This window comes from Malus domestica, chromosome 05 (genome assembly GCF_042453785.1).
Source record: "Malus domestica chromosome 05, GDT2T_hap1".
NCBI lineage: Eukaryota > Viridiplantae > Streptophyta > Magnoliopsida > Rosales > Rosaceae > Malus > Malus domestica.
Window position 1 is genome coordinate 20,215,842 of NC_091665.1, and position 72,089 is coordinate 20,287,930.

Consider the following 72,089-nt stretch of genomic DNA (forward strand, 5'->3'; position numbering starts at 1 on the left):
ATTGTAGCGAGCTGCATGAAGTAGAGAGATACATGAAGGAGTTATATGGAGTGATGAAGGAGCTACATACATTATATGTACAAAAGGGAAGATGCTTTTATTTGCACGTCTTCGAAAGAATTCAAGTTTGTATTTTCGGAGTTTGAGGACTTGTGTTATGTTCAAACACATATCTTAGGTTTGTAATGAATGCATTGGCTTTACCACATTAATCTTATATACGTTTGTTTTTATTAATGATAATACAAAATATTATTTAACCAATGCTCAGTGAAAATTTTACCAAAAAGCATATTTCCATTGGTTTATTAATTATTGTTTATAATTTAATTACAATATTTACAAAAACTTAAATAAAAAATATTTTGTCAAAAAAAAAAAAAAGGGTTTGCACGACAAAAAAGTAACAAGCATTGCGCAAAGACTTTTTATGCGACGCAGGTACTGTCGTCCTGCAAAGACCTTTTGCGCGACGTAGGTTACTTCTTCGTAGTGCAAACAATTTTTGCGCGACGTAGGTGCTGTCGTCATACAAAGACCTTTTGTGCAACATAGGTGCTGTCGTCGCGTAAAGACCTTTTGCGCGATGCAAATTGTCTCTTCGTCACGCAAACCTTGATTTCACTGCCCTTGTGTGACAGTTGGTGTGTGATGAAGGTTTTGTTGAGCTAATTTTCAGGTAACGTTTTTTAACGTTGTGCGACGAAAGTACATGCGTTGCACAAACGGTTTTATATCCTAATGAAGGCTTGCATGTATAAACACTCAGCGTTATTAAGCTTCACGTTATACACGTCAATAAGAATGCCCTTATGTTGCAAGACTTAATAGTATCAATTGCTGGTCAAATTTAAAACATCGTTACATTTTAATGAACTTGTAACACTACGTCCGCAGGCGCATGCCTAATTGTTTGGAATCACTAGATTAGATTATACTGTTTGTTCATATATTATGATATATACGTGTGTGTGTATTCTGTAAAAGTGTAAATGTGCCTCTTGAAGCTACTCAAAGGCCAACCATTACTACTCAAAGGCCAATGCCTACCCGATTACTTTCAATTTTCCATCACTAAAACTAAGACAACCCTTACACATTAAACAATCACAGATGTCCGTGCATGTATTTCATCTTGAAATCATGGCCTCTGAATATGCAATTTGCACATTGATTGCCTAAAAAAGGAGTGAATATTGACAATTAATATACAAGATTTATTTTCCATTTAATTTCCAAGTCAAAACAAAACATGCATGGTAAAATAAAAGAATTTTTTTCTGATTAAATCTTTAAAGGGTCAAAAATCAAAGCAATACAAGAGTGCTTTCATGCTTATACAACCCAATATTTTTTAATAATTTGTGGAAATATTTTCTTCCCCGCATTATTTACTCGGCAACTACAAAAAAGAGAAAAAAGTTTCAAATGAATAACCTCAGAAGCTTTGTTCTCTCTAAATTACCAGCAGTACAATTATTCTCCGGTGAAGAACTCCTCAACGTCGTCGTTTCCGAGTCTTCAACTGACGGCGTTGCCGCTCTACAATCCCTACGTTTCGTCCTCGACGTCAACCCAGTTGCAGATGTCAAGCTAAGATTGAGATCGGGCGATCGGAAATTCTCCACGTAATCATCATTACCATTGACATCAAAATTAGGCCTCTTCTTCTTGGTAGACTGCCTTTGTACTTCTCGAACCTGATGTTCACGAACATAATGGATGTCACGACTATACTCGGGAAGTGGCTCCAACGAGCCGCCACGTAACACAGTCTCCATCGCCGCCTGGCACACCTCCCACTTCCCACTCAAAAGAAGGCCCGTCGCCCCATTTACCGGATTCATAGTCCGCCCCACCGCCTCAAATAATAACGACTGAAACAAAGCTAAAAGCAACAAAACGTAATCCTCATCAGCGATCTTAGATATCTTTAGAATTTGTTTATATATATATATATATATATAGGCCGCAATCAGACGTCCACACTCCATATTTACTATTTTTGCATCGTTGATTGATCATCATGCAAAAACAACATATTACAGTGTGGACGTCTCAACCAATACCGTATGCACATACTTTGATTTTGATTTGATAGCCAAAAATGTTATCTATACCGGGTCGTTGGGACTCAGAGACGGCGTTGATGAAGGAGAAGAGGCCGGCGCGTCCAAAGAACTTGGCCACAAAAACGGTGGCGTGGGCTTGAGCTTGGGGATCTTCCATCCATTGTAGGCATTGCCTAAGGATGCAGTTATCACTGCAACCCTTTCTTAGAACTCGGCATCCATTGCAACTCATTTTTCACGCATTAATATATTTTAACAGATCGAACTCTGATGTTGGACGACGACGTCGACGACAACAACAGGACTAGATGATCTAACCCTCAGGGACTAGCCTGCGTTTAAGTAATATTGGAAATGTGGGAGGGCGTTGTAATTTGCATCATGACTTGTATATATATAGAGAATGAGAGTGGGAAGTGTTATCTTATTGTAAGACCTGGCGTATATATTAAATTAGCTTTTAAAATTTAAAAAGAAATATGGGGAGGGTAGTTATTCATTATCGTGCCCGAGGAGTAATTCGTGATATCAACCAGCATTTGATTTGATTAACTAAGGTTAAGTTATAGGAGGTAAAGTTGTGTACATGGTTGACTCGACTGTATAATCGAGGGTTTTTGGGTTGGTTCCAAACTTCCAAGGAACTTGGTGAGGGACGGTTGCGGGTCTCCGCACAACGGTTTAGTTCACATAATTTCATTCTTCCACCGTTGGATGTACCTCTGCATGGATATTATCTAACATCTGTGACCAGATTCTTTTTCTGTTTCTTTCTATTACTGGTTGTTTCTGGTTGTACTGTAGCTTGTACTATTCAAGAAATTTTTAATTGTGACGAGAGGACAAGTGGTACATCATGTGTTTTAATAGGTGTGGTGAAAATTTTTATTTTTTAAGTTTTTAAGTTTTTAGCACACATATTCCACCATTTCTATAGTGACATGTGGTGTACCACCCCTTTTACCGGTCACATTGAAAAATCTCTCGTACTACTCATGCGACTCTTGCATGCAAGACTAAAATATGTTTAGAGTAATGCTAGGGAGACTAAATTTTAGAAATTAAAAGACATGGAAGTTGATGGTTGGTTTATTACTTAAGTATTGATAAACATGTTCATTTTTATTGGTGACACATCATTTAGTTTGCTAATTTTGTCTTCAAATTTAGTCTTCTTAGCATTACCCATATGTTTAGTGTTTTTTTCTTTTTCTTTTGGTTGGAGGCTTGGAGCAAATTGCCTCAACAAAATTCCAACAAACCAAGGAGTTCATCAACTGAAAAGGTTATATTTCGGAACATATCCATATACATATCGTAAAAAATATCGACAATATCAACGATAATATCGGAAAATATCGATGTTGATAATTTCGCTCACACTTCAACAATATTTTGTCAAAATATCGGTGTAATATCGCTAAAATATCGAAAATATCGATGTAAAGGAAGGAAAAAAAAAAAAGAAGAAAAAAACGGGGAAAAAGGGAGGAAAAAAAACACAAAGGGGATTTGAACCCCTCCCATTTTACTCCTCCAACACCGTAACCACCATATATCACTTATGTTTTAGTGATAATATGCTAAAATATTTATATTTATATGAGTGGCATGTTAACAATTACATGCAAAACTATTTTGGGGATTTATCATTTGATGAATACTCTTCACAATAAACTTACTCTACACATAGAGATGATGAAGATAGTGAAAATTTTGAACCTCATAAGAACTTTATGTGGTACTAAATCACTCATGTATCTTATCATGCAATGTATAAAGTGTAAAATATTGTAGTAAATCATTATATATAAATGATTATGGTGTGTTTAATCCTTTTTTCATTAATTACTACATATTTTCTACACTCATAGTGTTTGCCAGCTCGCTGTATAATCAACTTAAATAAGTTAAATTCATCATGTAATGCATTTCCTTCTAATTTTTTTTGATAAACTAATAGATAATTGACTAAATAAACATTCTCCAAAGTTTCAATAAAAATTTCCAAGTTTTTCTTACAATTTCCGTGGTTTTTATTCAATTTTTATCGATATTGATAATATCCCGATATTTCCATCGAAATTTCCATATTTTTGGACTACCGATATTTCCGATATCATCGATATTTTATACCATGGTTACAATATATGTGAACCCTCCAGCCAAAAGTTAGTGCTACTGGGATGATTACCATCTCTAGTTAAGCATTATTTAGAACATACAAGGGAGTGAGGAGTCTACTTGTATTGAATTTGACAGCCAATTAAGTTGGGTGTAAATGTGCATTCTAGCAACTATCCATTATTGCTTTTGCAACTAATGGTAGAAGAATCCATGACTTTCTCTCTTCCTTTCTTTTTTCAAAGAAAAATAATCCCTTTACAGGACAAAAGGGTATCACATTTTATACTTAATTACTATAAATAGAAGGTTCACATTGTATTATTTTGACTAAATTTAAGAAAATTCTTCAAAGAATCACATAATTAATTAATTAGATTAATTTTTCTTCTTCCTGTTGATGACATCATTACTTATTTGGAATAGGTCGGAAGTTATGAAATGAGGAAGTCAAGAATAAGGAGAAAATGAATGTGCATTAGATTATGAATTGTATTGTGGAATCAGTATTTTGATTCCGTAAGTTAGAAATCCAAATAATTTTCAAGAGTAACTTTAGGTAAACAAGCAATAAAATTAGACTCTATGTGATTAATTTTCCATATTAAAATTGTTCGTCTGGAGGAATATCCAGTGGGGATGTTTCCTGGCCAACGAGCACACAGCTCCCCGAGAGGTTGGCACCGGTTGATATCGTCTGTTAGGCTTCTACTTATTGGTGGGCTGTAAGAGAAGGACAGAGTTAATTCTGAAAGGTACCTTTGTAGGGCCTTAGGTGTAGGCCTTGAGGCTCGCAATCAAAATTAAGTTTAAGTATTCAGGCGTGCCACTGCCATCTTTAGCATGACAGATGTAAAACCGATGTTCAGTTGTTTGATTATATATGCCCGAGAGACCAAGTTAATTCTGACAGGTGCCTTTGTGGAGCCTTAGGTGTAGGCCTTGAGGCTTCTAACCAGATTTAACCAAGTACTCGAACATATATTGGTTGTTTCATTGTTGCGGAAGTATTACAACCGTTATACTTTAATCGCCCGAGCCCGCAGAGCAGAACGAATTCAGAGAGGTGCCTTTGTCGGGCCTTAGGTGTAGGCCTTGAGGCTTCCCATCAGAATTAATTATATACGCAAGCGTTCTGTGGTAATCATGATATAACAGAAGTAAAACTAAGAAAATAGGCTAATTGCTTGCGCCCCAAGTAACTTCAGACTTCTTGTTATCAAGGACTATCGTGGATGGGTTAAGTTCACATAAAGTTCTTTTTTATGCCTTGAGACCAAGGACTTTTAATTGATCAATCTTGTCTGCCCGAATGGTTAGAACTTAGAAATCTTTTAATCATAAATTGGCTAGAAATAACTTGGATGGAAATGGAAATATACATCATATTACTAGATTTATAAATGAAACGACTAAAACAAAGGAGGTTGGGCAAGGTTTCACCTTGTCGGGCAAGGCTGATCGTCTTGCAACTTCCTCTCTTTGTGATTTACAAAGGGTTTGAAGGCTAGAAGGGGAGATTGGGAGATGAGTTTATAGGAGAGAATTGATACTACATCAAGATTTAAACAGGGTAGTAGAGCTTTTACAAAGGCTTTTCTGGTGAAGATTAATCCCGAAAAGGATGAAGGCTTGGTGCTGACTACAGCTTCGTATGCAAATCTGGTTTGAGCAGAGTTTGTGTATTTGTTTGTTTGATTGAGTGTCCTCATCTCTGATTTTTCTTTCTCCTTTTATAGACGATTTAGCTTGGCTGCTTGCAGTATTGATCTTGCCCGAATGCCTCTGAAGGGTAGTGACTCATTAGCTTTTTACTTGTCCTGCCATTGTAAAGTACTTTTGGGCTGATTAGCTGGCTAGTCTACACCACTTGACCCCTAGATAGGTGAGCAGGTGGCTTGAGTGATATGCACTTAGTCGGGAAAAAGGCCTCTTCCGCCTTCTGGGATTTGGCTGAGCCTCGGGCTTCCTTTCTTCTGGACCTCCTTTTGGGCTAACTCCCTTTCAAGTCCAAAGTTCAAGTTTTAACCCAAACAAAAATAATTCGAAAAAATAAGATGTTATACAATATGATAAGTAAAAGAACATTATTATACATAATCATATATGTATTTTATTAGACGAATGATTTAGACAAGTTAATTTCACTTAAAGAGTTAGTGAGTGGCTATATTTACAAGGCGCAGAAGTTGGGAAGAAAGTGGCACGCATGGGACTAATGATAACGATGACGATATAGACAAAGTAAAGGCATTGAAGTTATAGTCGCGACTCGGGTAGGTGGCATATATTTATCTTATTAGGACCACAATTCATTATCTAATCTCACATAAAATATGTTTAATTTATTGTTAATTAAGTGATGTTCCAACAAAATGAAGTTTGTGGAGAATGGGATTCCAATACAATTAAATTTTCACAGCTCACTTTGATTTGGATTTCACATGCTTCCGAATGTAAGGCCGCTCCGGTCATTATGGACTATGGTGGTACATATTGTGGGTGGTGCTATCTACACTCTCGTTTTTACTTCTCACACACCTCTTTTGATTTCCAGTCGTCAAATCGAATTAATTGAAGAAAATTAATGGACAAAAGTTACAAGAATGATGGAACATCACTTGGCCGTACATACGATGCCAAAAAGTGGATTCATAAGATTAATTGAAAGACAAGGATGTGGTATAGGATGTTTCCATTTGCGATTGAAGCTATTCCAAAACGTCCCTTCTGTGAGCTAGAAGGACACACATACTTTTCGGGAGAATTCAAGACATGAATTTCAGCTAATATATGAATGTTCTTTAACTATTTGAACTTTAAGAAGTCTCCCATAATTTACATTTTACTTTTAGTTTTGCCCGCATAATCTCAAAACCTTTTTTTTGTGAAGCTCTCTATATATTGAGATTCTTAGAGCTGCACTTTTTAAATTTTAGAATCTTTCATCAATTAGTTTCACAATCAAATGGTGAAGCTCTCTTTATCATGATAGGGAAAGGTGCGTCAATAAAGAGTAATGTTTACCACATTTGGCGATTATATCTTTATAAACGTAAAGTTAAAACCCACTTGGATGAATAAATCTCACTTTATTGGATTTCGGATGAGTGAGAAACGTAATGTAATCGCTAAATATAATATTATCTGACTAAAACCTTTTTTTTTTTCGATGACAGAAAGAATAACCCTGATGATCCAGATCTATAAGCAACTACAAGGCTTTAAGATAAAATCTAGATATGTGTAATCAATCATTTGCAAACGACAAATGTTAAGTAAACTCATGCGTTTACACCCGATTCTGTGAAGGTTTAAACCTAGGACATCGGAAATTACGACTTGTTCTTACTCACCTATGCCGACCATTCGGGTTAAGGGTAATGCACTAAATGTTTTTGTAAACTAAATGACATGAAAATCGATGATTGGATTATTACTTAAGTGTTAATTAATGTGTTTATTTCTTATTGGTGACACATCATTTATTTTCAAAATTTAGTCTACCTAGCATTACTCTTCGGGTTTAATTAAATAGTTTAATCTTTTAAGGGTCGGTTTTCCTTCAAATAAAAAGAATTCAGGTTTAGCAAATAAAACACATTGTGATTACTTGGGATTGTACTCTTGTGACGGCAAATCCTTCGTAATGTACGCTCCACAGGTAAAGATAAACTTGGTTTCATGCATGGCCTGTCTTTTATTCCCCCTGTGAGCCGTATACCAAGCCTGTGTGTGTGCATTGAGTTGTCTTTGTCAGAAACAAAGCGCACAAACATACAAACCCTATCGATTTGAATACAACTAAAGGAAGTTAACAGCAACTTATTTTAAGCAAATATCTGCGTAATTTAGTAATATATCATGGATAACTGCTAGCCGCGGCACACAGTATGTGACCTTTAACCTTATCTGTGATTTTTCTTCTTGTTTTTAACTGAAAATTTGTCACCTCAAAGAAACGAAATCCAGATGTGGAAAATGGGTTCCGGAGAAAGCTAATGTGAATGTGATGATGACGATTATTTCCAAGATTGTGGGTGGCTTGTAAGAGTGACTTCAGGTTTTGAGCGGTTTCTTTTATGCAGGAGTGATTGACTTTTGCCGTCAATGGTTCCCTATCATTCTAGCTATTAATTTTTTAACAAATAATAATGAAAATTATATATCCTTGAAATTCGTGTGTCAGAATTAGGGTTGATTTGGGATTGTAATACTTTTAGAAAGGAAAAATTGACATAAATAACCTATTTTCTTAATCTTGGAACCAAAATAGGATTTTTCGAATATGCACAGAACATGCATACGACATGCACAACAATAGAACAGAAATTGGATTTTTCCTATCCTTAAAATGACATAATTGCCCTCGTATATAAATAGATTATTTCTTCCAACCCAATCAGCATTTTCATCTTTCTCCGAAAATCTCTCTCGCCCAATTCCTATCTCAAAGAACCCTAACCACCAAATCGTGGGGAAATGGCGAATGAGGCTATTGCTCAAGTTGGAGATTTCTTCTCAAATCATCATCTTCTTCCCCAAATTTGAAATCTCATTCAAAACCCATATGGGTCCATCTAGTTGTATTTTGCAAAATCTCATTGTATTTTGTGAAATCCCATCCAAATCCGAAACCCCAAATTCGAAATCCCATTATATCCCTTTGTCTTCTTCTCCGTTGATTTCGTCGGATTCGGGCTCGTCGTCAACAGTTTGGGAAGAGGGAATGTCATTGGAAAAGACAATTTCTTACAGAAAATGACTCATTTATAGGGCTCGTCGTCTTCTTCTGTGTGTTTAGTGAATGATTTAGGGAATGTCGTCGTCTTATTCCTGCCGCCGGCCTCTAGCTTCTGCTTGGGGTCGGTGGCAGCAACCTTTTCAAACATGTTTTCCTCCTCCTCCTCCGTCTCTTTAACCTTCTCTTCTTGCCCAACACCTACAATGGCTTCCCTTTTCCTTTTGGAATTTGGGGATCTACAATTGTTCTCTGGAAGTGTTGGAAATTTGAATAGTTTGAGTAGAAATTTCTTTGTCCCACATTGGCCATTCCCAAAAGATTTTATCACTTTATAAGGCTTTGTCCTTTATAGAAAGTGATTGGAGTAATAGGCCTAAAGAATAAAATTGGGCTCACTCTTGGGGTTGGGCCTTGGGGTGCACTAATTAATTGGTAATTAATTATAATTAATATATATATATATAATTAATTATCAAAAGATGGGTCTTGGGCCTTGGGGCTCTTGGGCTCGGGCTTTAATAATTAAATTATTTAATTAATTATTTTCTGATTTAATTAATTATTTTTAATTAATTTCGAATTTAATTAATTATATATTTTTTACCAACAGACTCATCATTTTAGATGAAGTCTAAAGAGTTCAGAAAGAACATAGAGCAAAACACCCCTTTGGAGAAGATGTCTCCCAACAGACACATCCCATTCTCATACCTGTTGCGAACAAGCATCCTTCTATTATGTATACATCCATCTGCATGGCATTTAGTATACAGAAAATCAATATTCTTCTTCTACAATCTCAAACATCCTTTCTGAAAGAACCACACAGAAGTTCGCCAGAAGTTAAGTTTTCCGGTACTGGAATTCTAACTTGATCGTTGAATCCTGGTGAAGCAGACGTCCGTAGAACTACAAGCACTGAGTAGAGACGAATTTCTGTTTCAAGGACATTGCGGTACGCAAGCCTCGATCTTCAATCTTTGTGTTTTAAATTATTTTGTTGTTCATACTCTGTTCAATATTTATTCGTATTTATTATTTATTAGCATATATAAAATTATCATAGATTGTTGACATATATCCAACAGGAAGGAGTGGATGAAGCATGATCTTTAGGTCTTTTGTCTTTCTCCGCACCTGCGGTAGCCTCGTTTCCTATCAAGGAACGGTGGAGCAACCCACCATCTATGGGTGGTGTGGATGGAGTACTATCTCCGGGATGTTTGCCCATGGATCATGGTAATCTGATTTGGAGCCTTTGGGCTATGATTTAGGGCTCTGCGCTCAAGATCTTCCAGAACTTCGAATCAAATTCCAAATTTGGTGGATCTCACCTCAACACTTACTTGCTGCTTCTTTCGTACTTCTCTCCGGTCAAAGACAACTTTATGTTGTCACCCCTACAAAGGTCTGGTATCTCTTCAGAATGGTGTTTACACCACATGACCTTTTTTGTGACTGCTTGGTTCTAGGTATTTAGTTGCCCATTGTGTACTTGGTATTGGCTAAGGACTAGAAACGTGGCGATTGGTATTGATGTGGTTTCATTGGATCTGCAGGTTTGGCACCTTTTCCTCGACACTGTAACTATGATGGGTTTGAGATGTGCTCCATGCGGTGGTTCTTCTTGGTTTTTTGGTCTGCTGGCTGTCTTCACTGTTTTGGCCGTGTACGTGGCTAGGGAAGCTATGTTTAGGGTTATTAGGCGTTTTTGTGTGGTCACTTTTGGGCCTTAGCTTTTGGGCTCCTATGTAATTTTTGCCTTAGGTATAGATAGGAACCTTTACTGATGCATTGTGTGCATATGTGGTGTCCTGTCTGTACCGACCCCTTTTTTTGGGGGCTATTTTTATTTCTCACTTTCACCTGCAGAGTCTTTGTAATTTGTCCTTCTGGACTTTGTTATAAAAATTCCCATCGACCAAAAAAAAAAATAGATGAATGCTAAAAAGTTACTGTATGTACATGACACGCATATGACATGCTCACATATATGAATGCTAAAAAGTTACTGCATGACACGCATATGCAATGAGCTGAGAGTTTTTAGAATTTATTTGTGGTTATTTAAGTAATTTTGAGTTTGTGGATGGTGTACATGGCATGTGAATGACCGATTTGTCCTATTTTAGTTCCAAAATTAAGAAAATGAGTTATTTCTGTCAATTTCTCTTTAAAAAAAGTTTTTTTTAAACTGCTGCCAATGACAGTTAAAAAAGCGTAGAGAAATAGAAGTAGGGTCTATTATGCTTCTAAAAAAATGTTTGTTTTTTTTTTCAAAGCATAATAATGTGTGCCCACATAATGAAATTTTCAAATGGCAAACATAACTCACATGTTTTGCAAAATTATAATCTTTGTCTCTACATTATTCTCTTGACAATTATTATATCATATTAAATACCATATCTTTTTAAGTCATTTGACATATTCACAACAATTTATATAAAAGTTTACCAAATACTCAAACACCTTTTTTTTTTCTTTTTTTTCCTAAAAGCACTTTTCCAAAAAAAGTATTACGAAACACTCAACAACTTTATTTTACAGCAGTTTATTTGCACAATACAACAGAAACAGTTTTTTTTTTTAATTTTTTAAGTACGACAATATCAAACTAGCCCCTAGTATTATTCTAAAATAAAATACTTGCAACTTTGCATGATTTGCTAGGTTTTACCTGGAATAATGATTAAATAGGTCCTTCTTATTCCATCCATTGCGTTTTATGTACCTTCCCCTCTCTTTAGTCTAGTTTTGAGTAGCGATATTACCAGTAAAACACAAGATGCATATGAAACACCTTATTATTAACTCATTATGAGGCTAAGTCCACTCCCTCCCTTCAGTATAGATAATAACGTTTGTTCAAAAAATAAAAAATAATAAACACAAGAGGCATATAGTACGTGAAAAATACATAAATGTATTATTTGGTGTCATGTAGCATTAAAAGCTATGGGCATTAGATGCCCTGGATTCACAGGACTCCAATAAAATCAATAATCTAATACTTGTAGCATTTAATACTACATATAGCATAGAAAACATTTTCCAAAAATAATATGAAAAATCAACCATTATTTTAAATTTTAAAATTTATTTATTTAAAGTGTTTACCATTTTCATTTGTTTAATAATATATTAAAAATTTGTAGAATACGTAAATTTTATATCTTGTTAGAAAAAGTATGGAAATTGTGTGTATTAACTATTAAGTGTGAAGACGAGTACATACACATGTATATTTAAGTGTATAGTAGAGTTAATCTTAAAAATGAATGTATTTTAGTGAATCATTCATGGAAAATAAGTTTTTTTTCTTTCAAAAATATGTATATAAAACGTAGTATACTCTAAGTTACTAAATTATTAACAAATTATATACAAATTAACTGTCTAGTACGTTAATTTTGTTTTATACTGAAAAAGAATAGAATGTATTCAATTGAAATTTTGAGGAATTTTAATGGATCTATAAATCCATGGATTTTGATGGAGTTTAATTGATTTGTAGAGAATTCAAGTAAAATTTTGATTCAATTCCCTCGAAATCTCAGTGAAAATGAGAGATTTGTGAATGCTAAAAATACAATACAAAATCTCTCAAATTCCCTAAATTCCTCAACTTTCTAATGTGGGAGTATTCAATTTGAATTTTGAGAGAGTTTTAGAGAATTTAATTTCATGGAATTTGAGAGAATCTGAAAGGGAAAAAAAATCAATTTCCAAGGATTTTGAGTTAAGTTTCATAGAATTCACATGAATTGTGAGATTACATGGGCTTAGAGAATTTCAAAGAGTCTATTCATGGATTTCAAAAGATTTGTTTGAATTCCCATGAAATCATAGTGATTATTTTATTTCAAGAAAAGCCAAATTGATTGGTACAATTGGGTTGTCCCAAAGGCAAAAGGAAGAAGCAAAATAATAACCCAATCACAACACATGAATACGCATCTAGCTTCTGCTTACAAAATATATTTTAACTGGGGTTATCACCAGTCACAAATGTTGGTGCCACTGCTGGCCTTGAATGTGAGCTGTTAGAAATTATATATTATAATATGAAATAGTGTAATATATAATTTTAATAATTGAATGAAAAATAGTGTTAACCAATTTCTTAGAAATGTTATGTTGTTTAGGTGTATTCCCTTGATAAGTGATGTATACTTATAGATGAAAAGTTACATCTCTTTAATAAGTAGAAGTTGGATTCTATATAAACCCATGAAATCATTGGTATTACATATAGAAAATTAGAGTTAATTTTTACTCTTGAGAAATAGGGTTTCCCCACTTTGTTTCTCAAATGATTCGTGTGTTAAATTCCGAGTCGTGTCTTGAGAGTACAGAATATATAAAGTTCACTAGAGTCCGAAGATTGAAGTGTTTTGACTTCGGATTATAGATTGTTGAATCCTGAGAGATGGATGCCTATCGAACTACAAGCACAAGAGTAGAGACGAAATTCTATCTTTAGGCCATTGCATTTATGCAAGCCTCAATCTCCAAGTTTGTCAGTTTTTCTAACTTTATCTCTAATTGTTTATATTAATCTCATACATAATTGATGTTGTGATTTTCTTTATGAATACTTTCATTGAAATTCTTTTATTATTTTCATATTTTCTAATATTGCTCCAACAATCTAAAGATAGAAACACTTATTCAATAATTAGAAAATATGAAAAGTATATGATTATATGAGAACAGATGCATGAAGGCAAGAGATGCCATCTTTCCAAAACATTCGAAGGTCATGATGAATTATGGGTCTTTTGCCAGACAGTAACCATTGCGTTTTTACAAAAATGGTGTGATTATGAATTTGATCCTTTTCAGACTAACCAAAGATATCAATGGTGTTGTATGAGTGGCATCTGTTTGTTTTGTTGCATGTGTGAAAAGCCACTATATGGAAGTTACTGTCCAAACTGTAAAAGGTTTTTAATATCATCTTTATATCATCTTTATGCTAAAGATGCAAACGGTGGTGCATCAGACTCATAACTGTTCGTGAAATAACGTGTTGTGTGTATATACTTATTTGTTTAAATTTAAACTTATATTTTTTTTGGATTTGTTAACTAACTCATGCATTAAAATTTGGGCCATGGTTGATGGTAAGTGAAGTGATATACATGGTGTTCACACCGTTCTGTGAATGCACAGTCTCGTGTTCCATATCGATTTAACAGATGCAACGATTCGAAGCATGGAACTAAAGAGATCCTTGGTCCTGCCTAAAGACAATCTCTCTTTCAAATGGAAAATGATTAAATTTCCAAGGTTGGATGTAGAGGACCAAAGGACAAGATTGGCGGTTTTTTTAAATTGGCAGAAAGGCACGATCACTTTGTCTGCATCATTTAGTTCTTTTCCAGACTGCAACTATTGGCTTATAGAGATGGTGTTGTCTAGGAAGAGCTTTGATATTTTAGGTTCTGTGAACATCCACTGGAGCAAGCAGGGCAATTCAATAAAGCAATGATGCAATCCTTATGAACGGCCATTCTATTTCGAAACGAAAATTAAGTCGTTTTGTTTTGGATGTATGTTACTCTAGATCGCAGTGCCATCATAAGATGTCTGTTGCAGAACCAAAAGACGTCCACAAATGCTTGAAAGCGGTGCTTCATGCATATAGATGTTCTGATGTAACATGATCACAATCATCAATTCGTGAGTGATAGTCATCACAAGGCAATGAGTTGGCCAACTTACAAGCCTACGCATGGAAAATGTGAGTGTGCAAGACGAGAACAATTTTGACCGTTATTTGCCACGAGGAAAGATGTGGTCTGCATCCTTGTTATAGCCACTATGATTAACAAAAAACAAAAAAAAAAGTCTTTCCTCTTTCACCGAATTGTGTCTTTGGGGTAGTTGAGACGATGCACCGCTTGGCATCATCTGATGAAAAGGCACTGGAATTTGGTTTAGCAGATAGACATACAAAGAGGCCATGATTGAGAAGCCTTGCAATTATTTAAACGAGAAACAACGTCAGTGTTTGGATAGTCAGCGTATCGACCTCAATAAAAGTGGACATACTTTCATGCTGCTCTAAATAAGTGTGCATTTCCGAGAAGAGGGAAATGTCATGGCCACCAATAAGTTAAAGTGTGGGGGTCTTTCATAAAAGGAATGACGAGACACTACAAAAGAGGCTTATTGAGTAAGCATGCATAGTTGAATTAGACAAGATCATGCTTATTAAGTAAGCATATGAATGGACATGGCCATTGGGTCATGCATGTTGGTCATAGTAAAGAAAGAATGAAAGTCAAGAAGTGAGTTTCTCATAATTTCTAGTGAGGCATGAAGGCCTAAAAAGATAGATAGAGTCTATCTTAGCTATTCCTTACTTCTTAAGGTGGAAAATGTGATCGATTTAATGATAGCATTAAAAGAAACTAAAATTATGAAAGAATTGTGGGGGTTGGTTAAAAGTAATTTGCTAATTGAACGACATTTAAGATGTCATCTCTTGTAATGAGTACATGTTTAAGGTATGACAAGATTAGAGATCTTCTTACAAATACCTTAAATGTGGGGGAGTTTACCCAAGTGCTTAGTTTTAGCAAATTACTTAGTAATTAAGTCCTAATATAATTTTGAGGACTTGACATTTCAAATAATGTCAAACAACTACTCTCGTATGAAATATAATTTCATAAGATGGATTGTGCACACCATTAAAGATAGTCAACCTAAATGGTACCAAATATTAAAGGTTTGACTAGAGAGTAAGTTGATCATCGAAGGGAATGAGGCTAAAGCCAAACATAACTAATGAATTAGCCGGGCGGAAACCTAACTTAGTTGATTGGAGATCCCATGGTCTAAGTTCAATAGGCAAACTAGTTGGGCATGATTCAAAGAAGTTAACACACTATATACCTCATTCCTATGATGGAAGAAGTGTGTTGTTTGCAGAAGTTTTAGGGTGTATATTTATACTTAATGACAATGATATCTTATAAATAAGAGGAATAGAGCAGACTATTATTAATCAATGGTCACCTATGTGAGAGTAGAAATGGGTCGCTTCTATGAGAATGAGATGGCTAAATTCTCTAAAGCTCTCATGAATCCGGGATTTGTTCAGGATCAAAATGAACACAACCGTATGAACCGTAATATATTAGGATTAGTGATGTGTGTTGCTTATTGTCTCGGTTTACTGTTGCGGTGAACAGTTCAAGATCTTCTACATCCACTGCGTCACCAAGTAAACCCGATAAGTATTCACTAGGGTAGGTTTAAGTCCAAAAGACACCTCTCCCGATGCATCTCCTGTCCGCCTGTACTCTCAAATTCTTCCTAATTTTTCATTCATGTGGGGGATTGTTAGAAATTATATATTATAATATGAAATAGTGTAATATATAATTTTAATAATTGAATGAAAAATAGTGTTAACCAATTTCTTAGAAAGGTTATGTTGTTTAGGTGTATTCCCTTGATAAGTGATGTATACTTAAAGATGAAAAGTTACATCTCTTTAATAAGTAGAAGTTGGATTCTATATAAACCTATGAAATCATTGGTATTACATATAGAAAATTAGAGTTAATTTTTACTCTTGAGAAATAGGGTTTCCCCATTTTGTTTCTCAAATGATTCGTGTGTCAAATTCCGAGTCGTGTCTTGAGAGTACAGAATATATAAAGTTTGCCAGAATCCGAAGATTGAAGTGCTTTGACTTCGGATTATAGATTGTTGAATCCTGGGAGAAAGATGCCAATCGAACTACAAGCACAAGAGTATGGGCGAAATTCTATCTTTAGGACATTGCATTTATGCAAGCCTCAATCTCCAAGTTTGTCAGTTTTTCTAACTTTATCTCTAATTGTTTATACTAGTCTCATACATAATTGATGTTGTGATTTTCTTTATGAATACTTTCATTGAAATTCTTTTATTATTTTCATATTTTCTAATATTACTCCAACATAAACGAACCACCTACTGCAAACATTGCTTATGGGCTTGACAAATTTTAACAAATTGACTTACATGTAAGAAATAGAGACCAACCTGCAAATTTTGCTCAACTCAATCAATAAAATTACTAGCCGAATGGAATTTTACCAAACAGTTCTTTTGAACAAGAAAAATAAACATTTTTCAAACTTAACATATGCCAATGGTCCTCAAGCCTCTTATTCTACCACCATCCTAAAATCCGAGAGATTAAGAATAGAAATTAAAAAAAAAAAACCCTGTAAAATCAAATAATTCCCTCTATTTCTCATCTTTGAATCCTATCATTCACGCATTTGTCCACATATTTGTAGCGATACCAGCTCTCAATCTGTCGTTTGTTGCTCTTGAGTGTGATTACTTGGTTCATCGTCATTTTCTTCATCTTCATATTTATCGTCTTCTAATTCAATTGGAAATTCATCAGAACGACACTCCTTGCGAAGAAGGTTGTGCAACTCTGCACAACCTAACACAAACTCTGCTTGTGTTTTAATTGGAAATGGAGGTGTTAACTTAAAAATTGTGAATCGAAATTTAAATTGTTCAAATACAAAATAAAATCGAGGTAGTAACATAATAAAATTGTTAAAATACAAAATCTATAAAAGTGAAATATCATCATGTAAATAATATATTCTATAAGAAAAATAACTCTCCCTAAGGAAGCCTTCCCATACTTCATAACTAGCCGTGAACTTCTTTGTGACGGGGTCCCAACCAAATCGAAAACTATGCCTAAAAAGTTGACATTGATTGATATCGACCCCTCAAAGTTTTCATATGGTTCTTAATTAACATGATCTTGAGTTTTTTGACACCCAAGTTTTTCATTGAGCACGAGAACAATTTTGGCTCTATAGTTTGCTTGCTTATTATGCCATTAGCATCAGGCCATCCATTTTTTTACGACCTGAACAAGTCGTTGCAACAACATGTTGTTCTCTTCCACGGACATTGATTATAGTTTCATTTTCCCTTTTCTTGTTGTGAATCTCCCATTTATAATATTAGATGATACATTATAATTATTTTATTAGTCATACATCTTCTATATAACGAATCAATGCACAAATAAAGACTAAACTACATGCATAGGATTGCAAAGAAGACAAATTGAACAAAATAAATTGAACAACAGACCAGTCAAGTCTCACCCTAGTTACATTGACATTTTGATCGAATGCTAAAATCTCACCCTTATTTGACATAAAATCAACGGATGCTAAAAGCATGATAAACAAACACATTCCTTGCAAACAGAAACAAAAAAATTAGGCCAAGTTTTAAAAAACTGCTTCATAAAAAAGAAGGCAATGAAACAAATAATGGAGCGATACTGGAATACGAGACTAAAGGGACATGGCAGGCAATGAACAATGGACCCCAAAACCATGTTTGTGGATTCCAGTTGATCTTTTGACAATCAAAAGCACAAAATATTTCAACAAAACACCAAATCATAAACCCACACGCATATTCAATAATAGGGTTTCAAATCCTAATAAACCCTAAACTAGAAAACCCTAACCCTAGAACAAGATTGTAGTATCCAAACAAGAAAAATCATGAGAAAACATGTACAAGGTAAAAAGTTTTACCTTCAAGCTGCTCTGTTTTCGGAGGAGAATATGCCATCTCTGGAGAGGAGAGAGCAGCACACATAGTTGCTCAAAATTTCTACAGATCTCACTTTGAAATCCACCAATTCACAAATTTCTTCAAATTCAATTCATTTTCCAATACACCTAAATTTTTAGAGACTTTCAAAAAGTCACAATTGAATACACCGATTTATAGGATTTTTTTTTTTTAAACAATTGATATTATCTACACTAAAGGGGAGAGGGTAGGCTTAGTCTCACAATGGGCTAGCAATATTGTGCTTCAAATTCGGGTTTGGCGATAATCAAACCTAAGACCTCTCACTTACAAATGAAGAGGAATATCACTAAACCGTAGTACTAAGTGGTAGATTTATAGAAAATTTTAAAAAGTCTCTAGAAATCTCAATTGAATACACCTAAACTTTTATGAAGTCTTTTAAATTCCAAATTGAATACCCTAGAAATTATTAGTTCCCTAAAACTCTCTCAGAATTCCAATTAAATACACCCCCCTCAAATTCCTTAAAACAAATTCCTAATTGAATACACCTAGATTTTTATAAACTTCTTTAAAATCCTAATTGAATACACCTGAATTTCTAAGAATTTTAATAATCTATCTTAAAATCTTGATTGAATATAGGTTGAATTTTAATGAATCACTTAAAATCCTAATTAAATACCCCTATAATCATTAAAAAAACTAAAATCCTTCAAAATCTCAATTGAATAGACGTCCTTAAAAATGAGAAGTGTTAAAGCTTTTTCTCATCCTAGCTAGCCTAGGTAATCAAGTATCTCTATGCATGAAAGTAATCAATTTGGCTAAGATAAAGGTTTCTCTCGACTCAAACAGAGATTGGCCGTCATTAACAATTCACTTGAAAATAAGCAAAATGTATTTCTTAGGAAGATGCGCAGTAACTATACTGCATATATTATACATTAAATATAATGTATCTTATGGATTAAGGGCATGTTTGATTGAAAGGAAGGAAATTGTAAGAAATAGTTATCATTCTTATTTATGCGTTTACTAAGACCTTGAAAATGTGTACTAAAAAAGACCTATAAAGTGAATAAATAAGTGGATCCCATATTGATTATGGTATGACATGACATACTCGAAATGTCAAGGTATGGTGTTGGAACTAAATTCGAGCACTGCCGCATGTGGTGGAAGATGCACAAATTTGTTTACTTGTATAAGAACAAACAATCGTTAACAGCCAAAGATGGGGGGATGTGTGTTGGTCAAAGATTTTCCGATAGTCAAGTTAGTAAGCAATATTATGAGACTCAAGCAGTAGGCAAGAGAATAAGTGTACGATAAATACGTTACTAGAGATGAACCCTAGATGACTGGTTTTACACCAGTCAAGAATGAGACCTTTTAGGTTAAGGAATTTGCATGAAACCGAGATAATCCAGAGGAGATCTAGAAAATAAATATTGTATCCTCTTAGGAGTGTGATTACTTGCAACGCACGTTAATCTTGATAAACATCTTCGGATCTCCTTCTTTGTCCTTGCCAAAACTCCCAAATCTTTTACTCAGGAAAAAGTTTAGATACTTTTATGGATTACTTTGCTTCTTCAACCTTTCTCTCTTCGATTCATTAATCTCTCTCAATATGAGCCCCCGATGGCCAGAGTACGCAGCGAGGAAGAAGGAGAAACCTTTGCTCACAGTTGCCAGCATTTTCTGATTGATGCACCGTTCGGTGGGAAGCTAGCCACAACGTCGGAACTGCCTTGCCTACCCCTTCTAACCCTGAACGTCCATGTACCAGGATTCACCCTTGGTACTTGGATTTGGGGCTAAAATTTCCTCTTTCCCCTTTTCTGAAACAAGTCTTGAATTGCTACATGGTTGGCATCTGCAACCTTACGCTTGCATCCTTTTGCATTATCACCTGCTTCGAACTCTTGAACAAGTGGTATGGAGCAGACCTCGGTATCCTAGAATTTCGTATGCTTTACACCATGTGGAAGAGTGTCAATCCTCATTCGTTCTTTCAATCTCGGGCAAGTGTTAGATGGCCTGCCTACATCTCTGACTTGCCTCGCCATGACAAATGCTGGTACAAAGATGTCTTGGTTGTCGAAGGTGAATGGGAGGGTGACATTTTTGGGCCCCGAGTTTGAAATATTCCCTCCGTCTGTCTTCGATGTAATAGTGATTTAGAAGGTATTTTCAGTGCCATCCTCAGCTGATTAACAAGGCCTTAAGGTCATTCCAGTTGATCATCATAACTGGAAGTGGCTTATTGCTCCAGAAAGGCTCAGAGAGCATGGAAGGGATGTCATGTAGACCACTGCTCCAACCACCCATATTTCGGATTTAGCATTGGTTGATGCAAGGGCAGCCAAGGATGGGAGAGACATGGTGAAGACTCCAAAAGTTCTTAAAACCGAGAAAAAGCTTAACATTGTGGGGAGTTCTGGCGTTTCTCAGAGGTAAATTGATAAAGTGCTTGAGATCCAGGATCCACCCCATTCGGGCTAGAATTGATTGATGCAGAGTAGTAGCAGGTGTCAATTATCAGTGAGGAAAAGGAAAGAAGACTTTATATAGGTGATGGCGAGGGCTTTGTTGAGGCCCCTGGAATCCAGGTTCCTTTGGCCGTTGAGCAAGAGGTGAAGCACTCTTTGGACGCCGAGTGGAACAGCATGGTTGAGTAATTGCACCGCGAGGAGAGCGGATGCTGGCAGCGGAACAGAGCACATGGCAAATTTTGTAATTAGTTTCCAATCTTGTAGTTTCAACATAATGCAAGATAGCAGTGGCAAGAGTGTTTTATTGCACATCTGCAATGAACGCAAACACGATTGATTAATCTAATCCGACAAGAGAAAAATGACGACTTTCAATTAATCTAATCCTATAATAGAAGCGTGAACTCATCAATCAAACGGATTTTGATTAAATGTAACTGTGTTTGCGACCGTGTCAATCTAACAGCTACAACTGTGCTACAAACTGCGTTAGCATCACATTGTAGAAAGACTCTTTTCATCTTCTTAGATTAGGATATGACTTGCCAGATCAAGCCAACCTCTAAACCCTAGATATAAAGGTCGTACCCAGTGCACAAGGCTCCCGCTTTACGCAGGGTCTGGAAGAGGTGAATGTCGGCTAGCCTTACCCCCATTTATGGAGAGGCTGCTCCCAAGTCTCGAACCCGAGACCTACCGCTCATGGGCGAAGGCACTTGCCATCGCACCAAGTGCGACCTCTAAACCCTAGATATAGATAGAGAAATGCTTTTCTTGCAAGACAAGTCATATACCATGCAAAAATATCTAACAAAAGATTTGACGAGCACAATTACGTATGAGAGTTGGAACTCTTGACAATTGGATCACCACCGCAGTTAAATTCTTTAGCTAAATCTCTCATTTTCTCACAGCCCCTGAATTTTTCTGCAAGTACAACAAAAACCCTTCTTCCAAACTATATGTACTCCACTTTTGCTCAGGTAATACACAACCAGTTTTTCTTTTTAGTTGCTAAGATCATAAAAGATCAGGAGAAACTCGAAAATTCCCAACCTATTTGCTTGTCAATTAGTTCTACTAAGAAACCGAATGGCTCCTATTTCTGGAATGTGTGGATTTCGCCTCTTCAGGATTAGCAGAACCAAGACTCTCGGATGAATCGGAGCCACTGTTCTCACCTTGTACCCCTTTGCTTGACCAAAGCTTTGCAAAAATCTTCTTCTTCGACTTGAGCAACCCTCTCATTTTACTTACTGCCGCCTTGTCAACACTGCTTTTGCCGTCTCCGTTCCTGTTGCACGCTCCCACACTGCTGCTCAGCCTTAACGAAGCTAGCTCTCCCTTTAGGGCCCTAAGCTCCTCAGCCGACGCTACTGCATCCCAATCCTCCTCCGTGTTGGTTGTTGCAGATCTTGAGCTCCCATGGGACCCACTGTTTAAATCCTTCATTCCTTTAGGTAGGTCTGGAGTGCTGTTGCCTGATGAAGCAGCAGCCCTGACTTGTTCAAAAAAGAGTACTTGCACAACTACACGCAACGGGAGTCTCTCATTTTGCACCGCATGCATGCACGCATCAACTGACAGCTTTTTGCAGTCCATCAGCTTGCAAATCCTCTTCCTCTCACTCTTGCTGATCCCTGGGTGCTCCTGCAACAAATATGGCCAAAGTGTGAAACGCATATCCCCTCCAACACTAACAAGATACAACACAGACGCACACTGGAAAACAAAAATTTTATGGCATGAACATATTCCAGCATCGACTAAAATACAACAGAACAGAAAATTGGAAGCCACTTGTTTGCACCGTAACATGAAAAACTTGCATGACATGGAAGGCACCAACTTTTCGTCAATCAAATAAAATGTACAATAGCCCTTACCTTAAGGTACATGTCAATGGCTCGGTAAAGTCCATCATGAGAAGGTAGAGAGAAACCTCTCACCATCTCCGCAAGATCAACAAACTTCGACAAGGGGAGGTTGGGATCCTTTGATATTTCAGCAAGATACCCATCTATCAGTTTTGCCACCATCAGCTTGGAAGCATCCGACAAAATTCCTGGCCTTCTCACTTCCTGAAGTTGATTGCCCTCTTCTAGTGATTCAATCTCTGGACTTTGACCTTGCCTTAGAAACTCTTCTACTATTTTTTGGACTACAGTAACATCATAAACTATTGGTTCTCCTTCCGCTGCTCGTATCATAAGATCATTTACAGAAGCCTCCTCCAGTTGCTGCCCTATTCTCCTTACCAGCTCTCCCTTAGTCGTGTCTCCAGAATCCACAAATATAGCTGCTTTCAACATTTTGAGCAAGAAACTACAAGAGACAGTGCCTTTCTCTTCAGGCAACAGCCAGACAATTGCATCCACTGCTGATCGATGCTTTGTCATATCTCCACCCTGGATCATACCTTTGCTGAAACCTGGCAGCCTTCTGTAAGCATAAGCTTTCAAGGCCTCTCCTATTACTTCACCAGATAGTACCCCTTTGGTTTTAATATTTGCTAGAACACGCTTGTATAAATCAATCTCAAGCTCACACAATTCTTCAACCCACCAGTCTTTTGGAACTGGACGATTTCTTACACCATTCCAATTTGGATCATTCCCATTTTCCTCTTGGATCTTCTTCCGGTTATAGGTATAGGACCAGTCAACTTTTGAAATATCCATGCAGGCCTTAGTAGCGATAGAGTCAATGCCATGGCTGACCAACTTCAGTTCCTCAGATATTGGTAAAAGAGACTTCGTAGTCTGAAGAACAATAATGGAATCCTTCCAGCTCCGGAAAATGCTAGAGCTAAGGAAGACATCAATCTTGTATATGAGATTTCCTTTCTCGATAGACTCATGCATCCCCAGATACTCAGCAGCACAGCGAGACACAACAACATTGTAAGCATTGAGGGTGACAGTCATGCCATAACAAAACTTCGCACATATCTCAAAGGCAGCAGGGCCACCAGGAATGTCAGAAATGTAAATTTCACCAGTGTTTGATTCATTAGAGTTTGCAACCCACTTCTGTAAGCGGGCACTCTTTGATAGAAGAGGAAACTGCATAAAACATTATTACTTTGATCAGTATCACAAAACATGTATCTGTAGATATACAGCAGATTTTCACATAAAATTTGAAAATGAAAAGAGTTGTCTTGAGAATCGAGATAAGTTTGCCAAGACTCTAGCATCTATTGAATTTAAAAGCTATATCTATAAAGATCAGCATCTATATTTATCAATGCTCCGTTGGTCTCTGGAAAATAATAATAATTCCTCAAGTGATAAGGAATTTGTCGAGTATCAACAAAGTGGTCCTTAATTAATGTTAACTAGTCATATCCCGTAAGTGTTCAGTTTATTTATATGAAACAAGTTGAGCACATGCAAATTGCTTATAAGCATTACACCTCCTTTATCAATATCATAATCATTATAGCTAAACGTATCTGGATTTGTTCTGGTTGCTTTAAAACATGAGTACTATAAAACATTCTCGGCTATAGATCCCTCCACTTGAAAATGTAACATGAAAAGTAACTGGGGACCCGTTTATTTCACCAAGAAATGAAAAATACAAGAGGAAACAGTTATTGGCAATCCTGATACAAGATACCATACACAGAAAAATGGACCAGATGATTACCTTATGTAGGTAAAACTTTGAATCTCCAACATTAACAATGATGTCTGTTGCCAAATCAGTTGCGACATACCTTGCATATAAGAATATTTTTGTAGTGTTAGTAAGGACTCTGAATATAAAAGAGTACTAATAAGAAGACCTGCATACTAACACATTAAGAACTCGCAATGAGCAATTGGAAATCAACCTTTTTTTTCTTTTCGAAACATTTTCTTTCCGGAAACCCAAAAATTTCTCCTATAGGATTTAAGATTGGCTTGAAAATCCCTCATTCAAAAGACTGATAGGCTATGGTGCAGCGACCTCATTATACAAAAATACAACTCATACCCTGCATCCATCTTTCTTTTATTATAACATCGCTTTAGCAAGAGATTTAATTTGATTAGCATTTCTACATTTTGTTTACATTAGACACAACTTTGTCATTTCTTACAATATTATCCTGGTTTAGTATAACTTATAAGCTCACAGCCTCTTGCATCCTTAAATTAACAAACAATAGTTTATGTAGATGTGAATAACAAATGATGTGTGGTGATCTACTAATAAGAGCTACAATAGCACCAATAAATACTAGATTGACAACAGCTCAGATTTGATAATGTCAATGATTCAGAGATTCCAAAAGAATTGATCATAAACCAAGTGACACACTGAGAGATTCAATAAAGGTTTTCTTGAGGAGGCCGCAGAAAGAGAACTAAGTTTTCGTGAACCAAAAAAGAAAAAAATAAAGTGTCAGCAAGTTTGATACCAAGTCATAGAACAAGAATCATTTTAATCAAGAGTGTGGGGAAATGACGAGAATCGAAAAAAGGAAAAACTTACAGCCCAATTTTAAAAACCAAGATTGTTACTAAAACTTAGTGGTCATAGGCATTATCCATGAGAAGAAATACCCAAAATTTTCTAATTAACAGAAAACCATTTAAAAGCTATGCAAAGGAACCATACTTTGAGGTTTATGCAATCGGAATTACTATGCATGAAACACAATAGCGAAAAACATGATTCAAATTAATAACTGAGGTAAGAGGTAGAACACAGTTTACAAAGAAGGGGATACAAGATCTCACCTAACATTATTTCCATCAGTTTGAAAAGAATCCGGCTTCGATCCAAGTTTCATAAACTTCATCTTGACAACCAACAGTCTGCTCCTCTACTTCCTTGAAACAAAACTACCCCACTACTCAACCTGTCACTGCTTGATCAAATACTTCACACCAAGACCACCACACAAACCCAATAAGAATGCATCTCTATCGAGGAAGAGTTGCTCGAAATGGAAAGGAAGACTCCACAAGTGGGGACCAGAGAATCCAACTTCCTGAGCTCCAAGAGAGAAAAGAAGGATCTCAAAGAGTGGGGGGGAGGTTATATCTATGAAAGGCGGGGTATGACCGAATCTTGACAGGGACCAAGGCAGTCTAAGAGAGAGAAAGAAAGGGAAAGAGAAGATGGGGTTTGTGCAATTATTTAAGAAAAGGTTCTCTTGAATGGCAAGAGAGCCAAAGAAGAGGGTGTTTCCTTGGTCGGCGGCAAAGCCCAAGGAGTCCGGGCGCACCAAGTCAGCGGAGGGGACATAACCAACAGACTCTTAAACACTAAACAATTATCATACACCAGAGACACTCACAAGCACAAATCTGACTCCACCACACTCCCCCACTATTTCTTAATCTTTCTCTTCTGATTACTCTGTTTCTTTGTTTTCCTTTTTTAAAAGCTAATTAAAGATTCATGCCACCAAGACCTCTTTGGACGCCTTTAAAGCTTCAAGTTCCAAACCTAACATGTACACATCAACAACACCTATTTTCTAGATTATTTTTTTACCCTTCAAGTTTGAAAACCTGCAACTGAAACAGCATCTCGGTATCAGTTGAAGAAACCACCAAAACGGTAGACAACAAGCATCTCTTTTTATTTGGGCAAAGCATGGGAATAAATGAGCAAAAGATCACACACAAAATATAAAGTTATTATAGTAATGGACAACCAAACATCAACTTACCAACAAAAATAAAATCATTACAAAATTGGGCTCAAATCTGAGGAATCTACCAGAATATTATCATGGAAAATCTAGTTAAATAACGAGGCAAAAGATCATATATTATGCTGCTAAAGTACAAAGCTTTAAAACCCCACATGAAGAAATAAGCAAAGAATCTCAAAGGGCATAAAGAAATAGGGAAATAATCAAAAGGAAAGACCCCCCAAAATCCACTCCCCGTGTAAAACCTCACAAAAACCAAGACCCCATTTCATCAAATCTACAGAGCTATACAAAAACTACCAACAAATATCACCCACTTGCAATTTGAAAACCGAAAAAAACCCAGTTCATGTTTGAGTGCAATCAGCCAACACCAAGCCTAAAAACCCAAAAGAAAAACCAGAACCACAGAAAGTGGAGAGAGAGAGAGAGGGACTCACCCAAAATCTTACGCCATCTATTCAAGTTTTTTGCTTGAGGAATCAGGAGGAGTTTTCAGCGCTCAGAGGAACAGTAACAAGAGACCAAAGGGCGAGGCTTTTGTATGCTGCTGCTGCTGCACAAGCATTCAAGTCTTGAGAACCAAACCCACCACCAAACAAACTTCACGCAAGTCAGGAAAACAAAAACCAAAAGGGCAAAAAAAAAAAGATAACACGAAACTCAAAAGCACCCAGCTGTTTAGTACTACTGAGTTCCAAAATCTAAAGTTTCCCCATCTCCCAAAATACTGAAATAAAACTACCCAAGTGCGAAAAAAGCAAACTTGACAATACCAAATGCATGATTCAATCATCAGGAGCAAGGTATAAAATATCGATGATATCATAAATATCGATAGTCCAAAAATACAGAAATTTCGATAGAAATGTCGGGATATTATCGATATCGATAAAAATTAAATAAAAACCACGGAAATTGTAAGAAAAACTTGAAAATTTTTATTGAAACTTTGCAGGATGTTTATTTAGTCAATTATCTATTAGTTTATCACAAAAAAAAATTGGAAGGAAATGCATTACATGATGGATTTAACTGATTTAAGTTAATTATATAGCGAGCTGGCAAATATTGTGAGTGTAGAAAATATGTAGTAATTAATGAAAGAAGTTTAAACACACCATAATCATTTATATATAGAGAATTAGTACAATATTTTACCATTTATACATTGCATGGTAAAATACATGAGTGACTTAGTACCACATAGAGTTCCTATCAAGGTCTAAAATATCGATGATATCGAAAATATCAGTAATCTAAAAATACAGAAATTTCAATAAAAATATCAAAATAATATTGATATTTTAGACCTTACTAAGGAATATAGTACCACTTTTCCTTTTAGCACGCAGAAAATGTTTTTCCTTTTCCCGTTCTTTTCAGTTTTGCCCTACTTTAATTTTAATGAGAAAAAAAGGTAGAGAGAGATTCATTGAGTTTGGGGGTTGCATAATTAACACACTCACTCACTTACCTCGCTCGTTCACTCACCACCTTGCACAGTAAAGCACGCCAAAACTGACAACTCTCTCTGCTTTTTTTGCTGCCCCCATAACGCGGACTCCTCTTTATTAAATGACCCTTGCGCCCTAAAACTAAACCCGCAAAGGCCATAACTTGCATAGTGGATGTGTGTGGTCAGTCACGGTGTATCCGTACCATACAATTTTCTTTATGCGTTCATATCTATATCATACAATTTCTTTTGTTCATCATGCGTTGGTGTTCATGGTGAATGTGATGGTGATTGCATTAGAAATTCAATGGTCATGTTCTAAAGGTAGCTTGTTACATGTCACTATTTAATTTGGATAAACTTTATGTTGTTAGACAACTAAAAATTTCTTTTAATTAAATGGAAATAAATTTTCACACTTTACCAAAAATAGTGGATGTGTGTGGTCCGTCATGGTGTATCCATACCATACAATTTTCATTATGTGTTCATGTCTATATCATACAATTTCTTTTGTTCATCATGAGTTGGTGTTCATGGTGAATGTGATGGTGATTGCATTAGAAATCCAATGGTCATGTTCTAAAGGTAGCTTGTTACATGTCACTATTTAATTTGGCTAAACTTTATTTTGTTAGACAACTAAAAATGTCTTTTAATTAAATGGAAATAAATTTTCACACTTTACCAAAAAATACAGAATGGCATTCTAGGATTCATACCGCTAACCCCACTTAATTAATGGAAAAAGGCTTTGGGGTCGTTTGGATGTGCTTTTAAAATGAATGAAAGCGTTTTTAGAAAAAATATTTTTGGGTTTCAAAAGCACTTTAAGTGCTTTCTGCAAAAAGCATCAATTATGTGCTTCTTCCAGGAAGCATTTTAAGTGCTTTTTCAGGATTTACTTGCATATTTACTAATGATTGGTTCTAAAAATATTTTCACTAAAAGCGCTTTCAGTCATTTCAAAAGCACATCCAAACAAGTTCTTTGTTGTTGTACCAAAAAAAATGAGAATGGATTATACTTATCTTGCTAATTGGAAATTAATTATATACTTATCTTGTTATTTAAATTCTCAATTCCAGGGGGTGCTTTGCACATATAAGTTAAGTAAATTACAAGTTTGTCCTGCAATGCGAACAATATCAAAGTTTTGGAAAACTGGTGTGGCGTGAGCTAAAGAGCCTCTAATGGATTAGTGAATGAAAGCTTAATGGCGTGTTTACTAATCCGTAATCAAATTAGGAGGAATTGAATTGAGGAGGAAATGAAATGAGGCGGAATCAGAATCGGATTCCTGTTGAAGTTGTTTACTAAAACTGTCTAGAATTGGAATAAAATTTCATAAAGTTGTTTACTAATTCAGCAGAATCGGAATATAAATCAGTATGATTACTAAAATGCCCTTGTTCCAAGTAATGTAAATACTAAATTGTCCTTGTTGAAAATAAATGATTTTTATGCTATAATTATTGAAAATTAAGTTTATTTATATAAAATTAAATTTATCTTTACAAACTTGACTTTTCTTCCTCCCATCCTCTTATCCCCATCTTTCCTGCACCTTCTTCCACAGAGCCCCCAGTCGACCTCTCATGCCTCTCCGTTTCCTCTCATCCCCATCTTTTCTTCACCTTCTTCCAGAGCACCCCCATTTGATCTCCCATGCCTCTCCGTTTCCTCTCATCCCTATCTTTTCTTCGACTTCCAGAGCACCCCCAGTCTCCCACGCCTCTTCGTTTCATCCTTGCTGCCTTCTTCTTTCCCAGCCCTCACAGCCCTTCCCACCACCCATCATACTCACAGGTCCTCCACGCTCTCCAATCCTCCATATCCTCTTCTTCCCCAGCCCCCACAACCTCCCATATTCACAGATCCTCCCACTGCCTCCCATATTCACATGTCCTCCCACCACCCATGCGACCTTCCAATTTGGGTGGATTTGCAGAAGACGAATTTAGAGGGTAATTTAGGAACAAAAGTCTAATTCCTGGAGGACAGCAATACAAGGAATTCAATTACCACCTGTTGCTAGAGAATCCGACTCCGGGAAATTCCGGAGTGTGATTCCGGAATTCAACTGGGCCCCACACGATTTTTTATTCCTCTCATGTTAGTTAACACCGGTGTAAGCCGTAATCGAAATTCAATTCCGTTTCTTGATTCCTATTACCCTTACGTAAACGCGCCCTAAGAAGAAATATGAGTGCCAAAGAACTTATGTATGATTTATAGGTTACTTGTAGATACCTTTAATAATGATTGAGTTTGGTTTCTTATTTTGTTTTTAGTTAATTCGTCGAATTCGGTACAATTATTCAAAATTTAAGTGAAAGACTAGATTTATTATCTCATGTTTGCTTTTCATGGAAAAATACCAAATTGGAAGCGAAGTGTTTCTTCAAACAATAAGGAGTTGGATCAACTATTTAATTAAATTAATTAAAAGGTGGTGCTATTCGCAAATCCTTTATTATATTTCACACACTTCTATGTTAATTTTTGTCCTTTAGTCTTTTTTAATTCATTCGATATAATGGTAGGAACTTAAGAGGGTGTGTGAAAGTTAAAAAGAGATGTAGGGATAGCACCACGCTAAATGAAATTGAGCATGTTTCCCAACTCTTCTCGAGAAACAAGTAGGCTATGCAAAATTGTGCTCAAATCCATATGCGACAATTCCGCCAAGATCTGTTCTTTAGTTGGGAGAAAAATCCGAACAAATTGGATTTCTTAAGGAACATATCGAGAGAGAATTTGTGAGACAATGTGTGATCGTTAAATCGGTTTTTAGCAATGTACGACAAATTTCATGTCATTGTTCAACATTGATGTAAAAAACTAGCAATATGTGCGAATTTTTTTATCTTCAATTATGTTTGTTATGTAAACAAATTTTGAGAATTTATGAGAAAATTACTAACATTTTTTCAAGTCATTGTTGGATAGTGATCTTGAGACTGAAAAATTTTATTGTTCGGTTGAAGAACGTGACAGGAAGTTTTTCAAGTCATTGTTGGAAAGTGACCTTAAGACTGAAAAAATTTATTGCTGGATTGGAGAACGTGATAGGATTGAGTAGCAATCATATAATCATTTTGAATTACAATAGTAGTTATTGAATTCTTTTGATTGACTTTTTTATTTGTACCTAAACTAAACATATTTACATAATTTAGTTTAGCTAAAAGTTTTTGTAGAGTTGATATTTAAATGAAAAAAAAAATCAATTTAATAGAAAATGTTAGGGATATCATATTTTTAGACCATATCTTGTAGATCAAATGGTGTGGTGGCTGGTGGTTGGATTCGTTCTCTAATGATTTAAAGAAAAAATCCAATGATCAACTGCAACATCATGTGGTTTACAAGTTACGGTTCAAGTATGGTCTCTCCCAAATTTAAAATGAGTAATGATAGGGAAACCACGTATTTATATACCACATAATATGGCAAGTGATATGTATAAGTCATGTCTATTAATCAATTCATCTAATTGGATAGTGATAAAAATTCATTAATTGATGTGACATGTATTATACAAATGTAGTCTCCCTAACATTTTTCATGTAAAATACAAAAACTTTATAAAAGAAATTGTGATAAAAATTAAACTTTTATGTGGGAAATGGAGATCCAAATTAACTTGGGGACTGTTACAACCAAGTAAGAGAAATACCAACTGATCACTAGGAAAATTTATATTTTTGGATTTGTAAGATGTTAATTATATATAGAATTTCCATCTCTTGAGGAATTATTCTACCATCCCACTTGTATTTTAATATTTCTTTTGGGGTCTTGATAGTGTGTTTCATTTGTATACATGTTCACGCAGGTGCTACCAACTAAGTTCCATGTGAGCAAAAGATTAAAGGAATCAACTCAGTCTCTGATAGGTTTCACGCCAAGGTCATATTCAATGAAACTACGTGCGTATATAAGTAGAGTAATGTGATGTTCTACCATCAGACTTATCTCGTCATACAAATTTTCATATCGTGATATTGTAATCTGAGTCATCAATGTTTGTGTTTGGAATAATGTTATCAGAAAGTAATGTTATATCTTCTTTTTTATATATCATGAGAAGAATATTATATTGTAAGCTGTGTATTTTGTTGATGCACAAAATCAGCGAGGACTTTGGTACAACAGAAAGTGTCAGGTTTGTGACATTCACTTGGTTGCTTCGATCACTAGTGAAGATAAGTACGTAAATGAATAGGGACAGGGAAGCAAACACAAGATGTACGTGGTTCACCCAGATCGGCTACGTCCACGGAGTAGAGGAGTTCTCATTAATTGTGAAGGGTTTACACAAATACATAGGTTCAAGCTCTCATTTCGTGAGTTATAGTGAATAGTTTAGTACAAAATGACATTAGAGATTATTGTGGGAGAATGATCCCTATTTATAGAAGAGAGTTTCTAGTTTTGTTTTAACATTGACACGTGTCGTGTTGTGATTGGCTTCTGATGTTGACACGTGTCGCGCTGTGATTGGCTTCTGATGTCGACACGTGTCGCATTGTGATTGGCCTCCTGGTTGAAGGGAAGCTCTTTTGGGTCCTTGACAGTATAACGTTGACCGGTGCTCAGTAGTTTCGGGATTGATCAAGTATGGTACAAACATATTTAATTACAGCTTCAGACAAAAAATCAATCAAAACTTTTGTGTGTATAAAAATGTATATAACAAATCCTATGAGTTCTTAGCACAATTTGCAGACACATGTAGCTGGTATTTGGCAATCTGTATGATCTTTTGGTCGTCAATATTTAAGGAATCACATTACCATGTGAAGAAACTAAGAATTTCTAATAGAAAGTAATATATTTACAGCGACGATCCTCATCCTTTTACAAATGGTGTTTTTGAGGAAATGATAAAACAGAAGATGTCCATGCCCGTACTGTTCTTTATTGGATACTAGCCAAAAGTAAAGGTAAGAGCAATACATGCATGCATGTATGAAAAGTGAGGATATCTCAAGGGAAATGACTAAAAAGGGCAGACTTGAAATACTAAGATGAGAGAAATTAAGATTGCTTAAGAATTGGTATGAGCAGATACCACATGGATCACTATATTGATGTACAAAATATTGAGAAAATACTACCTTTTTTTCTTGATATACAAGCATGTGGATGGAAGAATCAAATACATGACTTCGAGTACAAGCCTTTTAAACTTCGTACTCCTTACAAGAATTAGTTAGGGTAAGTTTGAGATTGTATGTAGAAGGGCAAGAAAAAAAAATAAACACTTTCTAATATCCAAAATACTTTGACTGTGTTTGGTAGAAAAATTTAAAGGCATTTATGACCCAAAAAAGTGCGTTAAGGGAGATTATTTTTTCAAGAAGCACTTGAATTTCAATAAAATATCAATGTGTTTATAATAAAGCGTTTTTGTCATTGTTTGTGAGCATAAATACTTTTAAGATAAACAATCGCAAATGAACTTGTAGCTAATTAAACATAAATTATCAATCAGAAATTTAATTGGTTGTAGTTGAGCCATGTATTAACCAATTCAATATCACTATGGTATTGTTTTCTACATTATTATTTACTACTAAATGTTAAGCTAAACTAACTTTTGACTGGTTGACAGCAGTAAATTTCTTATAAGTCAAAAATCTTGTGCCTCTGCCTCTTGAAATGGCCAAATAAACATGAACATCAGCATGAATATTCATTATATATAAAACTCGGCTTAGGATATATCAAATTCCTATCTCCAACTGCACTTCCCTACGATAGTGCTAGATTTTTTTACAATTTAGAAACGCCTCACACTACCAGATTTCAAGGCCCTCCATATCCTCTCTCTCTCTCTCTCTCTCTCCCCCCCCCCCCCTTTATATCTTTTCTACCTCAGTATATATAAATAAAATACACATGGTGCAGACTGTTGTATCGTTACAAATACTATATGCTGCATAAAAATTAAACAAAAAAAAAATCTTCTGAAATAAAAACTAGGGTTCCTTACAGAACACTTGATTCCTTCTACTTTAAGCTGGTTAATGGAATATAATTTCTCAAAGGTTATGGGGGTTTGAATTTGCAGAAAGTCCCCGTGTGGTGGGGGTCCTTCGATAAGGATTAGTCAACAGCTTGTCGTCACGCGGATGGTTTGGAATGGTCCTACATGCATTGCCTAATGTTACAAGCATTAACAGAATCTATACAGAATATGTTTACATCATATCACAAAGCTTGTGGTCATATACTATAGTTTAAGGAACTCGGGTCCCCTAGCTCTTTTGATTGCCTACTTTGACCTAGAACATGAATTGGGTAGTTGTTTGATATGCTTGTCTCCCTCATTTGCATATATGCTTTTGATATGGCAAAAGATTACTTCCCGCGATTTGTGTGGAGAGGAGAGACCCCTTACATTCAATAAATCATCATATCATGGTCTTCTAGAGATGCCTATTGTCCATATACTAATGGAAAGGAACTTTGCTATAATATCAACGTGAAAAATTGATAATCGTTGATTGATGTACGCATATGTGATTTTCAATCACTCATGCACGAATATCATGTAGTCATCTTGAGCAATTGATGGTCTTGGACATATATATCAAACATATTATAGGACCTACATTAACCAAAATAATCATCATTACTTATGTAAGCATGAGCTATTAATGGGAATAAGTGAAAGTCGTTGATCTGTTTATTAAATCTTTTGTGTATTAAATCTATTTTAAAGTTCACATTAATCCACGACTGTTATCATTCATGTACAAGTAGGATATCAATAAATAAATAAATAAATTAATTAATTAAAAATAAAAAACTGACTAATCAATGATTGTTACTTACATGAACCGGTTATTCACGCACATGTAAATGATATCCATGACAACGAAATCTATATATCAGAGCCAACCTCAGAGGGACAATATAGCAAGTACTGAAGTTGGAGGATTTTTATATATGCCTAAAGTTGAAGATATGCATACAGATTGCAATCTTATTAGCATAGCTAGCTACTTGTACTTTTGTCTTTAGACCTAGTTAAATGGTGATCACATTTACAACTCACCAATATAATGTGCCATTTGTGGCAAATCTGGAAACACTGTTATCGGTAGTCTTAACACAGTGCACATGACCACCATGCAATGCCGAGTATTGTCTGTCTAATTAAGTAAATTTTATTTGAAAGATTACTACTGCATTTCCTTGATCACATCCAAGTTTTGACATTTAAACAAAATCCTAATCATGACAGCCATTAGGTTTTTATGTGTCGGCACACAATCAATCGAAGGATAGCATGCGTCATAGTTCAAGAAGACTGTCACTGGATTATCTAATTAGTCCTAAATTAAGCTATGTACATCTAACTTTAATTTATAAATATCAAGCATGAAGAAATGAATCAGAAACATGGTCAGGGCCACAACTGTGGTAGCTTAAGCATCTTTCCCATGTTTCCGCGTGATTTACGAATAGGAAAAACGAAGCTAATTAATAAGGGCCAACCTATTAAAAAGTAAGGAAAAGTACAAATGCGGAACCAAATTCTTAATTTAAGATGTGATTAGTTCCTAGTTTTCAAGTTTAATTAAACAGTACTGTAGTCGGTGGAAAGCTAATTAGTTATGTTAGTAAAACAATTTGGCACCCAATAGAAGTTAGTTTATAGGCTAATTAGGTTTTGAGGCAAAACAATTAGGCACCCAATGGGAATTAGTTTATAGGCTTATTTGGTTAATATGGGCGGAAATACTAGGAATCCAACTGGAATTAGTTTATGCTCTTAATAATTAAATTCTCCATCCAACCATTCCAAGACAATACTACATAAAATAGTTATTGCGACGACCAAGAAATCGTCGCATAAATAAGAAATTCGCTGCCTAAAATTATATACGACGAAAATTTTGTCGCCCCAAGTTGGTCGCGCAAGGCTTGTAAAGGAAGTTATTGTGTGACGAAAGAAACACTTCGTCGCGCAAACAGTTATACGCGACGAAAAACTACATCGTCGCATCAAATTAATAGGGGCAAGGACAATTTGTCGCATATATATGTGGGCACAAAGAAACTAAACTCGTCGCATGAAGATTAGAGGGACAAAAGGTTTCGTGGCGCAAGGCGGAAACGACAAAGAGATTCTTCGTCGCATAAAGTTTTAAGGGACAAAGGTTTCTTACGTGACAAAGTACGAGGTCGTCGCGTAAAACAAATAGGGACGAAGATTATTTGTCACATATCTATATTCGCGACAAAACAGGACTGGTCGCATATAGATTAGAGGGACAAAGGGTTTCGTGCCGCAAGAACAGAGTGACGAAGAGATCCATCATCGCAACGACGAATTGTTGTGTCGTGCAAACCTTTTTTTTTTTAAAAAAATTGTTTATAATATGAATTTCAAAACAAAATAATTTTGTTTGGTTAAATTTAATTAAGAACATAAATTGATAAAGAAGAATATTAATTTAATGTACAAGTGTGGAAAAATTTTAAATGTGCGAATGTTTAATAAAACAAACTACAATAAAAATTCATCAGATTCAACTTCTACGGTCGGTTGTGCTAGGTTGGGGCCTGAGAGGTTGAAGTAGTAAGAGGAGGTGTAGCAGTGGGGATGTTGAAACTGGACAACTGAAGCGCGGTGATGATCTGGGCCATCTTAGATTCTTGGGTAGCAATATGAGCTTCTTGGGTGGCGATGTGGGCAAACTGCGTCGCAATGTGCTTATGTTGGACTGCCACCTGCTGCTCGAGTTCCGCTACTTTCTCCGCCAATGATGCGACCTGTCCTGAGATAGAGGTGGAAGAGGAGGCTCCCGTCTCACGATGGTTGGCATTTCCTATACCCTGATACACCTTCTCCGGTCTAAGACCGAGTCTCTGGTTGAAGGTGTTCGTCATGATACAAAGACATGTATCCTCAGGAAAGGGCGCATCCTCCATCGGGGTGTCAGGGGTAAGCTGGGAAGCCACTTCCTCAAGGATAACCTGGCTCCTTTCTGACACACCTCGACTGAGATCAAGGCATGCTGGCCGTCACGGGAGAGTAACGTAGCCATGTGCACAGTGCTGAAGCAATAGAGATAAGAAATATACGAATAATTAAAAACCAAATTACTAGAGTGCACTACTAAACAGGAAGTGATAGGAGTTAGTTACAAAAGTAAACACTCCTAATCAGAGCATAATAAGTCTAGGTGCAATCCAGTAGGACAAGTACTAGTTATACAATACCAGGAATGTCCTACTATTATTTAGATAAGTCAAAACTGCCGACGTCCTTAAGCCACCAACAGCAAGCTTACTTAAAACCTGGAGGGGCACAAAACAGAAAACATGAGTGGGCAAAAACAAATGTTTTACAAAACCATTTCATTTAACAACATATATAACCCCTCGTTGTAAAACATGTATAATTTTTCCCAGAATCAAGATATAAGCATATACATAAATATATATGAAATCATATCAATTCAATTCATACTTCACATAATCATATTCATATGTATGCCATGCCAAGATATAACAGAGTAAGCAATTCAGGTAGGAACAATTTCATAGAAACATAACATGTTAGCCGGAATCCTTGTGGTAGTCTGTACGACTGAATTCATAGCTCAAACTCACTATAGCCGGAGTCACTACTATGACCTATACGGCAATATACTACACAAGAGTCGAAACCAAATGAAAAGGTTTGTACGACAATAATGGGTGTAATACAATCATGCTCAATACTACTCTCACATAATAAATGGACGATAAATCGCTAGTCACCTACGAGTCGGAACCATAAATAAGGTTTGTACGACAAGACTGTGCACCTAAATTGGATCCAATATGAGCATATGGTGCGGGAGGTGACATAATAAACAGGCATGTGCCATATCTATGGCTAAATCACAATCACCCTAAGTGCAGGTTTATGAGCTCAACATTATTCAATCACATATCACATCATCGATGATTCATATAACCAAACATAACCAAACATAACTTACATGGGCTTACCTGAGCGTCCACAACACCACAATTAAATATATAAAAAATCACATACCAATTCATACTTGAATTATAATTTATATGCATGGCATTTATGGCATACTATCATTTAAAACGCATATTCCTGGGAAAATATTGAGTATATAAATATATACTGAAAACCAAAAGCCCACTCACATATGTCGAAGGGTCGTAGCCCCCGAGTCGCCCTTGGATACGCTCGTCCTCGGGATAAGTCTCACCTATATGCGAATTAACTATAAAAACGTTATTTTAAATCACATAGGCAAAACTAGCTAATAACTTCCCATACAAAGCTCAAAATGGGTATATGAACATACTACAGTGACCTACACAACCTCAGGATCATCCTCATATTTTTAGATAAATTTTTGGAAGCCTCACGCGCCCCCACGCGCCAACAATGGCAAGGCCATACTCGCCCCCCACGCGCGACCATGTGCCAGGCACACTGACGTCATCAGTTAACGCCGTCAGGTATATACCGTGAATATTCCGTTAACTTCTAACTGTTACCGTTAAATCTAACTAACGGCGTTGGAATATTTCGTCGTCTTCAACCTTAGGACTCCAGCAACCGTCCCCGTCGCCGAAAAATTGAGGATTTTTAGAACTTTGATTTCTCACTCGTTTCTTCATCATTTTTCACTCAATTTATACCAAAATGAAGCTCTTAACTTGGAGAACACAATCATACTAATTTAAAGTTCTAAAAGTCACGGGATCTCACCGGAGAATTCCAAGAAAAACCGGCCAAACTTCGTCCACACGATCCCGACATCCAAAACCTTCAAACGAAGCACTCCGAGCTTCCTTGGGACCTTACTAAGCTTCCTACAAGCTTCAAATTTCCAAAAACATCCATAATTATGTGTGCATGAACAGTGCACAAATCGGGGGTTATGAAAACTAGGGTTTTCGAAGGTATCTTTACCTGAAATGGGTACCAATCGACTCGTTTGAGCTTCACGAACACAATGGTGTCAACTTTGACCACAATCCGTGAAGTTTCAAGGGTTTTGGGTGTTTGTCCGTACGAGTTCGAAGGAAAGAGAGAGTGTGCGAGAGAGAGAGCACAGGAAAGGAAAGTGAGGGAGTGAGTGTGGTGTGTGTGTGATCCACGTGGTCACCAATCCAAAACCACACAATAACTTCTAAGTCTCAATATGTCACACATACACACTACAATTTTCCCGTCCAAGGATAAAATTGTCATTTTACATCACTGATAACTGAATTTCGGGACAGGTTGTGACACTTTCCATCATAGTAGCCTATGAATAAGAATTATAAATTTAAAAATTACAAAAACTTACATGGAGCCCCTCTATGAATTCATCCCCTGGCTGCACGTACACTTCCTTGAACGTGTTAATCTCCGCAAACTTCAACCCCGTCTGCACTAAAAATAATAAAAATTAGTTATTAGTTATGTAATTTAGAGTAAGAGTAATAACTTTTTTTGGAAAAAATGTGGTTACCCAACGTCGCTCCTCCATCCTATATGAAAAGCATCGGGAGCTGGAGTGGTGGAGAAGCTTTTTCTTCGACCTATTTATTGCATTAGCCTTGGCTCTTTTATGTTAAAAAGAAACGAATCGTATTAGTGCCGATATTAATTATAAAGTATTAAAATAAATTAATAAACAGAATTGAAGTATTAATAAAATATTATTAATCTATAATAATTTATATAATTCACTTACCAAGTATTTTTCGTCCTAAAAATGGATGCAGTGTCAGGCCCAATTTTTAGGGCGCTTCACCAACTCCACGGGGCACTCGTGTGCTAGAGTGTCAGTCGAATCGTTGAATCTTTATAAATACTTGTGGAGGTCGCTCTTCCACTAAGTGAACCGGCTGGTGAAAAGTTATTGGATGTACTTGGCTTGATTGGCATCAAGGTCCTCAAGGTCATAGTGATGCTGCAAATACAAAAAAAATTAATCAAAGTTAACAGTTATTAAATTTCACAACTTTACTTACAAAATAATGAAAAAATAATAAAATAAAATAAAACTTTACTAACCAATAGCTCATGAAGAACGAAGTTCTTGGTCTCCTATGGGACAAGTCTCCAAGACTCCCACTGCATGGGGCAATGGTGACACACAATGAAGCCAACATCGTGGACTAAACGATTGTACTGCTCCTTTGTTACTATTGCCTGATGTCAAGCATCCTACAAAATCTTTATACGCTCCTGGATGGTGCAGGTGAGCTGTGACGTGCTCATGAGTCTGCATGGACCCTTAGTTTTTTTATGACCTGCAAAATGAAATAAGTTAGTGTAAAAACAGTTTAAATAATCTATGAAAAATTCAACAGAACTTCCCCTAAAAATACAACATTTTCCATAACCTACAAACAAATAAACAACACAACCAACACAAGTATACAACAATTCACATATAGAGGAACTGAATAAAAGTATATTAAATTTATTAAATTAAAATTTTGGAGAAAACAATGTATTACCTGTGTCAACTCCCTCTCTTACTGCGATGGAAGCCGATGCAAACTCATCACTCGTCGATGGGCCAATGCCGTCGATGAGAGCGTCGAGCGCTCAGTAATGGATGAGTCATAGAAAAAGTCAATGACTCAGGCATTGCCGACATCGTGGTCTGGGCCTCCAACGTCGGGGCTAGTGCTGGTGGAGCAGTGGCGGCAGTATTAGTAGGTGGAGGAGGTGTCGGATGGGACCTACTGACTGACCTACGCTGCCAAATCAACTGCAATATCTACAAAATCAAATTGAACAACCAACATTTAAAACTATGTTATTAATACCAATTTATATAATCAATACAAAAGCCTAAAATTTAAAGAGTAAAAATTGAACCTTATAATTCTACAAGTAACACAAAGTTTATGAACTTGGAAAAGCAACCCTAGAATTAGTTAATTAATACAAAAAATTTCAAATTTATACCTACAACCTAAAAATTAATCCTAAATTTGTAAAATTAAATTAAAAGCGTAAACCAACAAATGTTTAAGTTAACAAATTTAACAAATTAATCCCAACAAATAATACTTCATCCAAATCTTTTTTTTTATTTTAACCCTACATTAATAATATTATACCTACAACTAAAATCTTAATTCTAAAATTGAAAAATTAAACTAAAATTATAAACCTATGATTTTAAAGTTAACAAATGAACAAGCAAACTTACAAAATATAAAATAAGTCTAAACTAAAATTCTAAACCTATAATTGTGAAGTTATAAAATAATCTCTAACACTAATATTTTAATCCTAACATTATAAAAAAAAAAACCCTAAACTTACAAAATTCAAACAGGAAATTATAGGGTTAACAACTTAAGAAATTTAAGTAATTTAAATGAAATTTGTTAACATATTAACAAATTGAAAATTAAATGAAATTTGCATAAAAATTATGAAATTTAAAATTTTAACCCTACCCAACCCCCACCCCACACCACCCCTACCCAACCCCCACCCCACACCACCCCTACCTAACCCTCGATGACTCAAGCACCAGCACCCCAACCCAACCCCTACCCCCCCCCCCCCATCCCTGACGCCCACCTGAGCCCTACTCCCCAAATCTCGAAATCCCTAAATTCCCTATTTCTAAACTCCCTAAATCCCCAATTTTGAAATCCCTAAATCTCCAAATTGAGATAAACCATAAATCCCCAAAATGAGATCAATGCTAAATCCCCAAATTGACAAAATCCCTAAATTCGTAACCCCTAATGCCTAATACCCTAATATGTAATCAATCCACAAAAACCGTACATCAAAAATAATTAACAAATGAAGAAAAAAAAAAGAGTTACCTCATAGTTGAGAGAAAGATAAAGAGAGTTCGCGGGAGAAAGAGTTGCAGGGAGAGAAAGCTCAAAGAAAAGAGAGTTGCAGGGAGAGAGAGTTCGAGGGGGGAGAGAGAGAGTTGTAGGGAGATTGAGTTCGAGTGAGTAGAGGCTCTGGAAAATGAGAGGAAAAAGGCCCTCTGGAACTAATAATCCGAAGGACTTTGCCCGACAAACACATTCATCGCTCAGTTTTAATGAATTTTTTTTTTTTAAAACCATCCTATTTTTAGTTAATTTGAGAACAATGCACAACAAATATAGCACATTTCATCACGCAATATTTAATGAACATTTTTAAGAAAATGTGCCTACATTTTAATTTGGAAATTTTGAAGGACCTAGAGCGACGAAGTTATCCCATTTGTCACTATACAGTATTGTGTGATGATTTACTATCATTTGTCGCTCAATGTTTAATGAACATTTTAAAAAAAAGGCGCCCATATTTTGATTTTGAGAAATTTTGAAGACCTTGTGCGACGAACTGAACTAGTTACGTCGCGCAAACCGTCAAATGCGACAAATGCGTCCCTTGCGTCGTGCCAACCTACCTTGAGCGATGAATTTTCTTGTTTTTATCGTGCTATTACATTATGCGCGACGACTTTCACGTGTTCGTCGCTTTGAATTGACTTTAATTTGTTTTTTTAATCCTTTATCCAATTACAAATTTAATAAATCAAAATTTGTTTATATACAAAAAATTAAATACACTTAATTGCATTGCATATATGTCAAAAGTCCTTAATCCTCATCATCAGTACAATAAATATCACTATCTTCACTTTGATCACTTTCAGTCTCCAATTCATCCTCATCCGTTGGTACATCAAGAACATCATCCGCGCCCTCAGGTGGATTGTATCTTCGGAGACTTCCAAGATCAATTGTAATTGAGTCTACAGGAATTTTGATTTGAGGACCTCCAACTACCTAAAATGGTTCTTGGACAATATTAGTATCCCGAAGTGTTTCTGCACCAATTTGTGTCGAAGTTTCTAGGAGTTGGTCAGCAAAGTTTCATCATCGTCGTTGTCGTCAGGACCTCAGTCCTAAATATCATACACCCCTCTGTGATCAATCCTCTGAACAACTTTCCATCCCCTCACGACCTTTGGATCATTGATGGTGAAAATTTTCTTGGCCATAATTGCCAAAATGTACGGGTCTTCACTGTACCAACATCGGGTAGTGTTCACCGGAAGGAAACCATCGTCTCGTTTAACACTCTCATTCCTACTAGGATCTGTATCGAACCAACGACACTTAAAAGGATGACTTGGCAACGGTCTTAGTAAAGTAATTGGACCACACTCGTTAGTTTGCCATAGAAATAAATGTTTGCAATATATCCCACTCTTAGGACATGTATACCGCTATTTTGAGTACAAAGCTTGTCATCACGGTCAGCTCCCAAGAATTTTATAACATTCATATCGCACCTTGAGTACAGTCCCACGCTTAGAGGTTTGATAGCCAAGTTGTATAATTCATCAGTATACGCAGGAGAATTGGTTTCCTTCAGTTTTTTCACCTAATTATACCAAAAAATTGACATGTTGGTTTTACCAAAATTTAAGACAACTGACATGCAATTATATTTTAGGACAAAACCAACAAAAAAAAAACTTAAACAATTTACTTATTCGTGAAACCAACAAGGAAACAAGTCACGATGCTTCACTACATATAAATGCGAAGGATGTTCCCGCTTCATCAACTCTTCTTGGTCATCTAGGTACTCAATTATATCATTCCAATTGTTAAGTACGAACTAATGAGCTACTTGCATGTCCATTTTGGTGAACGAATCTCCTTATACTGGTTCGCCAAATGGTCGTGCGATTTCGGCAAACACATATAGTTTTTGCCTTCTCACACCACCATCATTATTATGGTGTGGTCAATTGAACACCGTCTCAACATCTTGTAAGTTAGCACAAAATGTATTCGTCTCAAATGCCACCCAAGCCTCCATAATTGATCCTTCAGGCTGCGCCCTGCTCCTTACACTCCGCTTTAACTCACCCAGTAATCTGTAAAAATAAAATTGTGATGATTCAAATAAGTTAAATCGTCAATTGACTAAGGACTTTATACCTTTCAATTGGATACATCCATAGATAATTGACGGGTTCGACAAGTAATGCCTCATATGGCAAGTGAATCATCACGTGGATCATGCTTATAAAGAAAGAAGGAGGAAATATTTGTTCAAACTTGCATAGGACTTCGACAATGTCAGTGCATAACTGTTGTACATCAGACTTTTTCAATGTCCTAGCAGATAATTGAGAAAAAAAAAATCTCGCTAACAATAAAATCGACTTCACCACATCTTCTGGCAATAGGTGTCAAATACTAATCGGGAACAGGCGTTGCAGTATGACATGACAATTGTGAGTCTTAAACCCAGAAAATTTACCCCCATCTACATTTACACATAATCCAATATTTGAAGCATACCCATCTGGAAACTTTATAGAGGAAAGAAACTTTAAAAACTCTTTCCTCTTCTCTGATTTTACTGAAAAAAGAAGCTAACCCCTTTCTGGTTATCTCACCCTCGTCATCCATAAACGTGGCCTTATTTCCATTTGCTCCAAATCAATGCGAGCTTCCATCGTGTCCTTCGTCTTTCCCTCGATGTCTAATATAGTTCCAACCAGTGTATCAAACACGTTCTTCTCAACATGCATAACATCAAGGTTGTGGTGTAGTTTCAGATTGGACCAATACGTCAACTCAAACAACACTCTTGTGTGTCCAATTTAGATATGACGGTTTGGTCTTATTTACTGATTTACTAAACGGATCAAAATCAAAACGAATCAAGTACGCTAAAATATTTTCTTCAAACCTTTCTCTAGGTCTTAGCTAAATCTTAGTTCCGTTGAAGAATGTTATCTTGTTCTGACACCACGCATGGTCCCACAGCAATCATCTACGATGCCTTAATTAACAAACTTTCCTGGTGCCAAGAAGACATTGTGTCCTCCTTGCAAACTGGGCATGGCACCTTAGTACTCTACCCAGACATCATAACATATGTAGGAAAATCATTTATAGTCCACATCACTACTGCTCGCAAGGTGAACATCTACCCAGGTGATTTATCGTATGTCGGAACTCCATTCTCCCACAAATTTTTCAACTCATTAACCAACAGCTGCAAATAAACATCGATAGACTTGCCCGAATCCTCAGTTATCAACATAGTCATCATCAAATTTTTTTTCATGCATTTCCAAGGCAGCAAATTGTACGGAATTACGAAGATTAGCCAAGTGTTGTGGTTTTGGTTTAATACCCCGAATAGATTAAATCCTTATATGGCCAGCCCCAATCTTACGTTTCGCAACTCTCGCGTAAAATCGGGGTACAAACGATCAAACTCTTTCCATGCATCACCATCAGCTAGATGCCTCATCAAATCGTCATCCACCCATCTGTCCTTATGCCATGTCATGTCGCTAACAGTATGCGCCAACATATACAAATGCTGAGGCCTGGGCTTTATTGGAAGATAACGCATAACTTTTTATAGAATCTTCGTCGATCTCTTTTGAGTTGTCATTTTAAACCTTGACTTTTTGCATATAGGGCATTTATCTAGCGCTTCATTCTCCTTATAGAACAATACAAAATTATTTTTACACGCATCAACTCCACAATAGCCATCAATACCGAAAAATCCTCGCAACTAGAGTATAATTCTTGTTTGGCATTTTTTAATAATTTTTCATAATTTTTAAAGGCTCCACTATCCATGCTTCGAGGGACGTCATCTCCCCCTTCCTGATCAAAATTGGTCAAGGTGTCTGGAAAAGCATCATCTAGGATATTCATAATTTGTTCGTTTAGATCAACATAAGATTCAACTGCCTCAACTAATGGGGTCACTTGTGAAGCTAAATGATGTACTAATCATTCTCTATGATGATTCCAAGTGGTATATGTCTCCATCATACCATGTTGTACTAAATGGTATCGAACATTTTCATAATACTCAACCATTGAATTGTTACAGTTCTTACACAAACACTAGATTAGAGGTGAACCCTGGTTGTGTGTCATTGCGAAATCAATGAACTGATTTATTCCATCCAAGTATTCGTCTGCACATATGTTAGGATTTTGTATCCACTGTCTGTCCATATCGCTTGCAAAAAAAAAAAAAAACAAAATCACAATGGTTACAAACACTTCAATTATAACATGTCACTTTATGCCTCCAGTAAGGGTCATATCCCATTCAGGAATGCACTGCTACACGTCATATTTTACGGCTCTATCAGATTAGATTTCGACATTGAAATAATTTGGCAGCATATCCTTACAGTTCTTCAAGTGCAGCATGTATGTACTAAATATGTACGAAACACTTGAAGAACGTACAGACATGCTACCAAATTTCTCCTTATAGAAATCTAATCTGTGAACTGCAAACTATTACACAAAACTGTGCATTCCCAAACTGTCCAAAAATTGGGATAATTCAATAATTAATTAAACCGCAGTCATGTTTTCACATCCATGCACAAAAACCAACTAATTCTCAAACGGGAAACTAAGTTTTCATGAAAATAACGCATGAAGTTAATACTTAACTTCGTACAAAAATGTTTGCATACAAATAAATTGTATCACATAAATGCTAAAAAAAATATAAATAAACTACATTTAATGTTAATGAAATAGTTGAAGAAAATATACCTCATAATGCGTTCATCACCGATAGTCGTTAAAAAAAACCTACACACAACAAATTTAATTTTGTTAGTTTCATTGTGTAATTCAAAAAAAAAATTATTGAAAACAAATTTGCTTACCAAATGATATATAGGTGATGAAAAGCAAGAGCACGAGACCTAGTGATCAAGCTAAGGGAGAGGTAGACTTGGCATTCTTGTCGTGTTTTCCGTGTTCGTGTCACTTTCGTGTCATACCCGATATCTTAACGGGTCGTGTAGTGTAACATCCGTTAAAATAAACGGGTAAAATGATCCGACCCGAAATCGACCCGATAATATTAACAGGTAATATGACCTGACCCATTACCCGTTAAGGGAAATATATTTTAAACCAATAAATAATCAATTGAAAAACATAATACTAAATAAGTATATACATACCATATTGTCACATCCAAAACATAAAAACGCATTTTTCTTTTAAGTATATTTTCACTTACCTAAAGTCTTTAATAGTTTTTTAATTAATGTAAAAGTGTAAAAAAAATATAGAAAAAATATATAAACGCTCGTAATGACAAGCTTTACAATTTTCATGAAGAGCTTAACTTTGAAATTCGCCACTATAATCATATAAATCATAGATCAAAATTTAACCATTGATTGTTGTTTACATTTACGCTTCATTGTTCTCATCAAATTTAATTTTTTTTTCATATTTTCTTTTTTGAAAACTTGATCTATTAGAGCATGCAGGAAGATGAACGGTTTGGATCATTGATATTATATTCAAAGTTTTACATTTAGTGAAAATATTGCTTGATGTTTATAAAGTTTCTAGAAACTATATGACATCGACTCATATTTAAGTTAACCGTAAATATCGAAACGTAATACCAAAGATCTGAACCGTTCATTTTCTTACATCTGCCAGATGATCATGTTTTCAAAAATGAAAATTTTAAAAATGAAATTCAGTAAGAAGAATAAAGCGTAAATGGCAATCGACGGTTAAATATAAATTGTATGTCTTCTTAGTTCTTGCCTATACATATACTATATTAGTTTGTTTTAATTTTGGACAACAACATGTTAAGTAAAATTTATCCTAGTAATGATAATAAGGAATTCTCATAATAAAAATAAATAATAACTAAAACTTTTTTTTTTAAACTTATATAGAATAATAATACAAAACTATATATTTAATATAGAATATATGTATATATTAATATGGTTATTGTATTTTATAATAAATCTTTTAGTAATTAAACTTTAAAATTATCAAAATAAATTTTTTCTTAACGGGTCAAAACTGGTTACCCACATGTATACCCGTTAAGAACGTGTTATTAACAGGTCACCCAATAAGTTATCGTGTTGACCCGAAACCTGTTATTTTCGTGTCGTTTTCGTGTCGTGTCATGTCAAAAACAGTCAGGTCTAGGGAGAGGAGAGACAGTGAGTTGAGGAAGGAGAGGCAAAGCTGCAATGAATTTGTAGTTTCTGCCTTTCTGTGTCTAGGAAGTTGAATTAAATTTCACACTTTTGCGCGACGAAGCATTCATCCCTCAAAATCTGTGCACTCAAATACATGGCAAAAAATATGTTCTCATTTACCACCTTTTTTTACCGACCTTGTTCGACGGAAGATTCGTCGCGTAAAACATATGCATTCCACAATATGGCGCCAACTAATGGCCACTCCTGCGTTTTTTGATAACCTTTGCGCGATGACGGTGTAGCGTTGCGCAATTCCACTTTGAGCGACAAAAAAATAATTTCGTCGCTATTTGTTAATAATTTTTTTTAAATACTTTTTTTCATTTATTACTTTATTCATTCTAAATCACATACACACTTAATAAACAAAGTATTAAATTACACCCGAACAAATCTACAAATGTTTAAATTAATTAAACATTCATGCATATTTAATTAATATAATCGTTTATTACAATAATATTTTATTTAACAAAAACTTTAAAATTGCATATTAAAAAGTAACGTTCATAAATAAAAACTTAAAACCCAAATGTTATTATTTAATTAAACATAAATAAAATTCTATTCCACCACTGGTGGTTCTGGTATTCGGTTCAGTTCTGCCTTATGTTCAACATCAAACTTCCACTCCCAGAAAGATGATTTGAATAAGTTGTCAATGCACTTCATCAAATTTGGGTCACTTTGGTCAATGTCCCAATCAGGCTCTAACTCATCGATCAAGTGCTTCTTTATCTCCTCAGGGACGACTCTCCAAGATTCCCTATCCACACTGCATTTGTTATGCACTAATACCCGCATATCGCACATAAACTTGTTGCACTTATCCGACTTCTGAATTCCAATCAATTCTTTATAATTGATTCGGTAACGGCTCCCTCCAAAACTATATCAGACCGCGAGCGCATCTTTTTTTTTTTCTTGTCTACTAAAAAAATTATATTAAAAATAATAAAGCAAAATATAAAATGCATAGAAAACCCATAATTAACTTAGTGGGTATTACCCTTTCCAAAACTCTCGCCCTTCATCCTCTTCGACGAACGAGCACTTGAGTCGGCAATCGTGCTTAAATTTGAATAACAATTGGAATTGTAATCCATAAAAAGATTTGAGAAATATGGAAACCAAAACTGGTTATTTATAGGAACTTAGGCCACCTTGTGCGATGAAAGCTTCGCCACGCAAAATCCCTCAGCAAATGTCGCACTGATTCTCTGATTCAATAGCATTTAATCCTCTGACTCAGAAAACTGACTGTCTGGAGTAAAAATCTTATGCAACGAAACCTTTGTCACGCAAGACTCCGGAGTCGTCGCCCTTTGATTTGACCCTTACGTGACGAATGTTTCGTCGCTCAAAACGTATAGATTCGAAATTACGCGATAAATTTAATCGCGCTTTTAACAGCCTTTACATGACGAATACTTTGTCACGGTTGGAAATATGCGGGACGAATAAGTAATTCGCCCGCACATACTTATTGCGTCGAATATTTCGTCGCGCAAAATATTTAGTGACAAACAAATAGGTAATTCATTATAATTATGAAATTTACGTAAACATAGATCTTTATAATCTATATTTACGTAAGTTTCATAATTACAAAGACTTAGTCAATTATAATATTTATTCTAAAAATAATAGAAAACTTAAATAAAGTAAATTAACCAATTCAATTATTTAAACAACAAAACATGAATTAAAGGCTAATTAAGTCCAAATACAAAACTTAAAATAAATATTGTCCTCAAAAATTCAAATTTAAAACTACTCCACTGGTCCTCCATTCCTTTCCACATCATAACGCCACTGCTTGTAACCCATTTTCAACACCTCCTCCATCAACTTCATTAACTCTTCGTTGGTATCATCAAGAGTATAGCTACATTGTTACACATATATGCAAATAAGTATTTACAACATATAAAAAATAATTTCACAAAATTAATTATTTTCAACATTTGTCACACTTACTAATAGTTGATCCACCACTGCCTTCTTCACATCCTCGGGCACAAATTTTCAAGAACGCCACTCAGCAGTAGGACAATTGTTCTGCATTGTTAAACAAATCAAATATGCAAACTCAACATATTGCGTCGTATCATGGGGCCAGGTGGGCATGCTTTTTCTTTCCATCATTCGATCTCAGACCGTCGCTCTCCTACTGTCCCTATTATCGGCCATCAGATATGCAAAACAATGTGAAGAAAATTGCAAAACAATATGTGCTTATAAAGAACACGTAACACTTTACACGACGAATCATTCGTCGCGCATAACCATTGAGAGATGAAACCTTTGTCATGCAAAGTACGAAATAAATACGCAATAAATGTCACAACTTCGACGCCACCGACCATCACTTTGCACGACGAAGTCTCGTCCCTTAACGTTATGCGCTACCAAAATTTTGTCACATAATTAAGTGGTAATACGCAGTAAATACGACGCCTTAAACGCTAACCGACTATTTCACAATGTTTTTGTGCAACAAATTCTAGTCCCGCAAAGGTATTAGCGACAAAAGTTTTGTCGCGTAAAGCCTTGCGATTAACTAAAAATATTTATTTTATTCTGTCTCAACAACAGTTTCTCAACAAAATAATATCAATATTATAATATTTTAGAAATCTGTTCTCAAAACGAAACAAAATAAATACAGTCCATATAAATTTATTCTTCCCAATTAATAATAATTCAGTGTCATTATTTAATAAACCATAAATAGACTAATAAAAAAAAACTATTCTAATCGTCCGCTAGTCCAGCCACTCCATGCCGCTTTGCATCACATTCAACATCAAACTTCAACTCCCGAAAACGATACTTGAACACGACGTCGATGCACTTCATTAGATTTGCGTCACTTTTGTCAATGTCCCAATCAAGCTGATATGCAAAAATAAATAAATTATACATATCACTATTATATTTTAATCTAAAGAACTAAATTATTATTTAACTAATTACTAATTTACATGTACTGCTAATGCATCGATCATGACTGTCTTTATCTCATCGGGGACGTCTCCCCAAGACTCATAATTCACTATGCATCTGTCACACACCAATAACCCGACGTCGCTCCTAAACTTGTTCACCATATCCAACTTCTAATATCTTACTAATTTTTCGTAAGTGATTTGGTAACAGCTCTTAGCTAAAGAAGTGTATCGACCGCATGTCACGTCTCTCTTCTTTTTCTTGTCTATCAACAAAATAAAAACTTATAGTAGTCTACTTAAATATTTAATTAATTAAACAACCAACAAAATTTAGTACATATTACCTTTCTCAGAACCTTTGCCCTGAACTCGAAGGACCACCATAGTCCACCATCGCGTACGAAAAAACAAACAAAAATTGGAATAATAATTGACACACCCCAACCGAAGTCGAGGCGTGCTGGTCGTCACGCGAGAGTGACGTAACCAAGAGTGCAAAAGAAGTAATTAAAAATAATGAACAAATTAAAATTTATTTAAACTAGAAATAAGTAAACATGCAGAAGTGGTCAAACTCGAAGTACAACCGTCCAGAGCATAGGTAACATAAAGGTGCAGACAAATTGATTAATTACTAGATACACAACAAGAGAGGAAATATCCCTACATTATTTATGGAGTGTTAGAACCGCCGATTAATCCTCGTGTGCCACAAAGAAGGACATATATCTAAGATCTGGAGGGGCGAAAAATAGAAGGGTGAGTGGGCAAAAACAAAGCTTTAGAAAACACATTTTTCTTTTCTAAAAGTAATAACCCTTCACTGTAAAACTCGTATAGTTTCCAAAAAATAATACTACATAATACGAAAATGAATGTACAAGAGCTATGAAAACATAAGCATAGAGGACGATATTTTCATCATTTTTAATGCATTATTTGGGCAATATATCGCGATATTATCGATAATATCGCGAGATGAAACCCAAAAATACTTGAAAAGTGCTGAAAAGTCTCAATCTTGAGCATAGGGGGATTCGAACCCCTCCCTTCCCTTTGTCAACCACGCACCTGGGCTTTATCCAACTCGCTACATATGTGTTTGTGATTACATATTCAGCCTGTAATATTTATATGGTCGATAAGATGTTTGCAAGGCTTGTACTAATTCACTCATGTATCTTACCATGCAATGTATAAAGTGTAAAATATTGTACTAATTCATTATATATAAATGATTATGGTGTGTTTAATCTTCTTTCATTAATTACTACATATTTTCCACACTCACAATGTTTGTCAGCTCGCTATATAATCAACTTAAATCAGTTAAATCCATCATGCAATGCATTTCCTTCCAATTTTTTGTGATAAACTAATAGATAATTGACTAAATAAACATCATGCAAAGTTTCAATAAAATTTTCCAAAGTTTTTCTTACAATTTCCGTGGTTTTTATTCAATTTTTATCGATATCGATAATATCCCGATATTTCCATCGAAATTTCCGTGTTTTTGGACTACCAATATTTCCAATATCATAGATATTTTAGACCAGCAATAGTAAATGTAAGCCAGGTGTAAAATCAATCTAAACTAGCATGCCAGTCGGAGTCACCTAATGTGACCTGTATGATTGGACCTATTGCTCATCATTCCATGCTAGCACACGAGTCAGAGTCACCTAGTGTGACCTATACGATAGGCTGGGTGTAAATATGTACGCTCTAGTGCTACGATTATGTGATGGCTAATGATAAATCGCGGGTCACCTACAAGTCGGAACTGCTTATTGCAATCTGTACGATAGGCTAGCACCTACTTGGATATAAGGCGAACATGCGGTGCGGGAGGTGAACATACACGTGAAAGTAGGTCTCCTCTAAATGCGAAACAACTAATTTTAGTTAGTTAAATAGCACATACACAAGAATCTAGGAATAACTTCTCATAGTTTGCTCAAACGGAAGGTTTGAATATACGAAAATGTTCTACTTGAAGTCACAGACCTGCACGTAAAAACCACTCGCAGGCAGGAAGCCAGACGCACCCTCACGTGTTGTCCAACCCACGGCCATACGCGCAGACACATGCACGGCATGCGCAACGGAAACCTTAACGGACGTTAGGAATATTCCATTAAAAGGTAATGGCATTACCTAACGTCGTTAGAATATTCTATTAACTTTAACAGAATATACCTTGTCTTCTTCGGTCAGCTTCGTCGACGCGCCGTCTGGTTCGCCGGTTTCTGGGAAAACTCACCGGATTCTAGGAAAATCTTTAAATCTTAATACCTAGTTCATTTCTCAACCAAAATCCCTTAAATTTATATGGATTTAAAGCTCTTGAGGAGTAGAACAAGTTCATACCTCTTAAAAGTCCAAAATCAAACGAAAAACAGCATGAAAATCCCTCGAAAATTCCTGCCAAAACTAAAACTCCTTGAACTCACTTATTCTAACGTCAACTTCACTCCAAACTTACTCTAGGGTCCTTAGGGAGTTGTGTAGGGGCTTCCTCACATCCTAAAACCTTGAAATCTCGTTGAGATCACGATGATACCAACTCGACCGAGTCGGAGCTTCCGAGTTGGCGAGTTAAAACTCATCCGTTCGTTAATCAGATGGTACGACTGGGTTCGTGAGGTCAAGATGAGTACAATGGTGGTATTTGCAGGTTCAATCTGTAACGATTTGGTGATGGTTGTACTGTGGTGGTGTCTCAGGTGTGAGAAAAAGAGAGAGAGAGAGAGAGAGAGAGAGAGAGAGAGAGAGAGAGAGAGAAAGAGTACTTGATTGAGCAGAGAGAAGAGAGATATAATCTGATTAGGCTAGGGAAAATAGGAACTAAAATAATTGGTGAATAAGGTTAGTGATAAAAATAATGTAAAACTGCATATGTACATCCACGTCACTTAGGTAACCAGGGTATAATCGTCATTTTACACACTCAGAGAGAAAATTATATAGAAAATAGGGACGGGTCGTCACAATTATTCGGTGAAAGTAAAGAGTTTTCGGATTGAATTGTGAAGAGAAAGAACGAAACTGGCTATTTAAAGGAATTCAGACTACTTTGCGCAACGAAACCCTCGTCGTGCAAAACCATGGAGTAAATACCACGTTCAACACTTTGACCAAACAACTGACAGAACCTTTGTGTGACGAAAAATTGGTCGAGCTTTTTTGGTGCCAGAAATACAAGCCTTCGCACGTTTTTCTGTGAACCTTTGCGCAACGATGAGTTTTCTTTGTCGCTTAAGCTACTTTTGCGCCACGAAACATGGCGTCGTTCAACATGTTTGTCCCATTAAATTATTTTTTACCGGTTTGAGTGACAGAATGTTACCTTCGTCGCGCTAACCTGTTTTGCGTTACGAGTTTTATGTCATCGCATAAAGTTTGGTTGCGCAAATGTTTTCTTCTACTAGTGAAAGTCACGTGATAAGTATTGTATACTTGAGATATATCACTTACACAAGAGAATCTCATTATAATACTTTTAGGCTAGTGTTTTTCAGTGTGGGGATGAAAGTTTTAGAATATTTGATATGAACTTGTATCAGAAACCATTTTGTATGGTTTTTATAATTTTAAGTACTGGGTAGGACCAAAAATAAAACTATAGGAGTGGGAGATATTCAAAGGAGAAATATGTGGATAAAGATGGATACTTTTAGCTTTTTAGGAGGGTATTCTAACCATGAATTCCAAAAGAAAGAATCAGAAATCTAGAGCAATTATAGTGGTTTGATATTTTTCTTTTCTTTACTTACATGCCAATTAATTCTGTGGATTGAGGAAATTATGATATGGGAACTAACCATGCAAATCCAACCTAACGGTAGTAGTGTGTGTGTGTATATATTTGCTACAATATTAATTAAAAATGCGTCTAGAAGAAACCTCCATGCCACAAAAGTTTGTGGCCCAAGTTCATGCATGGACAATATTCTCAAGTGTGCCTTTGCCCAGAAAGCAGTGAAATGATTATTTTTTAGGCCCTCCTCTTTCTGCTCTTTACCCTCCTCCCCCAGAAGATTCTCTCTCTCTCTCTCTCTCATGACAGAGCATTCTGACATATGTGAATAGTGTGATTCTGTGGACACTGGACAACAAACGACACGATGATGATGAAGAGTGCCATACAAAAGTTGTGGTTTTGTAATACTGCCCGATGGTGATGATGATGAAGAGTGCCATACAAAAGTTGTGGTTGTGTAATACTGTAATTATATATGTATGTATCTGTTCAGCCAAGGCCAGGCAGGAGTCTCTGAACCTCTCAATACTCTGAACCATTTTCCTTTTTCTTCTTCTTCTTCTTCTTCTGCTTTTCTTGCATTTAATTTCTTCATGTCTCTTTCCCCACCTTGTATATATTGTATACGTTTCGTTTGCGTAGTGTAACCTGTATAAGCCTGAGCCTCCACGGCTCCACTGTTGGTTCTGGTTCTGGTTCACATGATTTCTCACCAACCCAATTCTCAAGTTATGAACCTTCTAATTGCATGGCAGGCGCAAGGAAATTGGCAATCATGACCTAGATATTATACAACGTACCAGAATGCTTATTTTCTCAAAAAAAAATGATAGAAAAACATAATTTTGGACTTACCATGCATGATACTAACTAATTAAAACATACATAACATGTGTTACAAAGTTTGAATTACACATAAAAACTTATTGAGCGTGTTCTGCTTCTACTTGACAGGCCTGTAACACTCAATTTCCCACGTTCCCCCTCTCTTTTCTTATGGCACTCTTGGTCACTCAATGAATGCCTAAGAAGGAGGAATATCTTGTTTGCAAAATTCTCTGTATGAAAACTTGAAGTGCATGAACAAATAGTTTTGAGGAACCATTCCTGTGACCAAAATTCAAGTCCAACTTGCCGTTCAATGGACCTCTACAAATTTGATTGGGATGGAGGAGTATACTTGGGTCCTTGAAGTTCACTTGACTAGCAAACTAACTTATCTTAAGCCCCAGTTTCCCAGCTAATTTATAGCTTTGGACTTGGGCCACTGTCATAATTTTGTTGTACCATTTTTTTGGGTTAATTATTGTTGTATCCCTGTAGTCTGGGTTGAGTAACATTTTGGGCCCTAACGTTTGAGAATTGACAATTTACTACCTTATGAACTAGTACACCATTGTTCTCTCTGTTTATCAAATTAACTTTATTTTTAACACTTAGCCGTTTCATCTTTTGCTTGTATATAGTATCGATGACAAATTAATGGATACAAATGCCATACGGACAATCAAATAAGAACTTTTTTCAAGAAATCTTTAGCCTTTTAGATATAAGTAGGAATGATTTATGTCACTAATCTGACGTTCATGTAAGTAAAAAATAGGCCTATCGAATGTCATGTAAAAAGATAACAGTTAATTTGATGGTTCGTTGTATGAAAGGGACGTTAGTGTAACCATTTATAACTTTATAGTAACAAAATGTTCATTTTAAAAAGACAAAACAAACTATTACGTGAACTAAATGCCCGAATCATAACGATTCGAATTGTAATTTATTTTTGTTTATTACTATTATATTGTTTTTGTTATACAACATGCTATCCCAAACCAATGAAATAGAAGCGAATTAATCCGCAAGGCATAAACAAATGACTCTGTCTAACAACGATAGAAAAATCATGTGTGCAAAAGTTTGAAATGAAAGAAGAAGAGGAAATCCCGTTCAAAGGAGAAATGTTGTCGAAAGAAGAGGAAATAAGACTCTGGTCTCTTGAAATGTTTCTTTTTTCTTTTTTACTTTTTTGTAAGTGGGTGTGTTTTATACCTGCCCTTTTCCATATCAACTTTGATCGATGTTAACGACTGGCAAACGAAAACCTACAAGCATCAAATATCTTTTAAATGTCATAACGTAATTATAAGATAAAGAACTTTATTGAAAACCAATGCTACCAAGTTCCAACAACTGAGGGCAGTCATACTTTGGAGCAATTAAACTATGATAAAAGGAAGCTAAAACTTAGAGTGAAACTGTAGATATCTCAAGAGATTTTTCAATATGCCCGGAATATAGGGTAATATGCCATATATTATTATACAAATGAACGAAAGTTTTTTTTTTAAAGTATTTCTCCGCTTATATAATGACATATGGCGTATGCAGGACCATCTCTGAGATTTCAAGGGCCCTGTGCGAAATTTATAAAAGGGCCCCTTTTTAAGATAGTTTTTATTTTTAAAAAAGTAGTACAATATTTTGGTACTATAAAATAATAACATAAATCAAAACGATGTGTAGGACTCACTGTAAGTTTACAAATGTCATTAAATAAGTAAAAAGAGTTACAAATATAATTTTCACTAAATAATAAAAAAATAGTTCAATCTTAAGCAACCAAATAAAGAAAAAAAAAGTTTAAAAAACTCTAACTTTAAAGTTTCACTTGAATATATAGCATTATTATACAATAAAATTGAAAAGAAAATCGTTTTTTAAGGTGTTGTTTTGGCTCTCCTATTATCTCATTGTGCACTCCAAATTTTTTTATTTAGAAAGAAAAAAAATTACACTTATAAAAAGTACATTATAAGATTTTAAAGTGCTAATAAAAGTATTTTTAATATATAACATTATTACATATAGGCCTAATTGGATAAATGGTCCCCGTGGTCATAAGGTATTCGGATGATAGCCCCTGTGGTAAAAAAATTCGGATTTAAACCCCTGTGGTCTAAGTCTGTTAGGATTTAAACCCCTGTGGTCTAAATCTGTTAGGATTTAAACCTTTCTGTTAAATAATGCTGATGTGGCTGCCACGTGGCTGCCAAATGGCTGCCACGTGGCAAAATAATAATTTTTAATTTTTTTTTAAAAAAAACCTGAATTAAAAAAAAAAAAAAAAAAAAAAAAAAAAACAAACAAACAAACCGGATCTGCAAGAAGAAGAAGGAAGAGGGAGAGGGAGGAGGGCGCGAGGAGACGGCTCCGGCGAGGGGGGAGCTAGTCTCCAGCGGGAAGAAGAAGAAGAAGAAGAAGAAGAACAAGAAGAAGAAGAAGAAGAAGAAGAAGAAGAAGTCGCGCAGGGAGACCGGCGGGAAGAAGAAGAAGAAGGAAGAAGGAGAGGGAGGAGGGTCGCGCGGGGAGAGGGCTCCGTCGGGGGGGGGGAGCTGGTCTCCGGCGGGAAGAAGAAGAAGAAGAAGGAGAAGAAGTCCGGCGGGGTGGGGGAACGGGCGGAGGGCGGAGGGCGGAGGGCGGGGGGGATTTTCTGGGTTTCTGCGTTTTTTTTTTTTTTTTTTTTTTTTTTTTTAATTCAGGTATTTTAAAAATTATTATTTTTGCCACGTGGCATATATGTGGCAACCACGTCAGCATTATTTAACCGAAGAGCATAAATCCTAACAGACTTAGACCACAGGGGTTTAAATCCGAATTTTTTTACCACAGGGGCTATCATCCGAATACCTGTTGACCACGGGGACCATTTATCCGATTAGGCCTTACATATAAATATAAGATACCAAACAATTTTGGGGAGCCCTATGCAATTGCACCTTTTGCTCCCTCAACGCCATCTCTAAGCATATGTAATCATGTTTGGAACACACTTAAAAATCTCTCTTACCTGTGGGTTTTTTGCCCCTTCTTTTCTGGGAAACTGAGTAGGAATCTGTGGTTAGATATATGGTATTAGTATGCAAAGTCAATTTTGAATTTAACTGTACATGAAGCATGTGCCTAATATATTGGCTACGACCAAATACAATGTCATAAACCGGCTCACGGGTGTCTCAGCAGCTGACCCAACGCACAACGGTTTTTCCCAACTGCAAATAATTTACACCAAATTAATTAGCAACTTTGAACCCCAATACAACTCGTCTTTGAGTCGTTGCATGCGAATGGTTTTCAAATAGGAGAAAACTTTTAGTCCATGCACATTTTCTCGTAGTATTATAATTCTTATATGTAACAATATTGATAAAAGTGGCTTCTGGAAAAGGATTTTCGCTAGATCCTTTTTCTGGGAATCCTATGAATATGACCGTTCATCATACATTATGCGGTCAATTTTCATTAGATACTATTTATATTTAATTTTTAATTTTAAATTTTAAAATGATTTTTTATCTCACGATATACAATGGATGTTTCCGATCACGGAATTTCTGGGATCCCCAGAAAATTGACCCGGCAATGATCCTTTTCCGTTGAAAAAGCTCACCCTACAGTAGGTGCATGCATACTTGTATAATTATTATTTAATTTTAATTTTCCATGAAAATGGAATGTAAAACTAGAGAAGCTATGTCGTCATTTCCTTCCTCTAGAACACCATCACATATTTGATGGAGTCCAACGCATAACAGTTTGGTACCAGAAATGGATATCATATGTTGCACCAAATTTGAACAATTTTAGTACAAGAAAATGTGATTTAAATTCCAATGTGATCCAATTGGTCGTATAGCCAGCCATCCCTAATAAATTTTGACTAATCAATATTACTGTTTCTGACCAAATTTTTTAAGAAAAAGATAAACACTAAACTCAAATAAACTAAATTAAACACCAATAAAATAGTAGTAGCTAGTGGATAATCTTTTTATTACCAAATTAATACTTTGTTTCTTTTGACCATCTTTCGCCTACTGTCACTGCGTACCCTTCAAAATCTGCAAACAGATAGAGTCAAGAGAAGCGAGCTAGGAAGCAAATATTTTAGATCGGTTTTGTGTGTAGAGTCGACTGCAGAGCCATCGAAATAATTATAAAGAAAAGCATGGCAATTACATTAGTATTATGTAATTAACACCTCAAATGTGAAAATTAGGAAAATTAAATGAGAATAATGACGTACTATCAGATGGTCTCCAGTCTTCTTTCTTTCACATTTCTCTTGACTTTATTTTCTTGAATCTCCACCATAAATTATCAGATCAATTTCTATTGATATGCAATATTAACGAATTTTAATTTCTAACCCAAGAAAAAGGTAAATCAAGGAATAATTTATAAACTTCGGCTTAATTAAATTGACTGGAACACGATGCACCTACATCAAAATTTGAATTCCAATTTTTCGTAATTTAAATAAATTTAATGTTAAATATTGCCTGTATATATTAAGTAAAAAATAACAAACTAGCTACTCAAAATTTTGTCGATTTGCAAAGGTAGTTAACATGCTTGACTAGCACAAATTTCTGGTCCAATTATTTGACTAGGGCATCTTCAAGAACACAAAAAACTTTTAGCCCTAATTTTTCTAATATCTATTTAGTTGGTCCATAGGTTTGGAACACTAAGTAACAATTAACGAAATGAATTTGCTTATCCTATTTTTACGATGCCATTGCCACCTAGGGTTTTCTGTACACTTCCTGCACGCAATCAAACAGAAACATCCTTCTGAACTTCTTTTTTTTCTTCACAGCATGCCCCCAAAATCTTCAAACATGTTCAAGGAAGCAACCCCATCGAGAATTATTCTGCAGCTTCTGTTGCGTGTGAAAGAGTTCCTTTTATTAAACTTGATAAACTGAAATATCCAAAGCGGGTTTATTAGGTATACTTTAACCAAAATAAGTATAAAAACCATGATGAAGAAGCGTGTGTTCATAGCTAATTACTTTTTATGGAAAAGATTAGAAACTTTCTATTGTCAAAGACTTATGTTAGTAGGTGTCTCAATACAAAAACCAATGATCAAGGAAGTTCTTCTCTATCTAAATTAGTATATGCACGAGCTAAAAGGCATAAAAAGAGATCAACTATACTGAATTAGTGTACGGCTCAGATACGACCACATTCAGCTTTGCATCGCTTTGATTCAGCTAGACAAAAAACTTTACTCAATGTAAAGTGAGGATATACGGCCAAAAATTGTTGAATAGTACAAGATTCCCACATTGGATAATTGATGACAAACTAGTTTATACAATTAAGGGTTCCACTCATAATGACACAGAGAAGTTTTAGGATAAAACCCAACTTACATGTCATATAATGTATAAATATTGGTGTGATTAGTAGTGGATCAACCAAGCCACTATTTAATTTGCTTTTTGTTGTCAAGAATTACGCTCTCTATACCCTAGCAAAATTCTTGTTGCTGCGTACATTTTAAGCTTACATATATCAAATTCTTATTACCTGTAAACCTACATTTCACGTTTAACAGTCCATTTAAACAAGAGTATAGCAATGATTGTAAAAGCAAAACTAAGATATTAGGCAAGTATAATTGTCAATGCCGCGTTTAGAGGAAGCAGCTTTGGCCACACGGCAATTAAACCTCGCATTCACACTTGAAATCAAAGCTTAATTAGCAATAATAATAAGCCATTAACTACTGATTAATCAGCTTCTAATTCTCAGGCGTGCAAAGCGGGAGAGTAGTAAGAGTGGAGTGCGTCAACACGACAAGTGTGATGAGTGTTTGTTAGAGAATAATATGCATCAAGCTTAATTGCTAAACTACCAAAACAAAAAGAAAAAGTAAAAGAAAGAAGCAACATGCTACAGATATGCATGTAGCTACAAACATTTCATCTGGACATTTATCACATATATATTTATATGTTTAATTATCGAATTTGGTCGATTAAGTTACCAATCACATACGTCACTAATATTTCTTTTTAACAGAATCGCAAGTGTATATATACCTCTCTTTCTATCTCTAGGTCGGTCTTAAACAGTCGTGAACGGAGAAAAACCAATTAAATTGACCATTGTTTATCAATTTTATTAACTGTGTTCGTAGTTTATAAATTAATCAAAACATAGAATTCGTAATTACTCTCACTAATAAACGATTTTTCCAAATTACACCTAATCTTGTACATAGTTCTGTAATTTCTCTCTGGCAATATATAGTTCTGTAATTTCTCTCTGGCAATATATAGCAAAGTTGTCTGTTGAGTCTTTAAATTTAGAAACTGTCCTACACTCTCTAGATTCAGAGAGTATTTTGAAAAGAAAAAAAAAAAAAACTGTTGAAGATGCTCTTAACAAAGTATTAATATTGGATGTAGTCTGGAGGCAATTTATCATGATGCCCTCTCAACATGTGCATTAAAGGCGTGAATCCACATGGTGTTGGCCCTTGGCTTCAATGGCTAAACACTTTGTCTGCTTCGTGCATGTTTGTTAATACATACATACTTGGCTCGCCACTATCACCGCCACCACTTCACCACCAGTGAGGCAGGCATGCCTGCCTGCTGTACCTTCGTTGTTCACGCTGGATTTCTAATAATACGCATGCCCCACCCCCTTAATTAAGATATTAAAGAACAATAAAAAGGAAGACCAAAGCATTTAGAACTTAATTTTCCCATATGACCTTTATCGTAGTCACAGAGAAAAAGAATGTTTATGCATTTTGAACAATTTCACTTATTAATTTTGGCATATGACCTTTTCTTCTTAACTTTTAACAATTTCACTTGTTAACACTATCGTTTGTTAAAAAATAAATAAAAACAAAAACAAAAACTTGATTCGACAATCAAATGAAAATATCCCAATCAAATTTACATATGCCTATAAGGATCTTGGGTGCCATCAGAATAGATAAACGTGAACTTTGAGTCATTGTGTAAAATTGCGGTAAACATCTCAAGTGGCACCAGATGTATGGACAAAAGTAACGATTTAGTTACTGTATAAATTTATACACTTGATGGCAAAACAGAACGCTGAATCGACAAGAATAGCCTTACATAAAATCTCTCTCATTTCTGAAATATTTGTTGCACAAAGTTGAGCTTGCTCGATTATTGGTCATAAAATTTGTTTTGGTGTTCTATATGGTTAGAGCTTAACACCCGTGGTAAATACAGAGCAATAACGAAAAGAAAATAATTTATAATTACGTAACAAAATTGAATTAATTAAAACCCAAATCGAATAGAATAGAAAATAGTAATTAAATAACCAATTGGAGACACTAGAACATTGTTTACAAACAATGAACGAATTGAATTTTCTGTACACCATTCAACAACTCAAATAAAAAAGAGAAAATAAAATTAAAATTAAAAAACATGCAGCTATGAGCTAGCTAGCTATACGGGGCTTTGTAATTCACGTAAATCCAAATCAATCTCGACCCAACAACCACCGCGGCTTCTTGGCCACCATCGGGCTCTGCACCTCCTGCTCGCCGGAGAGTTGACTCTTCTTGTCAGCGCCGAACCCAGGCCAGAACTCCGGCAACGCCGGCAGGTTCAGGTCAAAGCCGCGTTGACTCTGATGACTCTGACTCTGACTGTGGCTCGAGGCCCCAGCACCGCCGCCTTCGGAAGTAGTGACAGCGCTACCGCCGTCGTAGTGGCAGCGCTTGTGTCCACCCAAGGCCTGGCCGGTGGGGAAGGTCTTGTGGCAGATAGAGCACTCGTGGGTCCTAGCGCTTGTTGCCGGTCCGGCGGAAGCAGCGGCGATTGGATGATCCACCGTGGCAGCGGCGGCGGCGGAAGAGTCGGATTTCCGGTGGCTGGCCTTGTGTCCTCCAAGAGCTTGGTAAGAGGAGAACCCCTTGTTACAAACAGAGCACTTGTAAGAAAGTTCCCCAGACGGCGGCTGCGCCGGCGATTCAGAGCTGCTAGTGGTGACGGCGGCAGTGGTGCCGCGGGCGAGCATGATGAGGCAGAGAGCGAGGTACTCCTCTTCGGTAGGCGGGTCTTCGCTGCGAGGCCGCTTAGAGCGCTTCCTCTTTGCCCATGGCTCTTTGGAGTGGATTTGGTGATTTGCTTGACGACGATCGTCCGCCTCTTCAAACGATGAGAAGGGTGGAGAAGTATTAGTGGTGGTACTCGCGGATTTCAAAGCCTCTAAGGCCATTTTTTTTTTATCAATTTTCACGTGCGCCAAAACGCGAAAAATATGTGATCGATATGGTTGTCGAGATACAAAGACGGAGACTGGTTTCACTGCCCTTGGAGATTATGGTGCGAGGAGGATTGAGTTTATTGTTTTTGGTGGGATTGGGTTGTGGTTGTGGTTGTGGTGGTGGTGGAGAGAGTGAGGAGGGGAGGTGGTGTATTTATATGTGGGATTTGGGTAAGAGTTGGTGAAAGGAGAGAAGTCGGTCAACTAAGGAAAAGGGTAGAAAGGAGTGGGAGTGGTGGGAGGGGAGGGAGGCGGTGGGCTGAGCTTTTTGTTGGGACTTCTTCCAGGTCAAAACATTTGTACGCCTGCTTACTTTAACTTACTTTGCTTTCTCTTTGCGTCCACCAAACCAAAACAAATCTCACTACTTGGGTCCTAGTGCGTGCACAACACGCCACCCTCTTTCAAATTCTTCTCTTGTGTATCTATCGTTTGAATTTTATCGGATTTCTTCGAGCGGATTCCAACTATTTTTGTCTAATTACTTGTTATACTTGTTTATTATTACTAAATATTTACTAATTACTAATGGAAAGTGGAAATCACAAGGCTAACAACTTTGTCATTTTTTAAAAGATGGATAGGAATACTGGGAGAGGAATCCTCAATGTTGTCTTGGTGATCCTTGTCGGTGTGTTTAACGAGAAAGGAACTAATTACTACTTTTTGATCAATACTTTTTAGCACACTTTAAACAATTTTTATCATATTCTACATCATGGGCACTTATCATATAAGAAAAAGGTTGCACTTTTAGTGAGGTTAGTGACATAGATATTATGGCATCATTGTTGCTATCTATAGACAACAAATCAAGTTCCAAAAAATTGAGATTGTAGGGATACCAAATTTTGTAAATCAAATGATATGGATGTTGCTTATTGAATTATTACTAAAGTATCGATTAGCATGCTTATTTCTTATATTGACACATCATTTGCTTTGTAAATTTGGTTTAAAATTTTAATTTCTCTCACATTATTCTAATAAATATAGAAGATGATAAAACTTTTTTTTTTAAATTAGTAGATAATATATATATATATATATATATATATATATATATATCGCGGTAAATGCAACCTTGTTATTATTAGGAGATTGTGTTCAGGCGCCCAAGAGCATGTGAGCAACGTTCAAACATAGAGGTATGTGAGCCAGATACGTATAAATGATCGTCCCCTTGCATTTGGTATAAATAAATTTGAAAGATCTTCCTTAATCCGATCGGTTAGATACGAATTAAATGATTTTTCATTCTCGTCATATTTTCATTATGTTTTAATGATTATAGAAGATTTTCATTGCGTCATTTATTTTATAATTCATTAAATTTCACATTTTTTTTATAATTGAGAGAACCATATCCTTATCCTTCCTACCCACATATTCTATTCTAACTCGTTTTATCCCATGCACCCTTCCTTATGACTTTCTTTTCTGTCAATTTCTTTCATTTTTTAACAAACAATATTATCTACACTAACGGAGAGAGCGGTGGACTTAGCTTCACAATGGGCTAACAATAATGTGGTTCAATTCTCTTCATTGAACAATAAGATTATTTATACTATCAGTTACAAAGGAATTTCTAGGGTTGATACGGGGTTAGGGAAGATATTAACAAGGATAAGTAGACACTTAGTGAGATACAAAAAACTCATCAAGTGGGTTCACTTTTGGATTATTAACCTATACGATCTAGTTGCATATGTGCTTGTAGTCACACTGGTTAGACGGGATGTACTCCTCACTATACACCCAAGTTTGAATCTCCCTCCATACAATTTAGATTAGTGTCAAGTAAAACATCATTTGTATATAAAAACAACTCATACGATCTAGTTTGGTTGGACCACATGAGGTTCAAAGTGAAGGTCATGACATAACGCCGTTCAAACTATTGCTTCAATATGCACCTTTTCGGGTTACCAAGCCCACAAATTGCATCTGAGCTACAAGCATACTAATTTAGTTGACAAATTAAATTGAATTAAATTAACAAGTTTTCGATTTAACGATATTTCTCTATCTAATATTTGAAGAAGTCTTTACTTGTTGTGGGTTTACTGTTAATTGTTCTTTGTGTGACAAAGGGAAAACCCCCAACCCTGTACAGTGGAAATCCACCCGAGTCTTTACGTCTTAGCTTACGTGACGGTGAGGTGAGTAAGGATGAATGCTTATTTCTCCAAATTTCTAATTCCACTTGTGCTGACAAGTTGATCGGTCATGCTCTTCCCACGTATAATATATATATACACACACACACATACGGGTCCCACCTTTTAACTCTCCATATCTGAGGATCTGATTTCTCATCACTCATCAGTGCTTGCAATTTTCGGTAGTTTAGTGTTGGGTTTGGGGCTTCTGGAAAGACAACTAAATTTCGCGAGGAACATGCATTGTTAGCCACGTGTGCTTAATTGTCATTCCCATGATTATCCTCGTTGTTTTCTAGAAAAAAAAAACAAGACTTCTTTTGCCCTACAACGCTTGCTTTTACCAAACTGCCCTTCCAAAATATTTAACTTTCAAGACCAGCTAGAAACGCATATCGATTTTAAAACAACGACTTGAGCCATTGAGTTTGAACTTTGAATTCAATGTTTAGCAAGTAAATTTGATCATCGCCTGATGCTTCAAGTCACTTTCCTCTCTCATTTGCCTTTGTTTATTTTCTATCTATTTATTGCGATGAATAGATTTGATCTGGTTATTAGGAGTTGATGATGGATGGGTCTTGAGCACTTCCTTGGTTGACCAATGCTATGAATGTGTTTATTGACATACATTTTTATAAAATGGATTCACTAATACCATGACGTTTAGGACTACTAATACAAGGCTATGTATAAGAAGTGATGGTTCACCTGTTATGTGCAAGTCCTTTTTGTTTTTATCGATTTTTCTACTAGAGAAAGTTGGACATAAAAAAAAAAAAAATTGTAGTCTTCATTACTCACTTTGAAAAAGTATAAGCTACCAATACTTGAATATGAAATGAAGATAAGATATTTTTGTATGCATGTGATATTTTACACTAAATTCGTTTAAACTACAAAAAATAAAATTCAAACATGAGTGCAGAGAAAAGAGCATAATGCTCTTTCTAATTTGACTAAAAGATTTAAGCATCGAAAATAAGACATGACTTGTTTATGTGTTAAGTTTGTTGAGAATGCAATTCTCATACTCAACAAGTTTGGAGACAAAATTTGTAAATTAAATGATGTGTCACCAATAGGGATGAACACGTTTATCAACGTTTAAGTAATAAACATATCATCAACTTACATATTCTTTAATTTCCAAAATTTAGATTATAAATTTAATCTCTCTAGGATTATAACGCAAATATAAAAAATTTATCGTTCTTTGTAAATAATCTTCTCGTTCGGATCTAGTTTTATCTAGGGAAGTTGAGATTTTAGGGGTTTTATCTAGCAAGCCAATGGTGTCAGGGGTATTTGTGTAAAAACACTATCCAGCGAGCTAAGCAGAGTGAGGACTGAGGAGGCAAAGTCGACTAAAGAGTGGCTTCAACGACGCGCAACCAACCGTCGAGCGTACGACACGCTACGTACGCGCTCCTCTCTTCACGAATTGACCACGTGGCAGCTCGCGAGGTCTTGAGTTCACATTTTTTGAAAACCGACAAGCAATCAGTTAGCAGTTGCATGGGGGACCGTGTCAAGCTGTTCGCATTTGTAATGCCCTTCCACACTTTTGGAATTGTAACTCTAAAACTCGTATGTATTTTGTTTGGTGTGCGACTGGAGTAGAGTCCTCGTTGTCGCTCTTCTCATTGTTTATAATTGTTTCACTGAATTTAATTGATTCAAATAACATGTGTTTGTTGAAATTCAGAGCTTGTTAGGGTTTTTTTCGAATTATTTTTTTCCAATTATATTTCCTCAATTTAACGGAGTTGAATTCTTCAACACATTTTTTTCCAATTATATTTCCTCAATTTAACGGAGCTTGTTAGGGTTTGCTTTCTTGTAGTTTAAATCTTGTTGACGTGGGGAGGTACGTAAGCTTGTTGTCCAAGTCAAGGCGGGTGTGGTGGCGTCAAACTTTGGTACACTCCGTAAATGCTACCCGACAAAGTTTGGAGAAGTGCATATGATCGTATTATTTTTTAGTTATTTTTCTCTTTGAAACTTTCAATATATTACAAATGCCCCTCTCTAATTAAAATGTTAAAACGATAATATTTGAATTAAAAGAAATTAATTAAAAATTCTGAAAAATAAAAGAATCCCCCAAATAGTGGGCAGTTTTTGTTGTTTATTTCTTTGAATTTTTAAAGCAACAGTAAAGTTAGTTAGTATTTAAAATAAATTATAGAGTATATTTAAAAATAAAAAATAAAAATTTGCCACACGCTTTGCATGACTAGCATATATGTATTGAGTGAAAGAAGGTACAAGTAAAGCAGCTGAAGTCATGCCTCACATAATCACTTCCAACCTAGGGGTTTTGGCTGCCTAATTAAGTTTTATTTTAATTACTTGTATTAATCTGCATAATTATTATTATATTTTTGCCCTTTTCTTTTCTGTGGTGTACAGATGAATTAGAAACTTCAAGAAACTGTGGAGGAAAGTAGACCATATTTGACTCTCTTATCTTTGTAATTTTGTCTTCTTTTTTTTTTTATTTTTTTTAAATTTTTGTTAGAAGGATAAAAAAACCACAAAAGTTCGAAACCATTAGTCAAACTTTGGCATCTTTCCAACTTATGAATGCTTAGTTGAGAGTTTTAACTTGGAAAAATTGATTTGGCTTTAATTGGATCTAGCTTGATTTTATTTCTAAAACACAAGAATTTAACAATAAAGATGAGTTGGACAAACTTTTAATGTCGATGCTTAACATAGTTGTGAAATCCCATCCCCGTATTTCACTGTTTAAAATTATGTATTTTGTATTTTGTATTTTGTATTTTGTATTCTTATTCGTAGTTCAACGCGTTTATATTTATGGCGTATAAATTTTTCAATAAGTAAAATGATGAAAATGCCCTTAATGAACTAAACGGAATTTTCGAGGACGTATTTATTTCCTTTCATAATTTTTCAGATTTCTTTATATATTTGGATAGTACATGTCGTTACGAACTTGTGAGCGCAAACGGATTGTAATTTGGAGTTAGATTTGTTGGAGCAGCAACGGCTGGGAAGAAGCCATGCGTGTCGCTAGGATGGAAAGGAGAGAAAAGAAAGGAGAGATTGGGATGGGGAATTGGCCAATCTAAAAGAAGAAAAGGGAGAGAAAGGAGAGTGGTCTGATATGCATTGTACTCCGCGATTTCGTTGAGTGGTTTGGAATTCCTTCTACTCCGCAATTCCGTTGAGTGGTCTAGAATCTCTTTTGTTGTCTTGGTTCCTTTGAGTAGTTCGAAACCTGATGTTGATGGATTTCGTTAAGTGGTCTGAAATCGCATCATTTGACTTGTTGGTTATTTGGATTTGATTTTAGCTTCAGAGATGTAGGCTTTGGTCGAACTGTGTCGCTCTAGCCTTGCATTTCGGTGTATGGTATGTGTTATTAATTGATGTGATTGTGGAATGATGTTGGTTGTTATTGTTGTCATTATGATTAGACTTGTTGACCAATATGGCTGGAGTTTTATGTTGCACTTCGTCGAATGTTCCTTGTAATGTTGCATGTCTGTTGTGTGGTATTATGTTGAGACATAGTGATTTATGTGATGATTGTTCGAGTGTAGTGAAGGTGAACTACAAATGGCTTGATCCCTATTTAGGATACGTAGGTAGTCTAACGAGGATGTTATGTGTAGCCATAAAGTATACGAAAATTACTACGTAACCTGAATCTTGAGTTGTGCTTTGTCCATATCCCGAAGGCGGGGTATGTTAGATATACGGATACATGATGACGTCATGTGTCGATCAGGGACGTATGTCGGGATCGGGACGTGACAATAGTACTGCCTTCCATGGTGAGTCGAAAATTTTGAGCTACTCATATCTTAAGTTGAAAAATTTAAGTCTCATATGGGTATTTTGAATTTGATTTGGATAGAATATACCTCTCACAACTATTTAAGTCGCACTACTATTGAAACAATGTTATAAGAATCAAACTTAGGCAGCCTGATTCTTATGTATGGGAATCATATTCACGCAAAAAAATTGGAGAAGCCTCACAAGCTTTAGGTTGTGAGTTGCATGAACTTTGAGTTACAAGTCACTAACCACAAACTACGTACAAATATAAGGAGCTTTTAATTCAAGTAATTAAGACATTGCACTCAAATCTTATGTTCGATTCCTTCTTCCCAAATACCGCGGCGTATATTGAGAAGAAAAAAAAGAGAGCGAGGAAACAAACCACTAACACTCTTGCACTCATATGTATTTTGAGGCCCAATTGGAACCATCCCAAGTGGAAACAACCGATTAACACTCTCATGGGCTGGATCCATCTATTCAAGCCCAATAACATAAATAGATCCGACCCAACCCACACCCATGAGCCCATGGATTATGGACTCTATGGAGCATCCTGTATCTCACACGTACTCAAACATCTCTTGGCTCTGTGTGCTTCCCAAAATTAGCATTCATACTGAAGAGCTCGACACTGTCCTCAGCTTCGAGAAATCTCTCTCTTTATCCATGGCGACTTCTCTGCTCTCTCCGCTCTCAGATCCGCCGTCAGCCGCCTTAGACAGCAGCCAAGGTCGCCAAACAGGCGCCTTTAATGCTGGGATCCCAAACACCTTCGTTCACGGCATCAAGGTCGTCGCTGCACCACCTCTCTTTCCCTTAAGATTGAAAGCTCAGAGACGCTTCAAGTCTGCTTATGCTAAAGCTTCGGACCACGTTCCCAAGCAGTTCCGGCAGGAAAATCTCAAAGTTGGAGGTGAGTTTTCACTACCCTTTTCCTCAATTTTTTGTTTATTGATTTTTGTAGATTGCCATCTCTCCTAATTTTGTTTTAAGTGGGGATTTTGTGATTCGTTTCTGTATTTTAATCAAAATTTTCTATGTGGGTATTGTTTCCTTTCTGATTTTGTTTTTTGTTTTTTTGTTTTTTGGGTTTTGGGATGGGAGTTTCAAAATTTCAATTGGGTTGCTGCGTAAAGAGGTAGGGAGTATAGGGAAAGTTGAAATTTTGAACATTTAGTTGTTAATCTTATGATATTTGAGGGGACAATAGGTTTTATTTGGTTGAAGAAGGTAGTAAATTTAGACAAAATTGAGGGCAATTTCATGTTGCCATATTATTACCAGGCATCATTCTATTCAGGAAGAGGAACTGTTGTGGTGGGCTAGAGTGGTCATGCTCTATATGTCGAAAGTGAATGAGACTGACCATAATTTGATTGGAGAATTCAAGAGAAGTGCGTTGTTGACGATTGTATAATTTGGATTAGTGTATATCTACATGTAGTGGTTGAGTGTTCCCTAAAAGCACTAAAAGTTCAGTGCTTATTATACTTCAGCATTATATATGAGCTATGTCGATAAAGGTAATAGCCACTAACCATTGATGTTAACAACTTGTTCATGTAAAACTGGTTAGCAATCGTTTCCTAAGTTGGAATGGTCTGTATTTTCAATGTGGGACATGGGTTTCAAAGCCCTATTGCCTCGTCAACTTCCTGTATCAACACTGATCCAATTTTTGCCTTCTTCACTTTTTGGTATCTTCCTCACTTACTAGTATTCAATGACTTAGCACCTTAAGTCCCTCATTTCATGCACTGATACCAAGGTTTAGAACTCACGGGTTGAACTTGTCCTTGAAAATGTGTTTGTGTGGGAAACAAAATCAATAGCTCATATGCTAGAACAGGATGGTTCTATTTTTTTCGGTGGGGAATGCTTGTACCTTGACGATTAGTATCAAAGTTTTTAGCCACTTAGTACTACGGTCTAGTGGTATTCCTCTTCACTTGTGAGAGGTCTTAGGTTCGATTCTCGCCAAAGGCGAACTTGAACCGCATTATTGCCAGCCCATTGTGAGGC

At 35.9% G+C, this 72,089-nt stretch overlaps 4 protein-coding genes and 1 long non-coding RNA gene across 7 annotated transcripts in view; 2 read left to right on the forward strand and 3 right to left on the reverse strand.

The window, feature by feature from the left end:
- Positions 1-1,260: 1,260 nt before the first annotated feature.
- LOC103436400 (LOB domain-containing protein 37-like) lies at positions 1,261-2,448 on the reverse strand. The gene is made up of 2 exons (XM_008374828.4): positions 2,121-2,448; positions 1,261-1,888 (listed from the first exon to the last, which is right to left on the reverse strand). Exons 1-2 carry the CDS (start codon positions 2,302-2,304, stop codon positions 1,425-1,427), a joined length of 648 nt encoding a protein of 215 aa, XP_008373050.3. The 5' UTR covers positions 2,305-2,448; the 3' UTR covers positions 1,261-1,424.
- A 6,247-nt stretch (positions 2,449-8,695) lies between these two features.
- LOC139195917 (uncharacterized) lies at positions 8,696-10,876 on the forward strand. The gene is made up of 2 exons (XR_011580994.1): positions 8,696-9,895; positions 10,029-10,876. It is a non-coding gene; the product is annotated as an uncharacterized lncRNA (long non-coding RNA).
- A 10,934-nt stretch (positions 10,877-21,810) lies between these two features.
- Positions 21,811-27,485, reverse strand: LOC103409333 (phototropic-responsive NPH3 family protein NPY2). 3 transcript variants are annotated; one of them, XM_008348139.4, is made up of 5 exons: positions 27,141-27,485; positions 25,775-26,560; positions 24,696-24,765; positions 22,928-24,106; positions 21,811-22,691 (listed from the first exon to the last, which is right to left on the reverse strand). In XM_008348139.4, the coding sequence occupies exons 2-5, from the start codon at positions 25,834-25,836 to the stop codon at positions 22,122-22,124; spliced, it is 1,881 nt and encodes a 626-aa protein (XP_008346361.3). In that variant the 5' UTR covers positions 25,837-26,560; positions 27,141-27,485; the 3' UTR covers positions 21,811-22,121. The 3 variants fall into 3 exon arrangements, with proteins under 3 accessions (XP_008346361.3, XP_008346362.3, XP_028957953.2); XM_008348140.4 differs by having other exon boundaries at positions 25,775-26,554; positions 27,141-27,441; XM_029102120.2 differs by lacking the exon at positions 25,775-26,560 and having other exon boundaries at positions 27,141-27,307.
- A 35,576-nt stretch (positions 27,486-63,061) lies between these two features.
- LOC103428118 (zinc finger protein ZAT10-like) lies at positions 63,062-64,167 on the reverse strand (the record flags this gene model as incomplete). The annotated part of the gene is given in 1 exon segment (NM_001328889.1): positions 63,062-64,167. A coding segment is annotated over 1 exon segment (740 nt), but the record flags the coding sequence as incomplete, so codon positions are not given.
- A 6,428-nt stretch (positions 64,168-70,595) lies between these two features.
- LOC103428117 (ATP-dependent Clp protease proteolytic subunit-related protein 1, chloroplastic-like) overlaps positions 70,596-72,089 on the forward strand; it is a 3,897-nt gene continuing 2,403 nt past the window's right edge. The window contains exon 1 of the mRNA XM_008366215.3: positions 70,596-70,980. Within this exon, the coding sequence (XP_008364437.3) occupies positions 70,602-70,980 (379 nt within the window). The 5' untranslated portion in view covers positions 70,596-70,601. The remainder of the gene's footprint in view (positions 70,981-72,089) is intronic.

What these genes read in the sequence shown, in the direction of transcription:
- LOC103409333 (XM_008348139.4), bottom strand. Translation starts at nt 25,836, where the DNA reads ATGAAGTTTATGAAACTTGGATCGAAGCCGGATTCTTTTCAAACTGAT. An exon ending in ACTGATGGAAATAATGTTAG is followed by an intron (nt 24,766 to 25,774) that starts GTGAGATCTTGT and finishes CTTATATGCAAG; the next exon opens with GTATGTCGCAACTGATTTGG. An exon ending in CAAAGTTTTACCTACATAAG is followed by an intron (nt 24,107 to 24,695) that starts GTAATCATCTGG and finishes TGTTTTATGCAG; the next exon opens with TTTCCTCTTCTATCAAAGAG.
- LOC103436400 (XM_008374828.4), bottom strand. Translation starts at nt 2,304, where the DNA reads ATGAGTTGCAATGGATGCCGAGTTCTAAGAAAGGGTTGCAGTGATAAC. An exon ending in CTCTGAGTCCCAACGACCCG is followed by an intron (nt 1,889 to 2,120) that starts GTATAGATAACA and finishes TGTTGCTTTTAG; the next exon opens with CTTTGTTTCAGTCGTTATTA.